We start from the raw sequence: 72,089 nt of genomic DNA, 5'->3' as shown, positions 1-72,089 counted from the left end.
AGAACGCTGGGGCACAAAATGCATTGTGCCTCAATGAGGCGAGCGGAATGACCACTACCATTCATTACCTATCCAGAGAAATGAAGGGGGGTGGGGGGGCTATCATGATAAGAGGACCCAAAAATTGCGCTACTGTCTGCAACCTCCATAAAACCACATTATTAACATATGTCTCGTACCCCGACAATAAGTGCCAGGAGGATGCAGTCATGCCACTACTTTATCACTAGACGAGGCACTCGGATGGTGGCTTCAAATAACTCACATTGACGCGACCCCCTGCGCTGTATGAAAGCGGAGACGTCACAAAGCAGCCACCCTGTAATAATATTCCCAGGGTCTGGTGGGGGGGGGGGGGGGGAAGGTGAAACTACATGGACCATTTTACACACAAGGCCTGATCTCACACAGGGTAACAAACCCCCAGCATTAACAGTTTACACAAATTCACAGAAATGTAAAATAAATCTATTAACCTCTTGTCTTTTAAGAAAAGTTGAACATTACATGTCATTACAGCTCCTACTACCCAGCTTTCCTGCAGCCCCAAACAAACCTTTTTCTAACAGAAAAACTGGATGGCGCTGTAATATCCGCCATATTTGCGGTCATCCCGCGCAGCATTCAGTGACCGAGGTCCACGTTTCATTTTGCCCCAGCCTTCGAGGAAAGCTACATACTAGAAAGCAGCCCACTGTGTAAACGCAGAGCTCCACACCAACGGCTACATTGAAGATACAGATCAGCAGAGCGCCCCCCGAAGCCAGTCTATGGGCACAGCAAGGGCTTACCCACTGGGACCGACGGGCATCCTGATGAAGAGCTCATCTTATTAGGATGGCACCACACACACTGTGTATTCGAGACAGATTTTCCACAGAGGAATTTGCAGGTGGAAAATCCGCAGTTTTTACAGTAGCAGAAAAGCGGACGAATTTTTTTTAAAAATCTGAACCATTTGGTATGAATTGTTTGTTTTGTTTTTTAGGGCATGTTCACATGGAGTTTACTCAACGTGGATTTTTGTGTAGATTATGCACCAAAAACCACTTACACTTCATCTCCATTGCATTAAATGATGGAAACCACATCACTTTTTTGCGCTCACTGCCACAGGAAAAAAAATACAAATAAAAAGTGCCGTGTCCAGGCTTGAGGAGGATTCCACATTCAGAGCTCTCAATGAAATCAAAACAGCATCAGAATAAAAACTGCATCCCGAACACAAGGAGTTCTAAAGGGGATTCTGCATCAGCTTTTTCCCCCCCATGTGAACATCGCACACAGCAGCTCAGCCCATCGCTACAGGCCTCTAAAAGTAACTGCTAGAAAATAAAAGAGATATATATATATAATATTTCAAGAAAATATGGCGGCACTGGTGTTTTTCAATATGATTGCAAAAGGTAGGGTGCACGTCCCTGGGGGAATAGGCTTCTTACCCCAATTTGTAAATCCGGAAGAATGAGCGGCACTCCAATGGTAGAAAAAACAAGTGAACCGTTATTCATCCAGGTGCATCTGGGTGAATAAAGGTTCACTTGTTTTTTCTACCATTGGAGTGCCGCTCATTCTTCCGGATAGATATATATATAGATATATATATATATATATATATATATATACACACACACACACTAAGTTATTTTTTTCCCTGTTCCACAATTGCACTCCAATTGCAACAAGAACATCACAGGGTTAAAAGTGGTTGTCAAGCGGTATTTAAAGCCTCTGGGATGATCCTAATTATAGCTGGGAAGCACGGAGTTAATCCCAGGTCCTCCATACAGAGAACAGTGCCAGACACACATGGAAGAGAAATGCAAAAAATACAATATAATAATAATAAGCTGCAAATTATCTAAGTGTCCAAGTAATAATAATAAATTGTAAGAGTTTTTATTCCAATCGCCTTAAACAACCAGCACCAGACTGGGGGTCAATGGACGCCCTAAAAAGGGGGCAACTAAATTTGGCAGAGGGATTTACATCAGGGTAGAAGAATGAAACTGCCCCAATCCTGAGCAGCATCAGCCGATTGGTCAGATGGATTGGTGCTGCTCTCCTGGAGGTTCCACAGCTGGATACAATGTTGCAGGATCGCTCATTGATCACACTCCTCCCCGCCCCCTCCCTCCACATCGGACTCTGTCCCCGGAGCCTCCATACCTGCGGCCGCTCAGAACATTCTTGTTCACCACTACGATCAGGAAGGAGCTGAAGCCGTAGAAAGCGGCCGCCAGCAGCTTGATGAACACGGTCATCGTTTCGGCCGGCGTCCCCAAACCCTCCTCATCCCTGTGTGCGGGGGGCCCCGGGGAGGCCGCTCCTTTAACCCGGGCATGCTGACGTCTGCTTACTTCCGCCATGGTTCACCAGGAGGTGGGACTGAGCGGAAATAACCAATGGCATGAGGCGGGGTGGGTGGGCGTGGTTACAAGGCTAGACCTACAAAACTAGGGAGATGGGCGGGGCCGTTGGCGACTGGGAAGTGTCCTTGTTTGAATATGGGCGGGGTATGACGGGTCAGACTCCTGAGTGGGCGTGTTTATAGTAGAACGTGGAGAGTTGTCTCCGCCCAGTTTTGCGGAGCTGCTGGCAGCGTGTTTCCTGCTGCCTGAAGTGTTTGTTGTAGGAGGCGACAGTTCTGGTGGGACTACAAGCCTCAGCATGCCCGGAACACCCACCTCATTATTCAAAGTTTGACTCATCCACAGTGGGGTAGATGATTGCAAGATGTCTGTAATCCTGCCAGGTACTGGAGAGATTGCTCTGATTATTATTTTGTTTTATAAAAATCGTAAAAATTAGAATTTAAGATTTTTTTATTCAACTTTTCTAAACACTTTTCCTCCCCTTTTTTCATGTCCAGGTGGGGTCCTTGCACTGCCTTCCTCTCTCTGATCGCTCATATAATGCGCTGAAATACTTCCATCAAAGAGACGGGCAGGGACTAATAGGCATCAGTACCTGGAGGCGAAGCTATAGGGGGGTGCAGAGGTACCGGGCCCCGGAGCCTGAGGGGGGCCAAAGACCCTTGTGCCGCATAAGAAGACACCAGTATTATAGAAAGTGCATGCTGGTCAAGTTACGCCTCTGGCTGGAGGGAAAGGGTTAAGGTCAAGAATTTGATGGGAGTTGTAGTTGATCAGCAGCTGCCAAAGGTTGCTGATCCCTGATGTACGGTATAGTCCTACCACACTGCAAAGGGAACATGTAGAGAAAGCAAAGAAATCAGGTTGGCCATGGTGTGTCCCAGCGACTTGGATGGCGCCCATCTCAGCACGTGTTTCGGTGTTGCGCCGCGCATTCGTCAGTAGGTTACATCCCCCGTCTTACACCAGATGTGACTGCGGCTCCATTGTATCTCCAATGTGTGCAACCCCCCTTCAATTATGCACATGAAGCCATTACCGTCCCCATAGGGAGGAGAGCGATGCCAATTATCATATCAGGACTGAGGCCTCTTGCACACGGACGTATGCCCTCCGAGATATACGGTCCGCGAGCGGTACTGATCGTGCGCACGGGAGTGTACACAGCATCATAGATTACAATTGTAAGATCATATGAGTGCGGGACAATATCCCCGCGGGCGGCCCGACGTGCACAGCATCATTGTAATCTATAATGCTGTGTACTCCCGTGCGCACAAGCAGTACCGCTCGCGGACCGTATATCTCGGAGGGCATACGTTTGTGTGCAAGAGGCCTGAGACCGACACAGATCTTCAGCAAATAATGTTATCACCTATTCTTATCTAGCAACATAGTGTGAAACATGCAGATGTAGCAGAGCTGTGGATGTTACGTCTCCACAGTTTGGCCAGCTTTAATCGTGACATGTCTGTTGTGGTAACTACTTGCATTCCCCAGGTAATGACAATTCTGGAGCCTCTGTTTTTATGACTCTATGTTGTGCCATTCCTTTATTATTCCTTCTAGAAGTTATGAATAAATTACTTGCGGTCTGCGGTAAAGGACCAGCTGGGTGTTACCAGTCAAGGAAGTGTCTGACACTGGCAGCACTGATTGGATGATATCAGATTGTGGACATTACAGACTGCTGGCAATTCAATCATAAACTTCTAGTAGGAATAATAAACAAATGGTTAAACATGGAGTCGTAAGAATAGATCTGTGGCGTACCTTCAATGGAGGCAGATCACACAACTGTTACAGAGCCAGGGGGCACTGAACTCCTTACTCTTTCCGATGGAAAAACACTGTATTTCCATGTAGCCACCACTAGGTGGAGCTCAGAATAAACAGATTATTACAGCATCTAGTTTAGTCTGCATTAAGCTCCCCCTAGTGGTGGCTGCAGGCAGTCTGCTTTTTAATAGAGGGGAAGTGGCAGCTTTATCAGTGTATTTATGCCAGTTTTCTGGTTTGAATATATTGAGAAATAGGGTGTTCAGAACAAGCGCCATATTTATTAAGCACCTGTTAATTTTTTCTGCCAATGAAGGTGGAGAAAGTAAGTGAGACCAGGTGTGACTTTTTTTAATGTTTATATTTTTTTAATTAAAATTAATTAGAAATCCAGCTTTGCATTTTGCATTGGATGGGAGTGACTGACGCATGCGTATCGGGAAACTGGCCCATAATAAGGTTTGATCTGGGGCCCTATGAGACTCTGTCACTGATAAAACGTCCTATAAAACCGCCATCACACCTCCATGATAACGCAAGCTTAGTTGTCACACTAAACGAATGAGTTGTCACCCAGCGTTCCCAGGCGACTTGCTGGTTTATCTGATGATCTTTTCTGTACTGGTCACGCATTAGGTAGATTTGCTGCACAGGAGCCTAGAAAAGCTGGATACCCCCCCCCCCCACCACCACCGCAACCATATTGATTGTCATCACCTTTCCTAGAAACGACTACAGAGCGGGGGATGGGCATTATTCCACTAGTACCTGAATGCTAGGAACAATGCCGGCACTGTCTCCTCTAGACTCGTCATGAATAAGCTTCATTATTCTTATTTCTCGCGCCAGAAAATCTGCTAAGAACTGATACAAGTTGACAAGATGCCGCTTCCTTGTACGTCAACGGCCGCGGTGATGGCGGAGGGACTTTGTGTGCACGGTCATGGCATAAGATCAGACAAAGCTCAGAACCATATCTCAGCCAGAAGTGAAAGTTGAGTATAGCTTTAGATAATGTTGCAGGGCCCTTTAAATATAATTAACCCCTTCCTGTGCTCAACATAGCCCTCTCCTATTATCAGATAAGTATTTCCTGTTACAAAGTCTGAGGCGCGTCTGCACCCAGTAGGCAATTCTGTGTGTGTGGGGGGGGGGGGCGAGGAGGCTATCCATTCTAGACTATGATATCCTAATATCAGAACCTCTCTTAGCAGGAGTAATCTCATATATAATCATTTCCCAGCATTCTCCCAGTCTGTGTCCATAAGCGGTATACAGGCTGCCACAAATAGCAGCCTGCATTCTGCTGATGGTGGGATTTCCATGCAGTGCAGAGAGGGCAGGTTTTAGATCAGGAGGGGATTCTGCTCATATATAACTGGATTTTAGGAAATTGCTACTGATGCAGTTCCCTCTACTGGGATTCCGGATTTGTATTACGCCCCAGTATATGACGGCGCAGCTAAACGCCAGTGACCCATCTGCTCTCTGATTAACGAGGTTAGAAGCTCTAGCCCTAATTAAGATAATGGATGGACGTACACCAACAGGTGGTCAAGGGTTCATAGCACGTTGTAAAAATTTGGCGGGGATTAACAACCTTACCAGATTATCCACTTGATAAAAGAGGTTGTAAACACAAAAAATTGACCAGCCCCCCCCTTGTATGTATTATGCAAGTAAACTGTCTAATTTTAAGTTTATTTTCACCAGTACTTAAGGTGTTCTCTGCAGCAGCCATAGGAACAGATCTGTGTCCTAACACTGAATGTGCCAGCTCCCTCTGCCTCTCTCAAAGCAGGGAATCCCAGCAATTTATGAAGCATAAATCAGCACCAGCATTGCATGTAGCCATTCAGCTGCATTTCATTTTCTGATAATAATTAAAAAAAAAGCCATACACTGGGCACTAAAGTCTGCATCTGTAAGAAATGTTGTTTACTGCTCCAATGTGTCTAAAATGCAAAAATTAAATGACCAAATTTTATAGTGCAAAATCTACTGCACTGTTTTATGTCTATCTCCTATGCAGAGCTATGTGTCTCCATGGTTACAGACTACAAACAAATGATGTGTAGTCAGATCCTGCTAATCTGGTTGCAAAGTTTACACACCCTTTAATATAGTAAGGCCCCTTTCACACGAGCGTGACGGATTAGGTCCGGATGCGTTCAGAGTTCAGTGAAACTCGCACCGTTTTGCAAGCAAGTTCAGTCAGTTTTGGCTGCAATTGCGTTCAGTTGCTCAGTTTTTTCTGCGCGGATGCAATGCGTTTTGATGCGTTTTTCACCCGCGTGATAAAAAACTAAAGGTTTACAAACAACATCTCCTAGCAACCATCAGTGAAAACGCATCTCACCAGCACTTGCTTCCGGATGCGATGCGTTTTTCACTGAAGCCCCATTCACTTCTATGGGGCCAAGGCTGCGTGAAAAACGCAGATCATAGAACATGCTGCGATTTTCACGCAACGCAGAACTGTTGAGTGAAAAAAACGCTCATGTACACAGACCCATTGAAATGGATGGGTCAGTATTCAGCGCAGGTGCTATGCGTTCACGTCACGCGCAGAAAACTCGCTCGTGTGAAAGGGGCCTAAGGAGAACTTCTGCCGCAGTTTGGATCATGTTTTTATCGATTTCATGTTTTCGATGCCTCTCTTTACATATGCGCATGTGCTCATATACACGTGGGTGAAGAACAGTGAGAAAACATCCTGTCATTTATAACTGTACAGACAGGTAAAAAACTAGGCTCATTATATGAACGTCGTTGCACTGCAATAAATGTGAAAAATAAGGAAGTGCGCAGCAATCATAGTAATAAAACATGACAGTATATGAGCAATAACGCCATCCACAGTGTCACCCTATCTACAGCAATCGCTATAACTATCCACATAATACCACACTCCTGTGATGGCAGCCAAAGTGCCTTAAAGGGGCTGTCCAGAATTTTACTATTGATGGCTTATCCTTTTCGTTGGGGGTTTGACACCCTACACCCCTTCTGGTCAGCTGTTTTTGGGCAGCCCAAGTTCTGGAAGTTGGCACCAAAACTACACAATGGACAGAGCTGTGGAGATACCGCAGAGCAGCTGATTGGTGAGGGTGCCGGGTGTCAGACCTCCGATGATCAGCTATTGATGGCCTATTTGGACTTGGCTATCACTGGCGTTCCTGTAGAGAATGAATGGAGCTGCAGTGTGCATGCATGACCTGCCGCTCCATCAAAACAGGGGAACAGGACACCCGTTCACATGGGGGTGCCAGTGGTTGGACCCCCAGCAATCAGCTAGTTATTCCCTATCTTGTGAAAAAGGGATAACTTGAAAACTTGGCGTAACCCCTTTATATTGTCACATCTGTGACAGGTCTCAGAAGGTCTGAAAGATTATCTACACATTAGTGATCTGACAGCCTCTTTCGGTTTCACTTTGTCCATGTGTTGCTGGTATGTCCGCACCTCCTGTTCAGGTGTGGATCATGTGACCTTTACCTCGCCCTATTTAGTTTGACTTTTCCCATCACTCCTTGCTTGGGATAGCTTCATTTGGTCTTGGAAGAGCTGGAGTGTGGTTCGTGTTGAAGTCCTGTTCATCCATCATCCTCTGAAGTTAAGTGGTCCGCTTGTTGTGTTTTGTATTCCCCCCCCCCCCCCCCCCATGGTTGTTTACTAGGCCTCAGCGAGATGCTAGTTCCTTCACCAGGAAAGGAACGGGTGGTCTCTGCCCTGTCATTATCTTTAGGGCATCTGAGGGTCATCTGGGTTTTCTAGGTTCCTGTGTATGGGTATCTCTACCATCGAGAGGTGCCCATACGGATAGGAGTTAGGGCCAGGAGCAGGGTTTTATAGGTGGTGACCCTTTTCCTTCCCTAGCGGTGAGGCCTAGTGTCTTTCCCCTTCCTTCTTGTTGTCTTTTGGTGTTTTCCCTTACTACATCCGTGACATATATGCTCCATCACAATGACTCCATTAAAGCGCCCCAAAATCCCCGGGCCCCTCATACTAGTTATACTTACCTCGCTCCCCAGCACCCGCATCACTTCTGATGCCCTCACGGCCGGCGCTGCATCTCCCTGTCGCCTGGATCAAAACATCTGGCCAATAGCATGCTGCGATGAGAATGAGCCTCCCTAGCATCACCGGTGATGCAGAGGCAACTTTGCGGGCATCAAAAGCGACATGGGTGCTGGGGAGCGAAGTATAACCAGTATGAGGGGCCCAGGCATTTTGGGGGGCACAATAAGAGCGGGGTGCCCTCTGTAAACAGAGCCAGTAAAGTGCTTTACTTCATACAATTAAAGTAGAAAATTCTGGCTGCCTGGAGCCACCACTAGAGGGAGCTAATGCCACAGATTGAAGTCACTAGTCAATATCAATACATATACACTAAGGGCCCCCTAGTGGAGGCTGCCAACACAATTTTGTAGGAAGGTACCAGACATTAAAGGGACACTGTCACCTGGATTATACTTACAGAGCTAATAACATCACCACATCAGTCTCCAGGATTAAAATATACTAGTATTACTGCCCTGTGTCTTTTATTTTGTCTATAAAATCGGTTTTATTAATATGCAAAGTACCTCAATAAGGAGCCCAAGCGGACGTCCCTCTGGCAGTTGGAGCCCAGCCGCGCCCATTACTTCGGAGCCCAGCACCGCCCCACTTCTAATTTATTCACTCCTCTTCGTCGACGTAATGTTTGTGCCCTGAATACACATGTCAGCGCCCCCGCACGGTGTCCTGGCATCGGCCTCACAGAAGTCATTGCGCATGCGCCAGCTTCGCTCGAACCGGAAAGGAAGAGAGGAGCGGCTCGACTTGCCGGGAGGACGGAGGAGCAGGAGCGACGAAGCTGGCGCATGCGCAATGACTTCTGTGAGGCTGATGCCAGGACACCATGCGGGCGCTGACACGTGTGTCCAGGGCGCATGCGCAATTACTTCTGTGGGGCCGATGCCAGGACACCATGCGGGCGCTGACACGTGTGTCCAGGGCGCATGCGCAATGACTTCTGTAAGGCCGATGCCAGGACACCACGTGGGATTACAGGCGCTGCACAAACATTACGTCGGCAAAGAGGAGTGAATAAATTAGCAGTGGGGCGGTGCTGGGTTCCGAAGTAATAGGCGCGGCTGGGCACCAACTGCCGGAGGGACATCCCCTTGGGCTCCTTATTGAGGTACTTTAATAAAACCAATTTTTATAGCCAAAATAAAAGACACAGGGCAGTAATACCAGTATATTTTCATGTAAATCGTGGTGACTGATGTGATGTTATTAGCTCAGTAAGTAAAATCCAGGTGACTGTCCCTTTAAGCTCCTTGGGAGACCATGCAAGACCAGATATTTCAGCCTAATGCAGTCACTGGTCAAGAATCAGATGGTCTGTTGGAATAGAATGAGATCTTTTTCTGATTAAATTGGTCCTATATTATTAGCATATGGGCTACAGAGGATGACATTGGGGTAGGGGTATGTTTTTCTGATAATCCAGCACCTATTAGGTTCTATCAAAGCCGGACTAAAGGAATTTTACAAGCATGAACCAATGAGCAGGTTCAACTGTGCACATCTTAATTAACAGATATCGGAAGGTCAGGGGTGCGAACTCCGCTGTAATCTGATTGGCTGTGATACAGTTTCCCCTCCTCCATGATACAATATGATTTATTCTGCACTTTCTATAGTTCCTGTCGGGATACTGATAACTGGGCTTGCACTGAGATGTACTGAGATGGATAAGGATTTCAGGACTTGCTCCTCATTGGACTCATTCTTGCAACTGCTCACTCCCACCGGCTCAGTTACTGGAGGATTCTGACCGCTTTCACTAGATGACTCTACAGTCCCACCACTGTCCATGTTGCTTACTTCATGAGAACCTTCTATTGACATTTCACCTCCCAAACACGCTTCTATAGGATTGACTTCAACTGGAGAAGATAGAGGTCTCGGCTTCCTACTCTCTAATACCACGGACTTTGCGGTAAACATCATCGGCTTCACCCGGAATGTAGCCATCGACAAGTCCTTGCCTAGGTCAGGAGAGGCTGTAGTACTTAATGTCGTCTTCTGTAGAAGCTCTGGTGCACCCTCGGGGGGTGATAATGGTTTTGAAATGGAAATGTAGCTCCAGTTCTGCATTTCCCTTACGCTGTCAGATCTTGGAACCGATGAACTGGAGGTTCTTGCACTGCTTGGACAAAATGACCTTGACACATGGCGTGACCTTCCATGGAGAGATGGACCATGCTCCACTGCAATCACAGGGTTCATTCCATTTATGATTGGTCCAACACCACGTTTCTCATTAGTAGGAGGTACATGTATTGATTTAGCCTCTTGTATGAAATTATTTCTATTTCCAGGACTATTAACCTGTTTATTTTTGGCAGTATCCCCATCCTTGCCCATTTCCACCCTTTGCTTTGTTCCGTCAGTTGATAGGTAATGTAGTATGACCTTGATGTTATCAGATGATGGCGGTTTGTTGGCTTTGCTCTTCTTTAGTATGCCATTCTGCAACCCAAGTTGTCCACAGTCTGTGACATAATCTATTTTGTTTTGCAGGAGACGACCCATTGGAGAGAAGCGTTGGCTCATTGGTCTTTGGGAACTTGAGAAATAGCAGGGCCTTGTCATCAGGTTCCTCTGGAAGTCGGACAGGTTGTTAATGGGAGTGTTGTAAATGATTGGGTGAGTTTCACTTACAGTCTGCAAAGAAGAACACTCATTTTAATATTATGCCCTTTTTAGTCACATATGAATGTGGATTTGTCACTCCCCTGTATGAGGGCAGAATAGATATAAGGGGGAGGCTGAGCTCTGGGATATGTATAATTTTATAGGATTGATTTAAAAGTTTCAGGTAAAGTTATTTAACTGCTGCCAGGATTTATAGATGAAGCCTGTGAGATCTGCTTCCCCGTCCACTCATAGGGAAAGCCTGTGAGTCCTGCTTCCCCGTCCACTCATAGAGAAAGCCTGTGAGTCCTGCTTCCCCTGTCTACTCATAGATGAAACCTGTGAGTCCTGCTTCCCCGTCCACTCATAGATGAAGCCTGTGAGTCCTGCTTCCCCGTCCACTCATAGAGAAAGCCTGTGAGTCCTGCCTCCCCATCCACTCATAGAGAAAGCCTGTGAGTCCTGCTTCCCCTGTCCACTCATAGATGAAACCTGTGAGTCCTGCTTCCCCGTCCACTCATAGATGAAGCCTGTGAGTCCTGCTTCTCCTGTCCAGTCATAAATGAAGCCTGTGAGTCCTGCTTCCCCTGTCCAGTCATAGATGAAGCCTGTGAGTCCTGCTTCCCCTGTCCAGTCATAAATGAAGCCTGTGAGTCCTGCTTCCCCTGTCCAGTCGTAGATGAAGCCTGTGAGTCCTACTTCCCCGTCCAATCATAGAGAAAGCCCGTGAGTCCTGCTTCCCCCGTCCACTCATAGATGAAGCCTGTGAGTCCTGCTTCCCCTTTCCCGTCATAGATGAAGCCTGTGAGTCCTGCTTCCCCCGTCCAGTCATAGATGAAGCCTGTGACTCCTGCTTCCCCTGTCCAGTCATAGATGAAGCCTGTGAGTCTTGCTTCCCCGTCCACTCATAGATGAAGCCTGTGAGTCCTGCTTCCCCGTCCACTCATAGATGAAGCCTGTGAGTCCTGCTTCCCCTGTCCAGTCATAGATGAAGCCTGTGAGTCCTGCTTCCCCTGTCCACTCATAGATGAAGCCTGTGAGTCCTGCTTCCCCATCCAGTCATAGATGAAGCCTGTGAGTCCTGCTTCCCCAGTCCAGTCATAGATGAAGCCTGTGAGTCCTGCTTCCCCAGTCCAGTCATAGATGAAGCCTGTGAGTCCTGCTTCCCCAGTCCAGTCATAGATGAAGCCTGTGAGTCCTGCTTACCCAGTCCAGTCATAGATGAAGCCTGTGAGTCCTGCTTCCCCCGTCCAGTCATAGATGAAGCCTGTGAGTCCTGCTTCCCCTGTCCAGTCACAGATGAAGCCTGTGAGTCCTGCTTCCCCTGTCCAGTCATAGATGAAGCCTGTGAGTCCTGCTTCCCCCCTGTCCAGTCATAGATGAAGCCTGTGAGTCCTGCTTCCCCCTGTCCAGTCATAGATGAAGCCTGTGAGTCCTGCTTCCCCAGTCCAGTCATAGATGAAGCCTGTGAGTCCTGCTTCCCCGTCCAGTCATAGATAAAGCCTGTGAGTCCTGCTTCCCCGTCCAGTCATAGATGAAGCCTGTGAGTCCTGCTTCCCCAGTCCAGTCATAGATGAAGCCTGTGAGTCCTGCTTCCCTGTCCAGTTATAGATGAAGCCTGTGAGTCCTGCTTCCCCGTCCAGTCATAGATGAAGCCTGTGAGTCCTGCTTCTCATGCCCAGTCAAAAAAGGACTGTGACTCTTGCTTTCCTCATCTACTTGTAGAAAAAGCCTGTGAGTCCTGTGTCCCCTGTCCACTTAGAGAAAGCCTGTGAGTCCTGCTTCCCCCTGTCCAGTCATAGATGAAGCCTGTGAGTCCTGCTTCCCCAGTCCAGTCATAGATGAAGCCTGTGAGTCCTGCTTCCCCGTCCAGTCATAGATAAAGCCTGTGAGTCCTGCTTCCCCGTCCAGTCATAGATGAAGCCTGTGAGTCCTGCTTCCCCAGTCCAGTCATAGATGAAGCCTGTGAGTCCTGCTTCCCCGTCCAGTCATAGATGAAGCCTGTGAGTCCTGCTTCCCCGTCCAGTCATAGATGAAGCCTGTGAGTCCTGCTTCTCATGCCCAGTCAAAAAAGGACTGTGACTCTTGCTTTCCTCATCTACTTGTAGAAAAAGCCTGTGAGTCCTGTGTCCCCTGTCCACTTAGAGAAAGCCTGTGAGTCCTCCTTCCCCTGTCTATTCATAGATAAAGCCTGTGAGTCTGTGACTGACAGCTTTATCTTATATGTGTATAATATACAGGGAGAGCAGTCAGTCATTGCCTGTGGATGAGGGTAGCAGGACTCACAAGATTTCTCTAAGAGTCCTGGCACCATTTGTACTGAATCTAACCATAGAAAACAATATATTCGCGGGCTCAGCCTCTCCCCCTCTATGCTATGCTGCCATTACATAAGAGACCTGACAGAGCCACATAATACCTCCAGATTCTGTAGGCTGTCAGGGAGTGGTGACAGTTGTAGGTCAGGAGGGACCCAGGTTACAGACGAGGGGTCGGGATTGGTAACAGATGTGACAGTGTTACCTGAACGTGTCCACTAATTGTCTTCTGTCTCACAGTTATAATTTTAATGTCAGATTTCTTCATTTCATCCTCTATGCACAAGGAGACTGCAGCTGCTTTCTGGGTATTTTCCCTGTTTGCAGAGAAAAAAAATGTATAAAAGTGTAGCAGAGAAGAGGGTCATCGGTCGCCTGCAGCTCAGGGGCATGTCAGCACTGAGGCCGGTGAATGGCTGCAGAGGTCCATGTGACCACAGCCGGGACATCATCACTTACAAACTGGCAGGGACCATAAGCAGCAGGGGTGGGAGTCTCGACACCAGAATGGAACCATGAAAAAGTTAGTGTTTTTTTCCCACAGTTTCCGGGACTAACTCCTGCTGGACATCCCCTTTAAGGGTATGTTCACATGGGACAGATACGCTGCAGATTTTCTGACCATTTATAGTGCGGAGTTTCACCATGGATTTCATTACAGTTTCTGACGTTCACTTTACGTCCTGTCTGGATACACCCTGAAAGAGTTTTCTGGTTTCACGGTAAAATATATAGAACGTAACCATTGGATAATGAATATTTTGTATATCAACACCTCGCCATTTTCAAGATCTCTGCTTGCTGTCAGTGAATGGGAGCATTCTGGACATCCAGAAGCTGAAGACCGGTCCTGACCTTGTCTTACATGCACAGGTGAATTTATCACAAGAGAAGGAGCTCTGATACACTGTAACAAAGCTGGACATGATCGGGCCTCTGGATGTAAATAAGAATGTTCCTATTCACTGACAGCAAGATGTTTTCTAACCAAAATGTGATTGTGAAGTAAAATGGGAAAGGATAGGACCATGTGGAATTTTTTTACATTTTATTAGTGAGCAGTCTGCCCCCTTCTGGTGGTTCCTGGGATGTGTTATGCTATTTTTGGGATGTGTTATACGTTTAACCAATATTAATGTGAATAATAATAATAATTAAAAACAATTGCAGTTTTTACCTGGAGGGATGACCGTGGTCTGTGACGTTTTCTGCTCTGCTGCATCCAATTATCTCTGGTGACAATGACGTCCTTTCCAGCCCTGATTTTTCCCCTACAATGCAAAAAATTCATGGTTGAGATATGAAGAATGTTCCATACTTAATATTTAAAATGTTGATATCAATGGATAAGCCGGGTCAGATCCAAGTTGGTGAAATCCCCTGGGTTAGGGCTCATTTACATGGCCCAATACTCATGGGAATTATCATTGCTCGCTTATTAAAGCTGCATTTACAAGTAGCAACCATCCCCTCTGTATAGGGATGAACAATCTCTGCTATGATCATATAGATTCATTGTTTGTATACAGGGTGATCTGCGGTCCGCAAAAGATAATGTTATGCGCTGTTAAAAAATGAGTAATAGTGCCCATGTAATACCATACCTCCATTCAGTTCCCACATACTAGTGCTATACAGTGCCCATGTAATACCATACCTCCATTCAGTGCTCCGATAATAGTGCTATACAGTGCCCATGTAATACCATACCTCCAATCAGTGCTCAGATAATAGTGCTATACAGTGCCCATGTAATACCATACCTCCATTCAGTGCTCAGATAATAGTGCTATACAGTGCCCATGTAATACCATACCTCCAATCAGTGCTCAGATAATAGTGCTATACAGTGCCCATGTAATACCATACCTCCATTCAGGGCCGGCCTTTGGGGTGTGCGGGCTGTGCGGCCGCACAGGGCGCCATAGCAACAGGGGCGCCGGGCGGCCGTCACAGCCCGCCGAACTCTAAGTGAAGTCTGTCTACTACAGTACTACTACTTACTAGTACTGTACTACTATTAATATATTTTGTCGCCGCCGCCCGCCGGCCATCTACAGCACATGAACATTACATGAATGAGTCAGTCACGGTCCGGACTAGAGACTGAGTGAGGAGGGGGCGGGGCCCGCGTCTGCTCTGCGCTCCGCTCTTCTGCCTGGACAGAGCAGAGCAGACCAGACTGGCTGCTGGAGTGTAACGCAGGCCGCAGCTGCCGCACAGGCAGAGAGAGAAGAAGGAGGCGGAGCGAGCGCCAGCCAGCAGCAGCAGCCACAACAGAGAGTGAGACTCCCACAGTCCACAGACAGCACAGGTCAGCAGATGTATTTATAGTATTAGTTTTAAAACTTTTATGATTGCCAGGCCTCTAAGAAAAGGGGAGGGAGGTGGCTATTACCTAATATTTTATGGGAATTAGTAATTTTAATTACGTCTCCTGACTCCTTTGCTAGCAGGTGGAAATTTGCCAGACGTCCAGGTGAGCCCAGAGCGGACAGAGGTCAGAGAAGGGGACACCGCCCGGCTGTACTGTAGAGCGCTAGGGAGCCCCACTCCAACAATCTCCTGGAGAAAGCAAGATGGTATCCTAACACCTCAGGTGAGAGGATGAGCCGTGCATGCGGTGCTGCAGACACTAGGGCTGCAACGATTAATCAATGTAATCGATAACTGGATTCGCTGTCGACGAATCCAGTTATCGAATAATCGTCGATTCGGGCGCCGGGCGGGCGGTTTACTTTAAGTCGCTGCATCTTTATTTTACCTTACAATCGTGACGCTCCAGTAACAACTACAGGCAGAGAGGAGGGCGGCGTAACGTCACTTACTCACGTGACGCACCTGCTCCGCCTCCTTCATTCATAAAGTGGGCGGAGCAGGTGCGTCACGTGAGTAAGTGACGTTACGCGGCCCTCCTCTCTGCCTGTTAGTTGTTACTGGAGCGTCACGATTGTAAGGTAAAATAAAGATGCAGTAAGTGATTAGTCTGCTGTGAGCAGCGGGGCCGGCGCTGCTATGGAGAGGGGGATCGGTCTATGGCACCGCTATAGGGAGGGGGGAGGATCTGTCTATGGCACTGCTATGGGGAGGGGGGGATATGTGCACTGTTATGGGGAAAGGAATATGTGCACTGTTATGGGGAAAGGAATATGTGCACTGTTATGGGGAAAGGAATATGTGCACTGTTATGGGGAAAGGAATATGTGCACTGTTATGGGGAAAGGAATATGTGCACTGTTATGCCCATAACAGTGCACAGATCCCCCTCTCCATAACAGTGCACAGATCCCCCTCTCCATAACAGTGCACAGATCCCCCTCTCCATAACAGTGCACAGATCCCCCTCTCCATAACAGTGCACAGATCCCCCTCTCCATAACAGTGCACATATCCCCCTCTCCATAACAGTGCACATATCCCCCTCTCCATAACAGTGCACATATCCCCCCTCCCCATAGCAGTGCCATAGACAGATCCCCCTCTCCATAACAGTGCACAGATCCCCCTCTCCATAACAGTGCCATAGACAGATCCCCCTCTCCATAGCAGCGCCACCCACAGATCCCCCTCTCCATAACAGCGCCACCCACAGATCCCCCTCTCCATAACAGCGCCACCCACAGATCCCCCTCTCCATAACAGCGCCACCCACAGATCCCCCTCTCCATAACAGCGCCACCCACAGATCCCCCTCTCCATAACAGATCTTCCTAAGCCATTATTCAAATAATCGTTAGCTGCAGCCCTAGCAGATACATAGAGGTCCTTACTGTCACAGGTCGTGCATGCTCACCACTGCTCCCTATGGTTATTTTCCCTCTCACTTTCTATTCCTCCTGTCTCTCTCTCTCTCTCGGCCCATCCATCTGCTCAGGCCCTCACCTCTCTTGGTTTCCTTGATTTTCGAAGCAGCAGTCTGGAAGCTATCCAGAGGCGGATTAAGGAGCTGCAGGTATCTGCTATAACCCGCAGAAGCCATTGACATAGATACTGCCCTGGCCAATGCCTCAGACCTTCCATACAATGGTATAATGATGAGCGATCGGTCACTCCCTCCATCATAGGCTGCCCATGGTGACACATACTGTAGTGACCAGTGGCTCTAGCAGGAGTTAGAACGGCCATGATGTAAAACTACCCCTCACGTATTGTCTGACACTGCACAGACCTGTTTTCTTCTCCTCTACCTAACATCTCACCAAATCTACCTTTACCTGTCCCCTTCTACCACTACCCTATCTCCATTGTCAGCAGAATTGGTAAGGTGCTGCACTTTTTGGGGGACTTAACGGAATGGAAGGTTTTAAATGGAGCCGATATTGGAGAAATGGGTGTAACCACTGAAGGGGTGTGGTTACTGAGGGGCGTGGTCACTGAGGGGCGTGTTCACTGAGGGGCGCTGTAAAGCTTTCTCGCACAGGGCGCCTAAAGGCCTAAGGCCGGCCCTGCCTCCATTCAGTGCTCCGATAATAGTGCTATACAGTGCCCATGTAATACCATACCTCCATTCAGTGCTCAGATAATAGTGCTATACAGTGCCCATGTAATACCATACCTCCAATCAGTGCTCAGATAATAGTGCTATACAGTGCCCATGTAATACCATACCTCCATTCAGTGCTCAGATAATAGTGCTATACAGTGCCCATGTAATACCATACCTCCAATCAGTGCTCAGATAATAGTGCTATACAGTGCCCATGTAATACCATACCTCCATTCAGTGCTCAGATAATAGTGCTATACAGTGCCCATGTAATACCATACCTCCATTCAGTGCTCAGATAATGGTTATACAGTGCCCATATAATACTGTTATTCAGTGCCCTCATATTAGTGCTATACAGTGCCCATGTAATACAAAGCCTCCATTCAGTGCCCACATACTAGTGCTATACAGTACCCATATAATACTATTATTCAGTGCCCATATACTAGTGCTATACAGGGCCCATGTAATACAATACTTCCATTCAGTGCCCATAGTGCTATACAGTACCCATATAATGCTACCACTCAGTGCCACATAAAAGAGCCATATCATGTCTACATAGTAATACCCCTAGTAACATGACAGCCATTACCGTCATATAACTATGACTTCATCTATCAGGGAGAAAGCTTAGAGAAGGTTGCTTGACGTGAGGATAAAGCCGTAGCGACCATATGGTGGAGGCGGCAGGGTAATCACCCCTTTTGCTCCGCTATACCTATGAACATGCATTAGTCCTTACCAGCGTACGTTTCGATAGTGCCGGCTTATTCTGTATTCCTGCCGTGATAATAACCAACCTGCGGTCCAGGAATCTTGCATTTCTTCCCTAGGAGATACCAGTAATGGCGCCCCTAAGCTGGACAGGACAGGACCGGTACGCTCCATGTGACAGAGAGTGCCCAGGTCCATGATAGATTCCACCTAATGGGGAAACCACATTATAAATATCGGCAACAAACGGATCAAAAGTAACAGAAAATATTGATGATGAAGAATCGGTGATTATAGGTCACGGACCTCGCTTCTCCAAGATCTCCTGCGGTCTGCGGAGACGCATCTCGGCCTTGCACCTTTCTTCACTTCTCTCCCTATGATTGGGAAACAGCACATCGTATTACCGGGATGAAACCTGCTGCATAATTACAGGGATTTTCCATCATTATCTACACAATCCATTAGTCCAGAAATTCTGATAGCCCGGCACTGGCGCAGAGCAGCGAGATAATCTGGAATATCGCAGGGCTAAAGCTGTCTATAGACACAGTGACTAAACATCATCTTCTGAGACTTCCATGAATACAGCAGCTGCCAAGCATCCGTGGCACCGCTTATCTTAAAGGGGTTCTCCCATGACTGATGTAAAAAATGAAACTCATTCATTATATAGCACATGTATAGCAATCTCTTTCTAACAAAGCTAGAACCAGCCGTGTACCTCACATGAGTCCAGAGATCTCCTCATTCTTTGCTCTGCTAGATTTATATCAATCTGGCAGCTCAGGGGGTGTGTCTTTTCTGCTGCAGCCCAGGGGGCGTGTCTTTTCTGCTGCACCTCAGGGGGCGTGTCCATGCTCTCCCTATCACAGCTCAGGAGGCAGTTGAAGGATGAAACTGAGCACGTGCGGCCATCTCAGTGGGCCGGACAAATAAATAAAAATTTTTAAAAAAAGCAGGTGGCGCTATAAAGGTGCATTTTACTGAATAACTCAGTCGCTATGCTAACTTTTTAATTACCTGTAATTACAAACGTATTCAGATCCAGGTCAAAGTTTGAAAACTGTACAATATTTTTCATGGGACAAACCCTCTAAGCAAAACAATAAGATTTGGGAGGGAAAATCCAGCATGTCTGATCCAAGTCTACCCCCAACATGAGGGTCTGTCTGTCAGGCTCAGCTGAATCCAATGTATATCTAACGCTGGCCATAGACATTACGATTCTGCCAGCATCGGAGCAGCCTGTATCCTGTTTGGGGGCATTGGAGCTTATAGCTGGTGGGTTTCAGAATACCTACCATAGAAGCAGACCACATCACTGTTATGGGGCTCCTGGGGAGAGGGAGCCCGGCTATAAACCGCTACCTCTTTACATGGTTAAAATACAGTTGTAAATACCAGCAACTGCCACCAGGGGGAACTGCAGGGTCAGTGGATGCTGTATAAATCCATATGCAGTGAGCGCCCCCCTAGTGGCAGCTCCATGGAACAATATGGAAGGAAGCAGGGGGATTTAAAGGGAGTCTGTCACCTGTTTTTCAGCAATATAATTAAGAGCACTGCTGCATAGAAGATTGCAGACACATCCCACGCATACCTGTGTGCACCTTGTGCCTTTATTCAGTGTCTAGGAAAACAGCTCCCAAGTGCCCAAAGCAAACCAGACTGCAGAGGGGAGGGCTGCTATAGTTGCTCATATTTTGGGATTGGGATTAGCCACTAGAAATATGAACCCTTCAAAGAATCCCAGAATCATAGCATTATATCCACTATATCAGGAGATATAGCTGTTAGACATGGAGTCAGGAGTGAAAGCTGTTATTACTTTCACTTAGGAGCTGTTTTTCCTGGACATAGAATACAGACATCTAGTACACAGGTACGTCTGCAATGTGTCTGCCATCTTCTGTGGGGCAGTGCTCTTAGTTATATTGGTGAAAACTAGGTGACAGACTCCCTTTAAATATCTGTGGCAGAAAAAGGATGCTGCAAACCTAATAAAGTCTATACGACGATTAACCAGCACACAATTTAGATAATTCCTCCGATACCTGTTGTGTGTCTGACTGTAGGCAGCTCTGGGACCCATTAATCCAGAACATTTGATCATCAAGAGCCTCAGATCACACGAAGGCCCAGATTACCATATAAACGCATTCAGTAACCCGCTATATATGATCCGGCTCCATACACACCAGTCCTATGGAGTCACCCTATGGCTTTGCATTGCTGGCCAGCTGTATTTTAGAGCTGTAACCCACCCTTCATGCCCTCGTCTACGGTCTGGACACTGGCACCATTTTCCACTTGTATCTGGTATCGCGGGTGGCACCGCTTTCTTCAGTCGCTGGCTTTTTATTCTTCATTGATAATGTTCCCTGTTCTCTCATTTCTTCTATATCTCATCACTAAAGATGTCTTCCCCATTATATATCATAGGACTGCAGTCATTTATTTAGTAAAGAGCCTCCCCGCACGCAACAGATATTTCCTGTTGTCACCACAAGGGGGCGATGTGTATTAGAGCCCTGTCTAGCTCAGTAGGAGACATATGCAGCTCTGTACAGAGTGCCCCCTAGTGGTGTCAATAGGCAGACAAGATTCTTAAGTGTGACTGGGGGGAACAAAGGAATGGTGCCCTGACTAATTCAATCAGGTACCAAACCTCAAGCATATTAGGAGATGATCCAATTCATTTAAGCGGCAGCCCTTTAATGTACTGTACATGTGATACTGCTCTGGAAACCAACAACCTATGTATACCAGTGATTTATACCAAGTGGTGCCAGGGGTCCTCCTTAAACTGAGTGTAGACATGTGTCTCCAGTCATCCACTGGCCATACCTATGTTTTGTGTTTTGTGTTTTTTCAGAACTTAAATGGGTCCAGAATTCAGTGCTGATACATTTCTTAATATATCTTTACAACGGTCGGCGCTCCATTCTTCTGCTACAGGACTCCAAAGCCTCTGCATAGACAGAGAAATGTTACCATTTTGTCTACCGGATGCCACCACTAGAGGGAGCTCAGGAGCTTACTACAATGAACTTGATGCTAAAACAGTAGGCAGTAGTCTCCTGAGCTCCCTCTAGTGGTAGCTGATGCTACAGCTTGAGATAATTTGGGCATGGACGAGATTTGGAGCTCTGTATCTGAAAAACAAAGTTCTGATCGCAAAAGAGATGATAGGAAATGAACTACCACAAAGTGTTGTAGTTGCTATTTAAAGGGATGGCTCCATTTGACCAACCCTTGTTCAGCCACCAAGTTCGTGGGAGAAAGCTGATTGTGGTGGGGGTCCTGTGTCTTATCCTCTATGGAAAGTAAGCAATCCCTCTATTATTCCTCAGTGCACAGTGTTACTCTGCAGAGTGCAGCATGAAGAACGCACCTTCCCCCTCGTCATCTTGAGAAATGCAGTGTCCAGGCGCAGTGAAGGGTCGCAGACGTGCTGTCCTTCCCAACTCAGCGTTTGGATATCTGGAGAAACATACATGGCTCAGCACCGCAGAAGAATAACATACAAAAGTTCCCTGAATGCCTCCTATACTATGGCGGAATCAATCATCCTTTGGTATTAGAGGGCAGGGGCACGCTTAGAGATAGGCATTGTCCAACGTATAAGGAAACTACCCCCTGAAGCTGCAACGCTGGAAATGGCAGCGCAGTAAATGGTCAATATGTGTTCTTTTACTATTTTATCACATTTAGGGGATTTTTCTTATCATTCAGACAACCCCTTTAAATGCTAAACCAATTTTTGCATGCAGCTGCCACTAGGGGGAGCCCCTTTACACACAGATGTATGTATATGCAGACAGCGCCCTCTAGTGGAGGCTGGAGAGGTTGACTAGCAGGTTAACATTTTTAGTAAAGTGCTCAGAATAGGAAAAAGTGGAGGGAAAAAAATACTTTCTCCAATCCACCGCCATTCCTGTACCGAGTCGCCACTGGTCTTCACTTCATGACTCAGGCTCAACACACAGGAAACAATGATGATAAGTCCAGTTTTACTGACAAATTTGTGGCTGCAGCCAGTTGTATGAACCCAGCCTAACAGAGTCCATTACTAGTAGTCCACACTGGCTAAGGGGTTGTCTGAGTCTTTGATATTGATGGCTAATGTTGGCTGATGTCCCACCTTGAAGACCTCGGTGATGGTGGCTTCTCGCTGTTGGTTCTTTCATCATTTTCCACAATCTCTGTCTCGAAATCCAACAGGCAGGGAGATTCTCAGAGACGGTATCCTCTGAAGGTAGCTCAGGCTGCGCCTCTAGGCGAAAAAAAGCAAAACATGATCAGCGGCGTAAAGGACGATTCCCCATAAAATATTATCCATGGCCACTCTAGGAGAACGCAAGCGTCCGTCATTGAAGGTATGTGTCACCGAGGTTCCTGGCCTCGGTGGAGTAAGAGCCAGTTTTCATGTGTCAGCAGCAGTTGCTGTTTGACACCTAGCTATTTAATATAGCTGATCCAGGGCGGCTCTTACTGGGAGTAGTCAAAGTGCTGGGTGGGTGACCACTCCCCATGTTCCAGGCCAGGTCTTGGCAGGCTTATAATAAAGAGATCTCTGTGCTGAGGTCCTGAAGACCGTGTGTCAGGCGAGCAGACCACCTTAAAGCCTGCAAGTGGACTTTCTGAGGCTGAGCGTTCAGCCGGGTGTGAACTGACACCCAGGATACCAGGTGAACTTTAGTTTGTTTTTCTGTGTGTGAACAAGCACCAAGCCTGAAAAGTGACTGTTGTGTTATGTTATAAGTGTGAATAAACACTGAAGAGTGATTTACAACCTGGTCCTTTGCCTCTATACTGCGTCCGCTAACCTGCCTACCTGAGCGAATCCCCACACCGCATTAATGTGTCTGAGCTGCAATACCAGACACAGCCCCTGGACAAGAGTGGCGCTATTTCAGAAGACAGCAGCCAAGTCTCTTTAGTCTCATACAATCCCTTTAAATTAGTAGGCTGACAGGACATACTGGGAGTTGTAGTCTTGGAGGGCCACAGTTTGGAGACCACCCTAACTCACACAGTTTTTTTTTTACCTTGTTATATAGAATTATCCCCCTAAACAAGCTTCAAAGGGGCCCGGCTTATTAAAATGTACCCCAAAGTGGGCTGTCCAGTACAGGCTGTTTAAGGCTATGTTCACATCCTGCTTTTTGGAGAATTTTGCTGTGATTTCGCTTCGTAATGCGCTGTATGACTGCTACATTTATATACAATATACCCTCAACTCACCCTGACATGGGGCCATCTTCAGGGGTGCACCTAGCCTTTCTGCTGCCTGAGGCGAAAACTGAAATGGCCCCTCCCTCTGCAATGGAAAACATTACATACAGCGCCACATACTGTGCTTCCCAATACTATACTGCAGAAATAGAATATCTCCCTCCCGCTGCCCCCCTCTTGCCCATACCTGGTGCTGCCCGAGGCAATCACCTCAACTCGCCTCATTGGTGGTGCACCCCTGGCCATCTTATACACTGTGACGCCCTATATAGTCACAGCATGCACCCCCCATTGTGTAATATAGTCCTACAACATCCTAAAAACACAGAGTCAGGTTCACAAATCAGTCATTGTGTCTGCGAATGTGACTTGTGGTTAACTGCTCTGCACACAGAAAAGGGGTCACCAACCCGCCCGATTGCTGCAGAATGTGCCCTACATTTCTATGACGACTCTTGCAGGAAATAAATTTTCTCAGAGGACAAATGACAAACCGCGCGGGCATTATTATCAGTAACTGGGGTCAGATCCTGATCGTAATGAAGAATGACAGGAGACGTGAATGGGTTATCTTGTGACATTTATGTCTGTCGGGGGGGGGGGGGGGGGATATTCGGCAGTGAGTGAACAGCCAAATGTTGAAGAAGGGGTGGAAGCAGGAAAAATGGACAACTGGGTCATATCGTCTACAAGACGGTCGGGCTCTTGTGGAGTGCTCCTGGTATGTAGAGGTTAGTACGGTTAGTACCTACCAAAAGTGGTCCAAGAAGGGACAACTGGTCAACTGACAACCACAAGGCTGATGTGTGGGGTAAAGGCTAGCCCGTCTGGTCCTATCCCAGAGAAGACCTAGTAGAGCAGAGTGCTGGAAAAGTTCCTTCTGTAAAGGACACCATTGCCTGCTCTATATGGGGCGGTGTAGCCGCAGACCAGTCAGATCGCCAATGCTGACCCATGTCCACTTCCAAAAGTGCCTACAGACAGCCTCACAACTGGACCGTCGGGAAACAGAAGAAGGCCACCTGGTCTCAGGGGCGCACCACCAATGAGGCCAGGTGAGGCGATCGGCTCAGGCAGCACCAGGTAGGGGCAAGAGGGGGCAGCGGAAGGGCTGTTTCAGTTTTTTTCCTTTAGATCATGTGGAGGCTTAGAAGTCCTCTTTATGTCGCCAGGGGCGGACTGGCCATAGACCCTACGGGGAAACTTCCCGCCGGGCCGATGCCCAGGGGGCCGCCTGAGCTCCCACTGAAATAGGAGGACAGAATGTAACGGCGGGCATTGTCCACCACAGAGGGGAAGCTTCTAGGGGGGGTGTTTGGTAATACTGGGGCATTATTTTGTGATGCCCTTTGGAATCTGGTTTTGCTAGGGCAGTATACGGTATTCCTGGCCTCGTCTGCTTGTGTTGTCTTACCCTCTGTCAGTTTGGACTTGCCTACAACATGGGGCCACTTTTTATTTTTGTCCAGGGCCACTTTGAGTCCCCAGTCCGCCCCCGAGAGACGCAATTTGTCGAAGACTCACCTTTGCATGTTTGGCCAGAATATCCTGTGAATATTTATCCAGAGCATCAAATCCGAGCAGAATCCTCTGAGCCATTAACCTACAGAGCATAAAAATCCGGTGAAACGTCTCAAAAAGATTTTTTCACCGCACACGTATTTCCTCCTTGACGCCATTATTCTGAGTGAAGACAAGATAAGAGTGTACGACGTAATAACTGAGCAGAATTGTCACTCGGTGCTCTAGGAAAGCTGGGTGACGAGCCCTACTGGCCGCCATATTGGTTGTCAGACATAACATTAAAAAATGTAAATAAAAAAGGTGAATAGAATTTTTTAGAGGACTCCAAGAATTCAGAGAAATTTCCCAGCGTGCACTGCTACAGGGCGCCCGATCACTGTGCAGCGGACTTATGGGCACCAGACAGCAGTCAATGTATCAGGCCCCATAAAAGGTTTACTGTAGACAATGGTTGCCATGACAACAAGCTCTTTCTAGCTACAAAAAAACCTGCACTGGGATCAATACCAGAAATACATTCATTCCTGCTATGGATTTGCAACCTGTGGATCTCTAGCTGTTGTGGAACTACAACTCCCAGCATGCCCTGGGATGTAGTTCTGTAATAGCTAGTGTGCTACAGGTGGCTTTTCACAGCCTGAAGGTTTTCTAAGCTGACCTCTGCACACATTACACCACTGAGATGCTCCCTCCTGCCATCATTACCCCGTGTGCCCGGAGTCCTCTGCTTGGCATTGATGCCCGGGTGCAGCTCTTGTCTCCAGCTCTTGAGCTTTGCAACAAAGTATCACGATCTGTGCGCGTCTTTCTGGTTCCTATGGACACGAGCCGCACTTCCTCTTAGTGTCCACCAGAGGGAGCTCCGCTTCCTGATCTGCTCTTTACCTATTAACTGAATAGAACTGATTTGCTGAATGTTCCAATTCTGCAGTTTATCTCCAGTGATGACCAGGGGAACTGCAAGTCCCAGAATGCTTTCATGTCAGACATAACTAGCAAGGTGTACCTGGGCAGAACTATGGACGCTGTTGCACCTTTTAATGTCATGTAAAAACAATCACTTGTGTCTAATCACATGATCGATGTCGCCATTAAGTTGGTTTTCAAGCGTTGCAGTGGGCGTGGCTAGACTAATCTAGAGGCGGAGCTTAACACATCTCTGCAGTTTTCTGAATGTTTTACCTTTTTTTCCACTTCCGTAATAATTGAATTTCTCAAAAAGTTATTTTATTTTAAAGGGCTTGTGTAACACCCCCGAGTGGTGTTGCCAATCCTACACCCTGCTACTGTCCTTAATGGTTTAACATAAAGTCATCTCTGCATTATGTTCCAGGTCCTCTCCATAATGTGCATCTATAATAATGTTTATAACATGTAATATACCTGGTTCACCAGCAGGTGGCAGCAAATATGCCAGAGCTGTACTTAGAGAGAATGGAACACTACATTCCATTCTAATCCCCCTCTGTAGGGAAGTGGGCTAGTCCGACTTCCTGAAGGAAGGGTGGGGACCAGTTAGTTCCAGTCTAGTTTACCCCCAGCTAGGGGAAGGGTGTGTAGGGCCACTGAGGCCAGCCCTTGGCTGCAGCCCAACATGTGACCCCATCCGCAGCTCAGCCAGAAGTCAACAAGCCTGGGACAAGAAGAATGTCAAATGAATTCGGAACTGGATCGGCAGGAACCGAGTGAGTATAATTCTCGTGTTAGGTGAATGATACAAGGTAATCTTTCCAAAAACGTAGGGGATCCTGGACAAACCCTTTAAGGGTCCTCATGTCATATCACTAAGGACAAAAGCAATGAGTCCTTTTAGAAATAAGAGTTCCCTTCTCCCGATAGGAGTAGTAGTTTCACAGCAGCTGGAGTGCGGAAGGTTGCTGATCCGTGCTATAGGAGGTGAAGAGGTAGCAGTTGTTACCGGGTCCAGGAGCCTGAGGGGCATAAAACCCCCCTCTGCCCCATCTACCCCAGTATTATAGAAGACACTCAACAGGTGGGGACCCAGGATCTTCAAGTTATACCTCTGCCATGATGCCATGTCTACACTGGGCACTTGGGTGGCATTGATCTGGTTTGGCATTCTGCATACAAAATAATTTGTCTGCAAGAGGCAGCTGTGCCATAATGTCTTCATTCATGGAGACCAGGCGTGCAAGGCTTGTGAGCTCAGCTCAGTTCCTCTTCCAGGACCGGTACCAGAAAGGTCAGGCAGCGTTATCTGGAGCACCCGACCATCTGCTAAGGTTACATTCTCAGTATTGAGGTTACCGCTGCATTTGCATCTATGTCCTAGATTCACGATTAAAGACATGGGTAGGCGGGTGCAGAGATGAGCAGATAAAGGGGCTTTCACGTCAGTACTGCAAGATCTGGCACATCTGCACTCGCTCCCGCGGGGTAAGGTAGGTCTGACGGGGACTTCTGCTTTTTTATGATCATATATCACATTGTATGTATAGGACAAGGATCCAATGCATCGAAAATATGGAGGCCCACATCTTCTGATATGTCCCATAGCTAAAGGCGTATGGCTGCCCATCTGGGCTATATTGATAGGAGATGTCATAAATGTCTGACTGGCGTGGGTCCTATCTCTGGGATCCGCTCCTATCTCAAGAACGTGGGTCCCAAAGCGAACGGAAAGCACACCACAAATGTGCAACGCCCTCTCCATTCACTGATATGGGACTTGGAAAGTTTAAAAAAAAAAAAAAGCCAGAAAAAACATACTGTATGTGTCAAAGTAGCCTTACGGTAGTTTTACATGAGTTTTTTTTAAGGAATTTTTAAGCCCTTTTATTTTATTTCAAAGATATTCACAATTTCAGCAAAACTGAAAAAATTTTATGTAATAAAATTGATGCAAAAAATAAATAAAAATAAAGATGCAAATAGGGCCGGATTCACACATGCAGTTTTTGGCAGATCTGAAAGGAAGGACTGATATGTTTCATGTCTTGTTGGATCCGCTTCTTGCTTAGGCTCAAAAACGGCCTAAAAGGCTCTCACGATCGCAAACATTTAAATCGTCTCTGCATCGAAATCACAGAAAATGTAAATGAGAATCTATTCATTTTTCAATTCAGGGAATTGCCGGGCAAGCGTTTGTCCTCATAGCCACTAAGCGAAGAGTCATTTTAGAAGCAGATCTTACATGTTACGCAGCGCAGGACAAGGTGGAGCAGACGAAGAGCAGTTTATGGAAGTGTCGGGCAAGCGTTTGTCCGGCAGGCGACGAATCACTTTAGAAGCAGATAATGCATAGGATGTATGTTAGATAACGCAAGAGGAATACACAATAGATAGGATATTGGGCTAGTGCAGGGATCAGCAACCTTCGGCACTCCAGCTGTTGTGAAACTACAATTCCCAGCATGCTCCATTCATTTCTATGAGAGGTCTTAGAAGAGCAGAGCAAGTATGCATGATGGGAGTTGTAGTTTTACAACAGCTGGAGTGCCGGAGGTTGCCTACCCCTGGGCTAGTGGGCGCCTTCTCTCTAATGCATATTTAAAGGGAACTTGTCGCATTGAACATGGTGTCTGATCTGCGGGGGGGGGGGGGGATGTTATAGAGCAGGAGGAGCTGAGCAGATTGATAGAGAACTTGTCATTTATGACTCCTATTCCCTGTTGGAGTCCAGTGGGTGGTCCAGTGTCTGACACCCTTCTCTGTATATAGGACCCCCCACTGGACTCCTCAATAAAGAAGGGACTTAGATAAATACATTTCACATTCTATATAATCTTTTCCCTTAAAACTATACATCAATCTGCTCAGCTCCTCCTGCTGCCCCCAGATCACACTGGATGTACAATGTAACAGGTTCTATAGGGGGACTGATCAGGGACTTCTGCATATCCTAATGGGGTATATGGAAAGGGGTTGCAATCAGTGGAAATTCAGGCCCCTTCATCTATGGACAGGGTCATTGCCCTCCCATCTGGGTGAAGGTGGCCATAGACGACCATCAGGATACATTATATCTCCAATGTTCTCTCCCAAGAGACAGATATAGGACGGATCTGATCAGATTACTCCATGAAGCTCCATAAGGCACTATTTCAGAATCGGAGACCATGCCCTACATGCCCCCCGCCCCTTAATTATGATACAAAGTGTATGTTAGGGAATTGCTATTTATGCAATTCTGTAATCATTTACGGTATATATATATATATAAAAAAAATCACATTCTTTTATCTCACAGGAGTTTTTTTTTATAGGCGGAGACGGTTTAGATTGCAGCATCTTGGAAATTTGCAGTAAAACCACATCAACAATTTAGCAATCGTCTTTTATCTGTAAGCCAAGGTAGATCATGAAAAACAAGAAGGCGCCTGACAAAATGCTGCAGTTAAAGGATATGTAGACCTTTGTCATCCTAAACAACATTAGGCCTCCTGCACACGACCGTATGGCTTTTTCAGTGTTTTGCGGTCCGTTTTAAACCGATCCGTTGTTCCGTTTTTTGTTTCCGTTGTGTTTCCGTTTCTGTTCCATTTTTCCATATGGCATATACAGTATACAGTAATTACATAGAAAATATTGGGCTGGGCATTACATTTTCAATAGATGGTTCTGCAAAAACGGAACGGATACGGAAGACATACGGATGCATTTCTGTATGTGTTCGTTTTTTTTTTGCGGACCCATTGACTTGAATGGAGCCACGAACGTGATTTGCGGGCAATATTAGGACATGTTCTATCTTTCAACGGAACGGAAAAACGGAAATACGGAAACGGAATGCATACATAGTACATTCCGATTTTTTTGCGGAACCATTGAAATGAATGGTTCCGTATACGGACCGTATACGGAATGCAAAAAACAGCCCGTAAACGAAAAAAAAAAACGTCATGTGAAAGAGGCCTTAGTGAGGGGCAGATGTCGGAGAGTGACTTTAGAATCCGACTACATAGGGCTGTTTGTAGTCTGTAACCTTGGAGACACATAGGTCTGGGCAGGAGCTGAATACACAAAATTGTAGGTGATTTTTAAGCATGACTGCAATTTTTTATTTTAGATAATAAAATAAAAATATTTACAAGTCGACATACCCTATTGCAGAGGGAATATTTTACAGCTTTTATTTCACTAGTCTGTAGTGTAGCCTTTCTCTCCACTAGATGGCAGCACAAGCAGAAAATGAAATAACTATTCCCAAGGTTTGGGTGGCCATGGCTAGGCGACCATGTGCTCGATGGCAGGGTGGACTAAATAATGGGGGGGATATGAGCAACAGGTTCTTCTACCCCCAAAGGGTGGCTGCTTACGGTGTCCCTGGGTTAGTCCAGTGATGTGGCCAGGGGGCCCTAGTTTAGGAAGGGCGGGGCCGCGACTGGTCGGGCTCACTTCTAATTGTATCCTCATTGTTAGAAATTTGCTGATGGATGTATTCACTGTGATTTTGGTATCTGAGGTTTAATTGTGACCCTGTGTGTGAATTCAGGCGAGGGGGGGGGGGTCTATCTGTGGCAGCTGCTTCCTGCTCCATCTCCCTGTATCGATGGTGAAGGTCTGTTCTGCTTAGAAATATGAGTTCAGACAAAATGTTATCATGTAACTATATTTATCTATATCAGAAAAACTGCTCCAACCACCATACAGATATAGTAAGAAATGAATCGGCACAGAATTGTGGACCTGTTTAGATTGGAAAAAAAAATGGTGTTAAAAGGGGGAGATTAACTTTAAAGGGCACATGACATTGGTAGGATAATTGTAACAGTTTGGAGGCAACGAGTGTAAATGTGTTCTGTATGCTGCAACATATTCTTGAACAAGATTCTTGACTACTTTTAATAGTATTTGGCAGAATAGTGAGTGCAGCTCTGGAGTATAATACAGGATGTAACTCAGGATCAGTATAGGATAAGTAATGTATGTACACAGTGACTCCACCAGCAGAATAGTGAGTGCAGCTCTGGAGTATAATACAGGATGTAACTCAGGATCAGTACAGGATAAGTAATGTAATGTATGTACACAGTGACTGCACCAGCAGAATAGTGAGCGCAGCTCTGGAGTATAATACAGGATGTAACTCAGGATCAGTACAGGATAAGTAATGTATGTACACAGTGACTGCACCAGCAGAATAGTGAGTGCAGCTCTGGACCAGCTGTTCCTGAGCTGCGATTACCTGTGGGTGTGGTCGCCTGTGGCTGTGTGTAGCTGCTGCTGCTGCTGCTCCTGAGCGTTTGGAGGAAAATCTATCCACCTGAGGCCGGCTCTCTCCTCCCCAGGGGGAGAGTGGGTTCTCAGGCATGAGCGAGGGAAGCAAGCCCCAGGCTCCTGTTCCCAGCGGCAGGCCTTCAGGGGACAGGAGAAGCCAGCGTTTGGCCTGCATGGAGGACTCAGGGGTAAGAAGATCTGGCAGGAGTCGCAGTAATGTGGCTTCTGTCTCCCCTGAGTCTGAGGGTAGTAGGAAGAGCCGCAAGGCTGGATCCGCTAAGGAGGACCCGAATGCCAGCATGGGTGAGAGTGGCCCTTCCGGGGCCCAGCAAAAGCCGAGTGTTCACGGAGGTGAAGCAGATCTTGAGGAGGAAGGCTGGGGCGTACTGAGGGCCCGGGAGTCCATTTCCACCTACGGATCCCGGGTCATGAGCCACCTCCGTGAGTACGAAGACGCGACTAAGACCCTGAGGAGGCTCCGGGAGGAGCTGCGCGGCTTGAGGTCTTGTGTTGGAGTGGCCCCAAAGAGGAAGAAGCAGGGGCTGGAGAACCAAATAAAGCAGCTACAAGCTGACATTGGCGAGATTGAGCAAAGGCGGACTGTACTCCGAGATAAAAGCGGCCCGTTTAAGGAAAAACTCCTAAACGAGGAACGTTTTCGGAAGATGGCGGAGGAGAAGGGGCAGATGGGGCAGCAGCCTGACAGCCAGGTGGAGAAGGAACCAGTCGTGCAGGAGGAGGATGATGATGATGACCAGCAAGATCCACCTGGCAGCCTGCAGGAGCAGATTCCGTACAGTGGGCCCCCTGCACGCCAAATAGCAAGGTCACCCAGCTGCGGCTCGGGGGATGAGTATGAGACCTGCAGCCCGGGAGGGGCCCTAGTGGAGGAGATCCAGCTCCTGGAGTCCCCAGTGCGTTTCCAGGACTTATGCTTTGGTGATGAGTTGCCACCGGAGACGCCTGGGGAAGGAAAGAAAAAGGCTAAGAAGACCAAGCTCCAGGAGCAGGTAAGATATGTATACACCCCCCTCCCTGGGACCCCCGGGTCGACCGCAGGGCCGGCTCACTGTATTAGCCCCTCTTCTCAGCCCAGCCCGTGTCCTGCAGTGGACTCGGTGCAGGAGAGAGGGGAGAGCGAGGTATCCGATATGGTGGTGAGCTCCGTCTCTGTTTGCAGTAACGGGGATGGAGCTGGTGCGACACCGGCTGAAAAGCCGGACAGGAAGGTTACTGCGGAGGATGAGAGAAAAATCTCTGGCGCTGGAGTTTGCTCCCTGATGGGAGGAGGGGGTGGCTCCACGCCACAGATGGCTGCAGGAGCTCCGATGGCTCCAACCGCTGATGACGCTGTTCCCTCGGGCCAGCAGAGGCATGAAGGAGCTGTCGGAGCTATGACGGTTACGCCTCCCAATGAAGGTCAAGAACTGATGCCAAAGCCTTTGTTTTGTATTGGCGCTGCTGGTCCAGATGAGCGGCGCCATGAAAGAACAGATCAGCAGCGTTTGGATCAGCGGCGCCCGGTAATGGATCAGCGGCGCCCAAAAGTTGTAAATGGTAGTACTGAGGAAGCGGAGGGCAATGATAAAAGTGGGGTTGGGGCTGTGGCCTGTCTTTTGGGGGCAGCTCCGACCCCAGGGCCCAGTGATGCTGAGGTACCAATAATTACACCAAAACACACCGGTTCAGCCAGTATGAGTGAGGGAGCAGGTGGGGGGCAGAAAATTATTTTTAATAAAAATATGTCTGGGGGTTTGGATGGTGGAGTGAATGGTGTTAGGAGGGAAGGAAGGGAGGTCGCAGAATCTGTTGTAAGTAAGGCTGGTTTGGGGATGGAAGATATGGAAGTGGGTGGTGGAGGGTCTTTGGTAAGTGGGGAGGGTGTGGAACCTGGTCCGGTTGCCCCCCCGGCTGTGGCAGCCCCTGTGCGCAGTTTTGCTACTGTCACAGCCGGGGTGAGTAGGGGACCCTCCTTGTCCTCTGGCTCTGGGGACGGCGTTTTGCAGCGGCGTCTTCTGGAGGCTCTAAAGAGAGGGGAGAGCACAATCAATGTAGAGGGGAGGGAGGTTGATCTATCCTTTTGGATAGATAGGCATGGCCTCTCAGCCTTCCGAGAGCAAAGGAGCGGGGAGACCACGTGGTCCCTCCCGACAGCTGGGCAGGGTGCTCTCCGTAGGAATGTGGTCCGTCTGAGGTGGAGGGGCAGTGATACATTTCCTTCAAGATCAGAAGTTGTTGAGCTCCTTCTAAAGATGGGCTTCAAGGCGACAGACATCTACGCCTTGATACATCCCTATGGGACCCCTGAGTTCGATGTCAGCTTTGTTCGGCCGGAGGGACTTGAGCTCTTCTGGTCGAACTATGAGATGGCAAAGGACGAGCCCAGCTGGCGAGATTTTGCCGTCCAGGCAGTGTCTCGTCAAAACAATGTGAAGAGGGTGACCGTTCTAACCCGTAACGAGTCACTCTCGTGTATTGACATCATGACGTGGCTCGGCCGATATGGGGAGGTGGTGGAGGTTCCCAAGAAGAACAGGGATGAACATGGCATCTGGTCTGGGGCCTGGACGTTCATGGTAAAACTTAGGCTTTTAGGAAACACAGTTACTCACATACCATCTGCCACCTTCCTTGGAAGGGATCGCATCCAGATTTTCTACCAGGGTCAGCCGAAGCTCTGTCACAGATGCGGCAGCCCCACACACTTCAGTGCTAACTGCACTGTACAGAAGTGCGCGCTGTGTGGGGAGATTGGCCACCTCGCTGCATCATGTGCAGAGATTAGGTGTCACCTGTGTGGTGACTTAGGTCACCCATTCAGTCGCTGCCCTCATTCCTTTGCCAATGCGGTCAATGCCCCGGCGGGAGGAAGCCGTGAGGCCAATTCTACTGGGGCAGGGGCTGGCAGAAGTGAAGGAACAGAGGGGCCAGGGAAGAAAAGTAAGCAAAAGACGCCTGCCCAACTGAGGCGTCAGGAAAATCGCCGAAGGGAGAGGGAGATGGGTGAATCCCGGGAACCTCAGGCAACTGGGGAAGCTGGGATGACCCCTGATCTCACCCCTGAGACTGCTGCTACTGCTGAGGCCCAAAGGGACAGTGAGCTGGATGAGGAAATTAGGAGGATCCAGGAAGAGGAAGGTGCCATCTCCTCATTATCCCCCCATGACGGGGGAAGTGGGGGATGGCAAAAGCAGGGTAATAAACGTACAGGGAAAAAGGGAGATTTAAGATCTTCTCCCACCCGCCAGATGCCAAAGGAAGGTACAACCAACCCCCCTCTGATTAGTCTCTCAAACCGGTTCCAAGCCATTGGTGACACCTCCCCCTCCTCAGGGGAGGGAGCCGGTGGGGAGGTTTCGGGAGTCGCGGTGACACCTGGGCCTGCGGGGGACGCCGAGCCTCCTTCTACTGGGGAAAACATGTCCTCAGGGGTGGGGGCTGGCTTGGAGTCAGAGCACAAGGGCAGAGGTGAAATGGACACATCTGTTTGTTTGAAGAGGGGTAAGCCATCATCTGATGAAAAAGTTGGTGGGGGCAGTGGGAAAAGAAAGCCATCTAATTCAATCACCCATGATGGCGGCACTCACTCCGTTGACGCTGGCGTCCATTAATGTCGCCAGCATTAAGTCAGATACGGCTAGATTTGCGGCCTTTGATTTTTTCAGCCGGGTTGAAGCTGACATTTTGTTTTTGCAGGAGACCAGGCTGCCAGATTTGGCAGCTGTATTTAAAGCTAAAAGGGAGTGGCGACGCGGATCCTCCTACTGGTCTCTTGCGGCCGAGCCGTATAGCGGGGTGGCAGTCCTTTTTACTGCACCGGTAGAATGCCGACGGGTTATTGAATTAGAAATGGGGAGGTGCCTGATCCTGGATGTCCTCATGAGGGGACAAGAACTTCGTCTAATTAACATCTATGGTCCCCAGTCCAAGTGGGACCGTAAGTGTCTCTTCATGAGGATCAAGCCCTATCTTTTTACAAGTCGGCAGGTGGTCTTTGGAGGGGACTTCAATACTGTCACGAGGCCCCAGGATAGGGGAGGTTCCAGGGACAAGCTGACTTACGACAGCATTGCGCTTAATAAAATAGCTAGTGAGGCTCGTCTGGTGGATGTCCACATCCGGCACACCCCAGGCCACCCGGGGTTCACCTATCATAGGGCTAGTTGTAGGTCTAGAATAGACAGGTTTTATTTAAAGGAGGAAGCCATCTCTTCAGCCGTGTCCGCTGTGGAGGTGGAGTTCTCCGACCACTGTATGATTTTGTTTTCTCTGAATGTTGCAGAGACCCCCCGAATGGGAAGGGGCTACTGGAGGCTCAATTCGTCTCTCTTGGAAGAAGCGGAGATAAGACAGTCCTTTGAGGATTTCGTTCAGAGCCAGGTACCATTGCTGGATCTCTGCGGCAGTAAGTCTGAGTGGTGGGAGATCTTCAAGGAAAGGGTGGGGAGATTCTTCCGCCAGCTCTCGAGCCTTAGGAGTCTGAGTAAGTATCGCCTGTATCAGGGCCTGAGGAGGAAACTCGAACGTCTTGTCTCGACTGGGGGTAGCCGTGAGGAGATCTCCAGAGTGAAGTCTTTGCTTATGAGGTGTCAGTACGATAGGCACGCATCTTTGGTTTTTGAGAGGGATTACGGGAAATACCGCTCGCCCGACCCTTACAAAAACTGCAGGATGTCAGTGAGTAGTAAGATTGTGTCAGGACTGATTGATAGTACGGGTTCTCTGAGAAGGTCCAGATCAGGGATTCTGGAGGTTGTCAGATCCTTTTACTCACATCTCATGGCAAGGAGGGATCTTGATCGTGATAAGATATCGGCTTTCCTGACTGAAACTGTCCCTGAACCAGGGGTAGACCCCTCTCTTGACGGTTTGACGGAAATGATCAGTGAAGAGGAAGTCAGTCTGGTGATTGAGGGGCTTGCTCCCAAAAAATCACCTGGTCCGGATGGCTTAACATCTGAGTTTTACAAGACCTTTAAGGACACCTTAGTTCCCCTCTTGACTGAGGTATTAAATGAGTGTCTCTCCTCGGGTACTCTACCAAAGTCAATGAGGAGGTCGGCCCTGATCATCCTGTCAAAGGGTAAAGATCCTTTCCACATTGAGAATTGGCGTCCCATAGCGCTCCTCGGTGTGGACAGAAAGATTTTGGCAAAGGTGCTATTTAATCGGCTGGTGAAGTTTGCACCCCAGCTCCTTTCTGGGGCCCAGCATTGCTCTGTTCCCGGCCACAGTACTTTTAGTGCTGTGCTCAGTGTCCGGGAGGCCGTGGAGCAGGGCAGGGCAGGTCACTGGAAGGGGTACATGCTGTCCTTGGATCAGGCAAAAGCATTTGATCGTGTTAACCACGAGTACCTCTGGTCTGTCCTTCTGAGATATGGCCTGCCCGGGGGGTTTGTTGATTGGCTTAAGACCTTGTATGCAGGGGCAGAGAGTTTCCCGCTTGTGAATGGTTGGATTGGGCGTCCTTTTGGGGTGGGATCTGGGGTTCGCCAGGGTTGTCCTCTGAGCCCGCTTTTGTACGTGTTCGCGATCGATCCCTTCCTTAGAGGGGTTGATCGTGGGCCGTTGGCGGGCATCGGGATGGACCGGGCGGCTCCGGAGACTACACTGAGGGTGGTGGCGTATGCTGATGACGTAACTATCTTTGTGTCTTCGAGAGGGGAGGCAGAGTGGGTACTGTCTGAGGTAGAGCGCTACTCAGAGTCATCTGGGTCCAAGATCAACCGAGATAAGTGTGAGAGTCTCTGGCTGGGAGGTGGAGATCCTGGTTTTGATCTCCCGGACACCCTTCCAGAGCCCCAGGAATCTACAAAAGTCCTCGGCATTGAATTTGGCCAGGGGGATTACCCCCATCAAAACTGGGATAGCAGGCTTAAGATTGCCGCTCAGAAGGTGGACCAGTGGAAGGGTTGGTCTTTAACCCTCAGGGAAAGGGTGAACATTATCAAAACCTACCTGATCCCTTTGCTGTTATATCTGGGCAGTGTGTGCGTCTTGCCGGAACCTTTCTGGACTCGGGTCTACAGTCTGTTCTTCCAGATGTTATGGGGAAACAGACTGAACCTTGTCAAGAGGGAGGTTACTTACCGTACGAGGAGACTAGGAGGGTTGGGTATGGTCAACCCTGTGGTGTTCCTGGTGAACACCTTTATTAAGATTAATCTCTCGAACCTCTGGCAAGAGAGGGCTCCTCTGTGGGTAGCCTCCTGTCGGGGATGGTTTCGGCCTTTCTTCCAGGAATGGGAGACAGGGGGGCAAGTGAAGGATCTCCGCACACCACATGGGCATCTCCCGGCTTATGCTGCCCTGGTTCTGAAGGTATTACGTCGGTGGGGTCTGGGGATGTGGGAAATCAGGACTCAGTCAAGGAGACTCCTTGACCAGAGGGTTCTGTTGACCCATTTCCAGAAACCTCTGGCCCTCAGGGACTGCCCAGGTCGGGATCTGAGGGTTGGGTTACGGCTTTTAAATTCCAATAGGATCCCCTTGAAGTTCTTTGACTTGACTTGGCGCTGCTTCCATGGGAAACTGTGTGTGAGGGACAATCTGAAGTGTAGGAGCTCTGAGGACAGGGGGTGTCCCCGTGAGGAGTGCGGTGGTGTGCTGGAAAGCATGGACCACTTCCTGCTTCATTGTCCCTTTAACACAGAGGTTTACACCAGGGTGGGGACCTCCATTGGCTGGCCTAGGCTGGTCACTCTCTCCTATGCGGAATGGGCCTATGGAGCATTCAGACACCTGGGTGGTAGGGACCTTTGCACTTTATTCCTAGTCAGCTCAGTGGTCAGGTACTACACGTGGCATGCACGGTGTTTAGTTTCGACGCAACGCAAAATCCTCCCCGAGGATGAGGTGGTTAGGAACATTCTCGGAGACCTGGTGAAGGTGCGCTCTCTGGAGTACGAGAGGTTGGGGGCGGGTAGAGCCTCTCTCCTCTGGAGGGGTTTTGCCTTTAGGGTACCCTAGCCTGTTGTCTCCCCTCCCGGTGGTGGGCTGAAGCTGACACTGTAGATTTTTGTTTTGTTTTGGTGGCTGTATGAGGACATAGGGCTTGCAGGCGCCAAACTTGGGCTTTAATGGGTTGTGTGTGGCTGAAAAGCCTCACGGTGGGTGGTGAGGTTAAGGTCTACTATGTAATGTACTATGTAATGTAGTTTATATGTCTTTATGTCTATATATATATTTGTATATTTGTATAGGTTGAGTTGTCGGGTGTAGTGTTAGGTTGGGTGGTGGGTAAATGGGGGGAGGGTTCCATGGAACATTGGGGACTTTGGGACATATAAGAAAATCCTGGGCTGGTTCATGGACGTCTGTTATCATGTACTGGGGGCATGGGATGCGGGACCAGCTCAGGGACCAAAAAAAAAAAAAAAAAAAAATATATATATATATAGTATATAAAAAAAAAAAAAAATTGTGTGTTGCATTGGGGTGGTGGTGGGTGGGCTTTTTGTAAGTTTAACTTCTGTATTTGTTAAGTGTAGGTAGGTGCAACCGGATCAGGAAGGTTAGTACATGTACATAGATATTGTAAATATTGTAAATATTGTACATAGCTGGTGTTCTGTGGCGAGTGGGCTGGACCGGTGCTGTCTGCGCCGCGCTGAGGAGCATCATGTCCTGTATGGTTGGTTTGGTCTCTGTTTTATATATTTATTTATCTGTTTGTTTTAAAATTTTAATAAAAGAAATACAGGATGTAACTCAGGATCAGTACAGGATAAGTAATGTAATGTATGTACACAGTGACTGCACCAGCAGAATAGTGAGCGCAGCTCTGGAGTATAATACAGGATGTAACTCAGGATCAGTACAGGATAAGTAATGTATGTACACAGTGACTGCACCAGCAGAATAGTGAGTGCAGCTCTGGAGTATAATACAGGATGTAACTCAGGATCAGTACAGGATAAGTAATGTAATGTACACAGTGACTGCACCAGCAGTATAGTGAGTGCAGCTCTGGAGTATAATACCGGATGTAACTCAGGATCAGTACAGGATAAGTAATGTATGTACATAGTGACTGCACCAGCAGAATAGTGAGTGCAGCTGTGGAGTATAATACAGGATGTAACTCAGGATCAGCACAGGATAAGTAATGTATGTACACAGTGACTGCACCAGCAGAATAGTGAGTGCAGCTCTGGAGTATAATACAGGATGTAACTCAGGATCAGTACAGGATAAGTAATGTAATGTATGTACACAGTGACTGCACCAGCAGAATAGTGAGTGCAGCTCTGGAGTATAATACAGGATGTAACTCAGGATCAGTACAGGATAAGTAATGTATGTACACAGTGACTCCACCAGCAGAATACTGAGTGCAGCTCTCAGGAACAGTACAAGGTCATATATTTATAAAATGACTACCCTTTAGCACCAGGTTTTTGTGAGGCCATGCCTGCTGGATTTTTTTCTGCTACAAATTTGCTGTAAATTCTGCATGTCTTGTGATGCGGATTAACTGTAGATTTAAAGGGAGTCTTTCACCTATACTGACCCTTATAGAACACTAACACCATTATCAGCATTATAGTCCCCATAGTGGAATGCTACTCACTGTTTAGCTGTCCGTCGTTTATTTTCTTTAAAAAAGCACTTTTATTCAATATGCAAATTAGGTCTGAAGGTGCCCAGGAGCGGCGTTCAATCGGCCGGTGCCCAGGCCCCTCGTCGCTATTCATATGAAACCCCTCCCCTTTGACCCCTTTGGCCCGCCCTAGGTTCCGCTTGAACGCCGCCCCTGGGCACCTTCAGACCTAATTTGCATATTGAATAAAAGTGTTTTTTTAAAGAACAGCTAAACAGTGAGTAGCATTCCAATATGGGGACTATAATGCTGACAATAGTGTTAGTCTTCTATAAGGGTCAGTATAGGCGAAAGACTCCCTTTACTACTTATACATTGAAGCTGTGAAATCTGCAAAGAAACATTGGAAAAAATGTGCAACAATATTGAAATGCTGCAGATTTGACAATCCCCAGTGTGGTTGATTTTCAGATGTAGAATCCACATCGCAAATCAAGCGTGTGTTAAGTCACCCATAGGGTACACTTTAGGATTTTCCTGTAAGTGATGGTTATGTAGAAAATATTCAAGGGAAACAAATGTCTCGACTTTTGAATACTTTTATATTATTTTCTTTGTTGGTGTTGTAGATGTCATCAGTGCGTTTCGTGACGTGACATGCAGACATGGAAACCAAGCTTTCTAAATGGAATGTGATTTGGATTTTTCACATATTCATTATGAAATCATCAGAAGGTGATTATTCACTCACTGTAAAGCTAAATTATCCGTCCAGCGCCTTGGACCACTCGGCCGCGCTACCACCTCGATTGTCCTTGCTTACTGTCTGTTCACTTCGTCCTGCAGGTTTGGTATCAACTAAGGGAGAACTGATATTCAGACCGGCCGCGGTCGTGGCGGTAGGAACCAACCTTACAATAATCTGTGTCAATAAACTGCAAACCTGCCCTGGGAACATGAAATTTTTATTTGAAATTAATGGAAAAAACAGGATTCCTGATTTTCAGAACCAGACTACGTCCATGATTGAAATTGTTCGCATCAGAACCGGTTATCATGTTGTTTGTTACATGGAATGTCATGGACTCCTGCACGTCATAAACATGACACAGTTAGAGGTGGGATGTAAGTTTTCTGTGTAATACTGGTCATTATGGGGTCTCGTCAGCTAGGAAACACTGTGGGAGAACACCGCTGGGTCTTACCCATATGGAAGAGAAATATATTTCAAATATATTTAGCAACATAATTTATAGATATGACATATATTTTAAAATATATTTTTCTTCCATGTGGGTACAAAGAGTGGACCTTAACATTCCTGGTCTCCTATTAAAATGGAACAGTAGGGGAGGCTCCTGCTGCGGACTGTTGTCTTACAGCCAGGGTGAGGACCGTGGGAAAGAAGAAGAGGGACGCGTAGAGAAGAATTGTCTGACAGAATAAGTCAGGACAGAAACAAAAGAGATGAAATTAGGGAGAAATTATTGGGATTTTTGCATCTCTAATTGTATTTTCTTTAAAAATATGATCAATGTGTTCAGTTGGTTTTCCCATCCATATAATTTTCTTTATTTTGCAGTATAAAGTTGAAAACATGGATATAAAAAAAGCAAGAAAAAAATATATGCAACAAACCATAATATGGAGTACCCTTTAAAGAGACTCACCGCGCGGGGGGGGGGGGGGGGGGTCCAACCCCACCCCCAAATTCACACCTATGTGGTCTCTTCTTATTGGTGGATACACAAGCTGCCCCTGAACAGCAGTTGTAATGATAAAACCTGTATAAGGAATAACTTACTGTGCATGTGGAAATATCAGGCATTCCTTATACAGGTTACTGGGTGTGTGATGACAAACATTGCCCACGACCTGACCATACAGGTATGGCTACTTTCACATGTTTTGGGCAGATCCATCATAAATCAGCAAAAACGGACCCATTACAATAATACAACCGTATGCATTTATCATGAACGGATCCGTTTGTATTATCTGTAACGTAGCCAAGACAGATCCGTCATGAACTCCATTGAAAGTCAATGGGAGACGAATCTGTTTTCTATTGTGCCAGATTGTGTTAGAGAAAACGGATCCGTCCCGATTGACTTACATTGTGTGCCAGGACGGATCCGTTTGGCTCAGTTTCGTCAAGCGGACAGCAAAACGCTGCAGGCGGCCTCCAGAGCGGAATGGAGACGTAACGGAGGCAAACGGATGCATTCTGAGCGGATCCTTTTCCATTCAGAATGCATTGGGGCTGAACTGATCTGTTTTGGACCGCGTGTGAGATCCCAGAACGGATCCCACAAACGGAAAGCCAAAACGCCAGTGTGAAAGTAGCCTAAGCTGCAAATTGTCCTACCACCAGACACCCATAGATCACATAGATGAGAATTTGGGGTGAAGTGGACGCCCCTTATGTCTGCAGGGTCACTCTAATAGTATATTTATTTTTTAAACAGATTATTTATATTTTATTTTTCCAAACTAGATCCTCCTGACAGACCGACAAATGTTAAATGTCAATTAGAAGAGTTTTCAACAGAGGTGAAATGTGAGTGGGATACAGGACAAATTACAGGTTTACCCACTCACTATAAAGTGCACAGAAAGAAGTAAGTTTCCGTAATGGATGTGATAACAGATTTTTTATTTGATTTTTACAGTTTGTAGGCGGCTGCTTGATATAAAGTTATATAGAGCAGGGAAAAGGACCAACAGCACTATCTGTACCTATATCATTTATATAGAGAGACAGGGAGGCTGTACTATCTGTACCTACATCATTTATATAGAGAGACAGGAAGGTAGTACTATCTGTACCTATATCATTTATATAGAGAGACAGGGAGGCAGTACTATCTGTACCTACATCATTTATATAGAGAGACAGGGAGGTAGTACTATCTGTACCTATATCATTTATATAGAGAGGGAGGCAGTACTATCTGTACCTACATCATTTATATAGAGAGACAGGGAGGCAGTACTATCTGTACCTACATCATTTACATGGGGAGACAGGGAGGCTGTACTATCTGTGCCTACATCATTTACATGGGGAGACAGAGAGGCAGTACTATCTGTACCTACATCATTTATATAGAGAGACAGGGAGGCAGTACTATCTGTACCTACAGCATTTATATAGAGAGACAGGGAGGTAGTACTATCTGTACCTATATCATTTATATAGAGAGAGGGAGGCAGTACTATCTGTACCTACATCATTTATATAGAGAGACAGGGAGGCAGTACTATCTGTACCTACAGCATTTATATAGAGAGACAGGGAGGTAGTACTATCTGTACCTATATCATTTATATAGAGAGACAGGGAGGCAGTACTATCTGTACCTACATAATTTATATAGAGAGACAGGGAAGCAGTACTATCTATACCTACATCATTTACATGGGGAGACAGGGAGGCTGTACTATCTGTGCCTGCATCATTTACATGGGGAGACAGAGGCAGTACTATCTGTACCTACATCATTTATATAGAGAGACAGGGAGGCAGTACTATTTGTACCTACAGCATTTATATAGAGAGACAGGGAGGTAGTACTATCTGTACCTATATCATTTATATAGAGAGACAGGGAGGCAGTACTATCTGTACCTACATAATTTATATAGAGAGACAGGGAGGCAGTACTATCTGTACCTAGATCATTTACATGGGGAGACAGAGAGGCAGTACTATCTGTACCTACATCATTTATATAGAGAGACAGGGAGGCAGTGCTATCTGTACCTACATAATTTACATGGGGAGACAGAGAGGCAGTACTATCTGTACCTACATCATTTATATAGAGAGACAGGGAGGCAGTACTATCTGTACCTACATCATTTACATGGGGAGACCGAGAGGCAGCACTATCTGTACCTACATCATTTATATACAGAGACAGGGAGGCAGTACTATCTGTGCCTATATAATTTATATACAGAGACAGGGAGGCAGTACTATCTGTGCCTATATAATTTATATAGAGAGACAGGGAGGCAGTACTATCTGTACCTACATCATTTATATACAGAGACAGGGAGGCAGTACTATCTGTGCCTATATAATTTATATACAGAGACAGGGAGGCAGTACTATCTGTACCTATATCATTTATATAGAGAGACAGGGAGGCAGTACTATCTGTACCTACATCATTTATATACAGAGACAGGGAGGCAGTACTATCTGTGCCTATATAATTTATATACAGAGACAGGGAGGCAGTACTATCTGTGCCTATATAATTTATATACAGAGACAGGGAGGCAGTACTATCTGTACCTATATCATTTATATAGAGAGACAGGGAGGCAGTACTTTCATTCAGATCACAGCTGATCCCTGGGGTCCAGGCAGCAGGGCCCTCTGCTTATTGACTCTCTAGCAGAACATAATTCTTCATGCTTTTTCCATGGTCATTCCGTGGTTTGGATAGGATTAGGAATAGTTTTGTTTCTGTCCCCATCACTCACTGAGCATAAGATACCGATGGCGCAGAACATGACTAGAATATTACTAATCTCCTGTCCCCGGTGCCCTGACACATCACATCTGCTCATTCAGTGGGCAGAAGGGGGACAGGCTGAGCGATTGTATTACTGGTATTATCTTCTACATTGATCTGGGTCCTTGTTGTCTTCAGAGTAGTGATTAGATCTCTGGAAAAGCTAAAATGAAGCATTCAGCAACAACAGCTAAAAGTTATCATCCTCCGTCAGAGCCGAGAAACTCTCAGCCATTCCAGTCATCTATTAAGATACCGTGATAATGAATTTATAAGAAGCAGGAACCACGTGACCTCAGCCTATAGGAAATGACCTCTAGTAGTTGCTGTGCCCGTGGCCTGGTGTCAGGAGCCTGTAATGTGGCACATGCCACGTGGCCTGATATGCTACCCATTCACTGCAGGGGCACAATGCTTCTATTCACTTACTGCTGTAGTGTAGATAGAAGGATGTGTATGACAGTCTCAGCGCTTACATAATGCACGGGCAGCTGATCGTGAAAAATTATTGAAAACATCCACATGTGAAATAGATAGATAGATAGATATGGGATGGATAGTAGATAGATAGATAGATAGATAGATATGGGATGGATAGTAGATAGATAGATAGATATGGGATGGATAGTAGATAGATAGATAGATAGATATGGGATGGATAGTAGATAGATAGAGATAGATAGATAGATAGATAGATAGATATGGGATGGATAGTAGATAGATTATTTATTATTAAAGTGCCATTCATCCCATAGCGCTGTACATATGAGGAGCGGTGCACATACATAACAGACAATTGCACTAATCATAAACAAGATGAGTTACAAACTGGTACAGGAGGAGAGAGGGCCCTGCCCGTGAGGCTTACAATCTACATGGTATGGGAGAAGGACACAGTAGGTGCGGGTGAAGCGGGTCATGACGGTATAGAGGCAGCAGGGTCACTGGTTGTAGGCTTGTCTGAAGAGGGGGGTTTTCAGGTTTCTTTTGAAGGATTCCACTGTCGGTGAGAGTCTGAAATGTTGCGGCAGCGAGTTCCAGAGTATGGGGGATGCACGGGAGAAATCTGGGAGGCGATTGTGGGAAGAGGCAATAAGAGGAGAGAAGGAGGTCTTGTGAGGATCGGAGAGTGCGTGTGGGGGTGTATCGGGAAAGTAGCTCAGAGATAGATAGAGCCTTGAGAAAGGCTCTATTGCTGAGCTGAATCGTTCTGACCACAATATTTATATTTTTGTACTTTTTTTTTGTGCTGCCTTTTTGCTTTTTTATATATTAGGCAATAGTCTAATCCCTTGGGCTTGCACCTCTGTTTCATTTTTCTTGTTTTTTCCTGTGCTGCCATTTGCTTTTGTATAGATAGATTATACTGGACTGTGGACATATTTAACCCTGTATGTTCTGTAGTCTACAGACAGGAGAAGACGCCGCTGTGAGCACACATGAGGCGGTTGCGAGTTTCCCGGTGGACATGACTCAGGATGTGACGCATCAGATTCAGATTTTTGCTGTAAACCAACTGAATCAAAGTGAATCGGACGCTGTGCAGTTCCAGCTGGATCATATAGGTAACTGTGGTTTCATCCCCAGCAGCCATGTTTTCCTAATCCTGTATAATCCCTTTAAATTCATACCAGTTCTGAATATTCACGTCCTTCACAGCAGGATACGGATTGGGACAAGCAGCCTGGCCCATAATAAATGATCAAACTGCTACATAGTATCAAGTGCAGGAAGGGGCGGGGCCTGACACGAGGGTTGTTTCTTTGATGTAATTAATGTGCGTCATGGTCTTTTCTACACCAGTGGTTCCTCTCACACCAGTGATCAAGAAGATTAATATTTCGGATACAAGCCTCATAATTCACATAACTTGGAGGAACCAAACATCGGAAAACCGGCGTTCCTGTGAAGTGGAGTATAAGACCCTGAAGCAGCCGAGTTGGACGCTGGTAGGCAGGATTCTCTGCTCATATGTGCACTTAAAGGGATGTTCCATATCAACTTGAAGCTACTTTAGCACAAAATGTTAACATATTAAAGGGAATTACAATTGAGTTATCAGAGGTGGAATTTAGAGATCACCTGAGGCCTCTAACATGAGTCTCTGGTGACATTTGATTGTTAGGTAGATTTGTTCAATCGAATGCAAGGAAAATATGAGACAGAATGTGAGAGAAAAGTCACTTTAAGACATAGAAACACAGCCAGCATTGGGGATATCTGCTTCATAAAGTACATATTCTATCTACCCACAGCCACCACTAGGGGGAGCCCCCTGTATATCAGTTTATACCTTCGGTATTAATCTCATTAGGGGCCGTATGAATCGGATTGCAATGCGCTCCCCCTGGTGGTGCTGACTGGTAGCTGTTATGACCAGCAGAGAAGACCATGGTAGATACATCACCAGTGGTGGACAAACCATAGGTGCACACTTCACATAATGTGAATGTGGTTTGTGAATTACCATTTACAGTCCATAAAACCCATGGGAGGCCACAAGCCACCCGCTCAGTAACAGTCCACGTCACCCCTTGTCAGGTGATGTTTTGCTATTGAGCTTTAATATCAGGAAAATGCCAGTGTGGACACGGCCTCATCCACATACATCTTAAGGGCATGGGAAGGGCCCCACAATGCAATGACCCTGACTGCATAGGAATCAGCATCTTAGAGGAGCAAACTAGAGGGCTCATTGCGGATCCGCAAAACACGGATATCGGCCCATATGTGTTTCCGCAATTTTCAGACCGCACATGTCGCCGCTATCATAGAAAATGCATATTCTTGTCCACAATTGTGGACAAGAATAGGACATGTTCTATTTTTTCCGTGGCACGGAACTACAGATGCGGACAGCACACAATGTGCTATCTGCATCTTTTGCGGCCCCATAGAAATGAATGGGTCCGCACCCGTTCTGCAAAATTGCGGAACGGATGCGGACTCATTCATACGGTGGTGTGAATGTAGTGTATAAACAGCAGAAATCCAGCAGCTATGGCGGGCATCAATTTTAAAGACCGGACTTTTAGAGCTGTAGTTCCGCTGGAGCCCTGCAGGGGACAGCGTTCCATCAGAACATAGCAAATCTGCAATTAATTGGATTACCAATTGAGTGCGATGTATCGTAGAAGCAATGTCATAATTACTTATTATAGTCCTCTAAGGTGATCCAAAAAAGTAAAAAAAAAGTTTTGAAAGATAAAAAAAATATAAAAATTCTAATCATCCCCCCTTCCCCGTAATTAAAATTAAAATAAACAAAAATAATATATATCGTAGGCGTACTTGTACTAATAAAATAAAAAAATATTTGTCCAATACGGTTAATGACTTCGAAAAAAAATCAAAAAGGCCGATTCACAGTTTTTTCTTCACTTACCAAAAATGTAAAATAAAGTGATCAAAAAGTGACCAAAATGGTATCAATAAAAACTATGGGGGAGATTTATCAAACTGCTGTAAAGTACAACTGGCTTAGTTGCCTACAGCAGCCAATCCGAGTCCACCTTTCATTTTGGACAGCTCCTTTGGAAAATGAAAGGCGGAATCTGATTGGTTGCTGCAGGCTACTAGGCCAGTTGTACTTTGCACCAGTTTGATAAATCTCCCCCTATATGTATATATCGTGGTATCATTGTAACTGTACTGACGGAAAGAATGAACGGCACCAGTCAGTTTTACTGCATAGGGAACGCCGTAAATAGGAAACCAATAAAACTATGACGGAATTGCATTTTTTCCAATTCCACCCCATTTGGAATTTCTAGCTTCCCACTACATTGTATGCAACATTAAATGGTGCCATTAAAAATTACAACTTATCCCACACAAAAAAAAAACCAAGCCCTCATACAGCTAATGTAAACGGAATAATAAAAAAATGATGGCTCCGGGAAGGCAGGGAGGGAAAAAATGAAAATGCAAAAATGAGAACTTGAAAGGGTTAACTCATCAGCCTCTCGCATTCATTATAGTCAGTGCAAATAACTTAAGAGGATTATTGGACACTGGTTATAAGCTCTTGGTCCATAGATGTGGTGGTGGTGGTGCGGGGGAGGGGGGGTCCCTCACTTCACCTGTTGGAGGTACGATTGGCGCCCACTGGGGCAGACTTGTAATGCGGATGATTTCTGGAGAGCACTATGTTCTAATGGGAGTTCTTGCATCGATCGCACAGGCCGGGGAGGAGGTGAACACAAATAACATGGTCTCACTGAAGAAAATCCGTCATGCAGATTCCTTACGTGTTCGATGCAGAGAGGAATTTGGAAAGAGTTACTGGAGTAGATGGAGCGCCCCTTATCAGATGCCACCTTCAGGTATGTGCTGCTCCTGTGGTCTACCGTTCTGCCACTAGGGGGCTTCCGAGATGACTCGTTCTTGAGCTTAGACAGGGATACTCAACCTGTGGCCCTCCAGCTGTTGCAAAACTACAACTTCCACCATGCCCTAATAGCTGTAGGCTGTCCAGACATGTTGGGGATTGTAGTTTTGCAACAGCTGGAGGGCCGCAGGTTGGGCATCCCTGCTCTAGGGCATGTCAATTGTAAGACCACTGCCAACGCAAAGAGTTGTGAAATATAGGTCTCTCCGCCCTAAATTGGGTGCCAGACCTTGTACCTCATCTCTCAGGTCCCCTGTGAGCGGGTGATGACTGTACTACCGAGATAACAGCTTTGAATTGTCACCTATAAATGATATTTCTGGCTGCAGCCTCCACTAGGCAGAGCCATGCAGCGTACTGTAAGGAGCAGTAATCTCCTGAGCTCCCCCTAGTGGTGGAGGCTGAGACAACGCATTTTATTATTTATATGGGATTTTCACTGTAAAAGAAGAAACAACTCTGACCACCATAAAGATATATCATTATTATTATTATTATTATTATTATTATTATTATTATTAACTATGTAATAGGATTGGACAGGAAAAATAGGCTTGCTTTTTCTGATGACAACCATTGTGCAAGAATCTTTCCTCCATAAACAGGTGGTTGTCAGATCCCATCTGTGGCACTGTGCATTAAAATCTAATCTCTATAGATGACAATAAATATAAAGTTTATAAAGTCATGCAATTTCCAATAAAGGGGCGTTCCAATGTTTTTCTACTGTTGAATGAAACACTCCTTTTTGTTGGGGGGGGGGGGGGTTGAATCCTTACCTCTATGGCTGCCATTAGGCTGGGGCCTCACCACAACTTGGTGGTGACATCATAATACGTCAAATCGTGCAAGGCTGCACAGCCCTAAAAATGTGCCTGATTTGTCTCTGCTTTGCTGTCGTGTGACTATTTTGTGGTATGATTTGGCGGTGGGTCGTGTGCCGTTTAGAGATTTGCTAGACCCATTAGACAGGAAAAATAAATTGCAGATCTGTCACAAGTGAGTTGCAATAAATTGTACATTAAAGTCTCGTCAAGTAGCTTTATGTCACATTCATGATCATTACTCGCAATATCACAATCTGCCTAAGGCTTTAGTTGTGGATACTGCTGCCATCTGCTGTTCACTTGTGAATATTGCAAGTCAGAGTGACATCTACAAAGTACTGGGGCAAATACCATAAAGGTGGAATGTAAAAAGAATATTTTTGAAGCTCTCAGTTGCTATAATTGGGCCATGACTTGGGGAAACTCAACGCCAATAAGAAGGAAGGGTTACAACCACATCCATTTTTGATATTGCTGCATGTGGCTGGTGATACAAAATCTATTACCGAGGAATATTCCACATTATTGTATGACCACATTTTGCAAATGGTACGTTTGTAGTTAAACATGAAAATTGTGCAACATTTTGAAACATTTTTCTTTATTTTTCCCCCCAGCTCCTGAGGAGTTTCCTAACGTGTGGAGGCTTCTTGGTCGGCGGCTCCCTGACGGAGCCCAGGAGGTCGTCATCCTCACTGCGGTAAATATAAGACATACATCTTGATAAATAGGCTGAATCCAGGGGCCACGGGGGTCACTTGAAAATAAAGAAATGGGGTCCTGAGCAAATCTTAGAAAATGGGTTAAAACTGGTCATCGAGGAAAGTGTCTTTCAATGACTTTCAAAAGAATGGACCTTCAGGAAAACCGGTTTTAGAACTGATGTAGAAAAGCTGCCTGGACACAGTACGGTATTATTTGGTCACTGTATGGTGGTATTACTTATTATAATGGAATTGTTTTGGTTAGCTATAACATGGCTGTTTGGGCGTTGCATTGGATTTCTCTGGATGTATAGCTTTATGAAGAACTACATGGTGGTATTCTAGAAGAGATGTCCACCTACAGATGGGGACAGTCGTCTTCAGATCTCCCCATTGGGTTCAGGGCTCTGGCTGGGCCCCTCCAGGACAGTCACAGAGTTGTCCCCTTGAGGAAGCTGACGGCGAAACGCGGGGCGTGGTGGTGGTCTGACCTGAGGCTGGACACAATTATTTGGCTGGTACTATATAGATATCTGCCTATATACTTTGTATTATACTGCATCGCCTATTTTTTACGTTATTTGATCTGTACCGTTAGGCTGTCTGTATAATAGTTATGTACTCTTGAATCTGCACTTTATAATACCTCCCTAAAAATACTTTTTACACCTGCACTTTATTGCGCTTATCCTGCGGTGTGGTCACCACCGCTGTGTTGGTGATTTTAATCTTTTTGAATTTATTTGTATATGTCAATCATGTCTGTAATTTATGTGTAATAAAAGTGCGATACTAGAATCCTGATGGATGTGTGATTAGCTTGTTATTTATTACTGAACCACATATACTTCTATTGGTGGGTTGATTATAGGTGGGGATATAGGTTTGGTGTTCATGATGCACAGGGTTGTCCCTAAGCCGCTCCTCTGTGTGCTCAGGGTCATTGTCTTGTCGGAAGGTGAACCTCCGGCCCAGTCCGAGGTCCAGAGTTCTGGATCAGGTTCTCATTAAGTATATCTCTGTACTTTGCTCCACCCTGACCAGTCCCCCCAGCATGATGCTGCCACCACCATGCTTCACTGTAGGGATGGTATTGGGCAGGTGATGGTGCTGGTTTGCTCCAGACATGATGCTTAGAATTGAGGCCAAAAAGTTCAGTTTTGGTTTCATCAGACCAGAGAATCTTGTTTTTCACTCTGTGAGAGTCCTTTATGTGCTTTCACATCTTTTACTGAGGAGAGGCTTCCTTCTGGCCGCCCTGCTATAAAGCCCAGATTGGTGGAGGCTGCAGTGATGCTTGACCTTCTGGAAGTGTCTCCCATCTGCACACAGGATCTTTGGAGCTCCGCCAGAGTGACCATTGGGTTCTTGGTCACCTCTCTTACCAAGGACCTTCTCCTCCGATGACTTAGTTTGGAGGGGCGGCAGCTCTAGGAAGCTGGTTGTTACAAACTTCCATTTAAGAATCATGGAGGACACTGTGCTCTTGGAGACTTTCAGTGCAGAAGACATTTTTTTTGCACCCTTCTCCAGATCTGCGCCTCCACACAATCCTGTCTCTGAGCTCTACAGGCAGTTCTTTCCTCCTCACGGCTTGTTTTTTGCTCTGATACACATTGTCAGCTGTGAGACATTATATAGACAGGGCTGTGTCTTTCCAAATCAGGTCCAATCAGCAGAACTTACTGCAGGTGACTCCAATCAAGGTGTAGAAACATCTCAGAAATGATCGAGAGAAATAGGAGGCCCCAGAGCGAAAAGTCACGTGTCATTACAAAGGGTCTGAATACTTATGTCCAGGCAGAATTTTAGGCTGCTTCCACAGTAGCGTTAATATTTTCCCGTATTGAGATCCGTCATAGGTTCTCAATACCGGAAAAAAAACGCTTCCGTTTTGTCCCCATTCATTGTCAATGGGGACAAAACGTAACTGAACAGAACCGAACGCACTGAAATGCGCTACGTTCCGTTCTTATAACAGAGAGCAGCATGCTGCGGTTTGCTTTCCGCCCTGGGATGCCAAACGGATCCGTCATGATCCACAATGCAAGTCAATGGGGACGGATCCGTCTTGGCTATGTTACAGATAATACAACCGGATCCGTTCATAACGGATCCGGTTGTATTATCAGTAACGGAAGCGTTTTTGCTGAACCCTGCCGGATTCCAACACGCTAGTATGAAAGTAGCCTTAGTTTTTCCTTCTTAATAAATTTGCAAAAATTTCTAAAATTCTGTTCTCACTTTCTCATGATTTTTGTTTATTTTAGCACAAGGAGCAGTATAACAAAATGTGAAAAACTCAAAGGGTCTGAAGACTTTCCACTTGTATTAATGTGCGGTTTCTGTGTTGCAGTCCGATCCCGATGATTCACCACGGATAAATGTCTCCGGTTATGAAGTGTATTATTATAATCAAGGGGTACGGACCTTCCTGAAGCGGTGCCCCCCATCTGGGGTACAGTGTGCAGCTCTCATACCACAGGGTGTCCGGATGGTAACCATCGCTGCCTATAATCCCTATGGGTTCTCTCCAGCAATAGACCTTCCGATCCAGGAGGAAGACGCTTCTGGTAAGAATGTTGTGTTTAGAAGGAGGCTGGGGTCTATAGAAGGGATGTGGCTTCATTTCTTCTGATACAGAGCGCCCTGACATAGCGCTGCATGATACAATTCTGTCTCCCAGCAGCCACCACTAGGGGGCACTCAGGGGCTGACTGTAGTGCAGACTCATTGCTGGGTGTTTGCTGATGTCTCCTAGGACCTCAACAAGTGACGCTGAAATCTTTACCTCCCACATCAATGTCAGTACAATGGCAGCCGCCCCGCAGCTCCTCGGAGCCCATCAGGTGGTTCCTCCTGCAGTGGACGCCTGAATCTTGTGACGGAAAACACAGAAATATATCATGGCAGAAAATTGGGAAGGAGCAAACGAATTTCACTATAAAAGGTGAGTGTGGGGTCAGCAGGTGTGAACAGGGCCGAGGTGATATGGGCAAAGGAAGTCATTTTCTGGGCATCCACCATATAGGGATCTGCACCACTCTGCCCCCAGCATGGTGAAACTGGCTCTAATATGTAGGCACTATAGGGCGGTATTATGTGATCCATGTATGGCACTCATATCTGTTCACTGTATGGCTCTAATGTGAAAGCACTATATGGCAGTATTATGTGAGTACTGTATGGCTGTAATATGTAAGCACTATATGGCAGTATTATGTGAGTACTGTATGGCTGTAATATGTAAGCACTATATGGCAGTATTATGTGAGTACTGTATGGCTGTAATATGTAAGCACTATATGGCAATATTATGTGAGTATTGTATGGCTGTAATATGTAATCACTATAGGGCGGTATTATGTGATCTATGTATGGCACTCATATCTGTTCACTGTATGGCTCTAATGTGAAAGCACTATATGGCAGTATTATGTGATTATTGTATGGCTGTAATATGTAAGCATTATATGGCAGTATTATGTGAGTATTGTATGCCACTCTTATGTGTTTACTATCTGCCTGTAATATGTCAGCACTATATGGCAGTATTATGTGAGTATTGTATGGCTCTAATGTGAAAGCACTATATGGCAGTATTATGTGGTTACTGTATGGCACTCTTGTGTGTTCACTGTATGGCTGTAATATGTAAGCACTATAGGGCAGTATTATGTGATCAATGTATGGCACTCATATCTGTTCACTGTATAGCTCTAATGTGAAAGCACTATATGGCAGTATTATGTGAGTATTGTATGGCTGTAATATGTAAGCACTATAGGGCAGTATTATGTGAGTACTGTATGGCACTCTTGTGTGTTCACTGTATGGCTGCAATATGTAAGCACTATATGGCAGTATTATGTGAGTACTGTATGATTGTAATATGTAAGCATGCAGCACGGTCAGATGCCCCATTTACATTTTGGTCCAGGGGGCTCCCTTCACCATATATGTACTTTACCCCAAAATTCATCTCCTTTAAACCAAACTAAAGAATGCCATTCCCCAGCTTGTGCTCCATCCACACACTGCACATCCAGAACATTGACCTTCTGCTTTCATTGATTACTATGCACTTTATATTTTAGATAATGTCGCTCCAGGATGCCGTGTCACTATTTCTGTGTACGCGGTATACAGCACTACAGTCAGCAAACCCCATGTAGTCTATGGGTACACTCAAGAATTCGGTGAGTCCATTATAATTTAATATTGTCCACTGATATACTGTGCTGCCATATACTCCTCACTATGAAGATATATTGTCCTCTGGTATACTGTGCTGCCATATACTCCTCACTATGAAGATATATTGTCCTCTGGTATACTGTGCTGCCATATACTCCTCACTGTGATGATATATTGTCCTCTGATATACTGTGCTGCCATATACTCCTCACTATGAAGATATATTGTCCTCTGATATACTGTTCTGCCATATACTCCTCACTATGAAGATATGTTGTCCTCTGGTATACTGTGCTGCCATATACTCCTCACTATGATGATATATTGTCCTCTGATATACTGTGCTGCCATATACTCCTCACTATGAAGATATATTGTCCTCTGATATACTGTTCTGCCATATACTCCTCACTATGAAGATATGTTGTCCTCTGGTATACTGTGCTGCCATATACTCCTCACTATGATGATATATTGTCCTCTGGTATACTGTGCTGCCATATACTCCTCACTATGAAGATATGTTGTCCTCTGGTATACTGTGCTGCCATATACTCCTCACTATGATGATATATTGTCCTCTGGTATACTGTGCTGCCATATACTCCTCACTATGAAGATATGTTGTCCTCTGATATACTGTTCTGCCATATACTCCTCACTATGAAGATATGTTGTCCTCTGGTATACTGTTCTGCCATATACTCCTCACTATGATGATATGTTGTCCTCTGGTATACTGTGCTGCCATATACTCCTCACTATGATGATATATTGTCCTCTGGTATACTGTGCTGCCATATACTCCTTACTATGAAGATATGTTGTCCTCTGGTATACTGTGCTGCCATATACTCCTCACTATGATGATATATTGTCCTCTGGTATACTGTGCTGCCATATACTCCTTACTATGAAGATATGTTGTCCTCTGGTATACTGTGCTGCCATATACTCCTCACTATGAAGATATTTTGTCCTCTGGTATACTGTGCTGCCACAAAAAAAAACAGATGGTATACGGATGACATCCGTTTTTTGTTTTGGCCGATCCGCAATTTGCAGACCGCAAAACACATAAGTCACATTTCATTTTGTCCTTGGATATCAGGGCTGGTTTTATGGGGTGGCAAACAGGACAGTGGCCAAGGATCCCCATATACTATGGGACCCCAGACCCAAACTACAACTACCCAGTATTATTTAGCAGGGTATGGTGGTATTATGTAGGCTCTTTAAGGGAATATTACGGTATTTGGATACTGCATATTAGCCGGACACTATATGGTGGTTTTGTGTCCTGTATTTGACAGTAATAACTTAAGCAGTATATGGCGGTATGTCTGAAATATTTTGCCTTGGATATGTGGCAGGTCTAAGTGCCGGTCTTTTGACGTTCACTATGAGAGTGATACACCCGCACTGACGTACATCGATGTTGCCTACGGGCATATTAATCAATTGTCCTGGAATTTCCACACTTTAAGGCCTCATGCACACGGCCGTTGTTTTGGTCAGCATCCGAGCCACCGTTTTTGCGGCTCGGATGCGGACCCATTCACTTCAATGGGGCTGCAAAAGATGCCGACAGCACTCCGTAGAAAGAGCTTGTCCTGTGCTATATGATGTCAGATTTTCATTTTTTTTTTACATTAATCATGGGAGAACCCCTTTAACTTTCTGTAAGATATGAAAATTGACAATATTTCACCCTAATCCCCTACAGAACCAAGAACAGGTCCCAGCTCTATAAAGATAGTGAAACCCTCTATGAACGCAAGGGACATTGAATGGTCTGAGATTCCTCTTTGTGACAGACGAGGGTTCATCACTGGATATACGGTGCACATAAGGCAATACCGAAACGAATCCCATTTCTCATATGGTAAGTGAGCGACGTGTATTCTGCAGTGTGGGCACTAGATGGCGATGTCTGCAAGCTTTGAAATATTGAACACATGACTATAGTTGTAATGGTCGCATAGGGTTCCATTGTTTTGTGCTAATTTTGTTATATTCTGTTACTTTGATGATCATTGGGCTGATTTATTGTATTCATACAGACCCTGTGTAGTTTGATCCTGCAGCCACACGCTACTCTACTCCACATATACTGCAGGCACACGCTACTCTACTCCACATATACTGCAGCCACACGCTACTCTACTCCACATATACTGCAGCCACACGCTACTCTACTCCACATATACTGCAGCCACACGCTACTCTACTCCACATATACTGCAGCCACAGGCTACTCTACTCCACATATACTGCAGCCACACGCTACTCTACTCCACATATACTGCAGCCACACGCTACTCTACTCCACATATACTGCAGCCATAGGTTACTCTACTCCACATATACTGCAGCCACAGGCTACTCTACTCCACATATACTGCGGCCACACGCTACTCTACTCCACATATACTGCAGCCACAGGCTACTCTACTCCACATATACTGCAGCCACACGCTACTCTACTCCACATATACTGCAGCCATAGGTTACTCTACTCCACATATACTGCGGCCACACGCTACTCTACTCCACATATACTGCAGCCACACGCTACTCTACTCCACATATACTGCAGCCACAGGCTACTCTACTCCACATATACTGCAGCCACACGCTACTCTACTCCACATATACTGCAGCCACACGCTACTCTACTCCACATATACTGCAGCCATAGGTTACTCTACTCCACATATACTGCAGCCACAGGCTACTCTACTCCACATATACTGCGGCCACACGCTACTCTACTCCACATATACTGCAGCCACAGGCTACTCTACTCCACATATACTGCGCACAGGCTACTCTACTCCACATATACTGCGGCCACACGCTACTCTACTCCACATATACTGCAGCCATAGGCTACTCTACTCCACATATACTGCAGCCACAGGCTACTCTACTCCACATATACTGCAGCCATAGGTTACTCTACTCCACATATACTGCAGCCATAGGTTACTCTACTCCACATATACTGCAGCCATAGGTTACTCTACTCCACATATACTGCAGCCATAGGTTACTCTACTCCACATATACTGCAGCCACAGGCTACTCTACTCCACATATACTGCAGCCATAGGTTACTCTACTCCACATATACTGCAGCCACAGGCTACTCTACTCCACATATACTGCAGCTATAGGTTACTCTACTCCACATATACTGCAGCCATAGGCTACTCTACTCCACATATACTGCAGCCACAGGTTACTCTACTCCACATATACTGCAGCCATAGGTTACTCTACTCCACATATACTGCAGCCACAGGTTACTCTACTCCACATATACTGCAGCCATAGGTTACTCTACTCCACATATACTGCAGCCATACGTTACTCTACTCCACATATACTGCAGCCATAGGTTACTCTACTCCACATATACTGCAGCCATAGGTTACTCTACTCCACATATACTGCAGCCATAGGCTTACTCCACATATACTGCAGCCATAGGTTACTCTACTCCACATATACTGCAGCCACAGGTTACTCTACTCCACATATACTGCAGCCATAGGTTACTCTACTCCACATATACTGCAGCCATAGGTTACTCTACTCCACATATACTGCAGCCACACGCTACTCTACTCCACATATACTGCAGCCACAGGTTACTCTACTCCACATATACTGCAGCCATAGGCTACTCTACTCCACATATACTGCGGCCATAGGTTACTCTACTCCACATATACTGCAGCCACAGGTTACTCTACTCCACATATACTGCAGCCATAGGTTACTCTACTCCACATATACTGCAGCCATAGGCTACTCTACTCTACATATACTGCAGCCACACGCTACTCTACTCCACATATACTGCAGCCACAGGTTACTCTACTCCACATATACTGCAGCCATAGGCTACTCTACTCCACATATACTGCAGCCACACGCTACTCTACTCCACATATACTGCAGCCACACGCTACTCTACTCCACATATACTGCAGCCATAGGCTACTCTACTCCACATATACTGCAGCCACACACTACTCTACTCCACATATACTGCAGCCACACGCTACTCTACTCCACATATACTGCAGCCACAGGCTACTCTACTCCACATATACTGCAGCCACAGGTTACTCTACTCCACATATACTGCAGCCATAGGTTACTCTACTCCACATATACTGCAGCCATAGGTTACTCTACTCCACATATACTGCAGCCACAGGTTACTCTACTCCACATATACTGCAGCCACAGGCTACTCTACTCCACATATACTGCAGCCACAGGCTACTCTACTCCACATATACTGCAGCCACAGGCTACTCTACTCCACATATACTGCGGCCACACGCTACTCTACTCCACATATACTGCAGCCATAGGCTACTCTACTCCACATATACTGCGGCCATAGGTTACTCTACTCCACATATACTGCAGCCACACGCTACTCTACTCCACATATACTGCAGCCACACGCTACTCTACTCCACATATACTGCAGCCATAGGTTACTCTACTCCACATATACTGCAGCCATAGGCTACTCTACTCCACATATACTGCAGCCATAGGCTACTCTACTCCACATATACTGCAGCCACACACTACTCTACTCCACATATACTGCAGCCACACGCTACTCTACTCCACATATACTGCAGCCACAGGCTACTCTACTCCACATATACTGCAGCCACAGGTTACTCTACTCCACATATACTGCAGCCACAGGCTACTCTACTCCACATATACTGCAGCCACAGGTTACTCTACTCCACATATACTGCAGCCATAGGTTACTCTACTCCACATATACTGCAGCCACAGGTTACTCTACTCCACATATACTGCAGCCACAGGCTACTCTACTCCACATATACTGCAGCCACACGCTACTCTACTCCACATATACTGCAGCCACAGGCTACTCTACTCCACATATACTGCAGCCACAGGTTACTCTACTCCACATATACTGCAGCCACACGCTACTCTACTCCACATATACTGCAGCCACACGCTACTCTACTCCACATATACTGCAGCCACAGGTTACTCTACTCCACATATACTGCAGCCACAGGCTACTCTACTCCACATATACTGCAGCCACAGGCTACTCTACTCCACATATACTGCGGCCACACGCTACTCTACTCCACATATACTGCAGCCATAGGCTACTCTACTCCACATATACTGCGGCCATAGGTTACTCTACTCCACATATACTGCAGCCACACGCTACTCTACTCCACATATACTGCAGCCATAGGCTACTCTACTCCACATATACTGCAGCCACAGGCTACTCTACTCCACATATACTGCAGCCACAGGCTACTCTACTCCACATATACTGCAGCCACACGCTACTCTACTCCACATATACTGCAGCCACAGGTTACTCTACTCCACATATACTGCAGCCATAGGTTACTCTACTCCACATATACTGCAGCCATAGGTTACTCTACTCCACATATACTGCAGCCATAAGTTACGCCTCTGCCCTCCCCTACTGCTAACCTACAGACAGAGGGAGCGGAGTATCACGTTGCTTGCGGGATCCGACTACGCAGGGTTTGTAGTCTGTTACCATGGAGACACATAGTTTTTTTTTATTTCCCTTCTCTTTACAGAAGTCCCTGCATCAACAAGACATTTGCGTTTTAATATATTTAATCCAGACGAGCAGTATTCTGTGTGCATTTCCGCATCCACAAGGGCCGGAGAAGGGCCAGCTGACCACTGCACTAACTTTCATGAAGGTACGAACACGTGGGTTGTAGTCACACACGGCGGATTTGTTGCAAACATTTCTGCAAATGTCCCATTCATCTGCACGGGGCTTGCAGATATCTATGTGCTTGCCCCTGAAAAACAACCTCATTTAGATCAATGGAACTACTTTGTAATTTTCAATTGCAAGAAAAAAATTCTGCATCAAATCTGTTACGTGTGATTTGCATCATTTGGTTTATTTTCCAAAAACAGCATTATCCAAATAAGTGAATTTACGGTATTTGTTTCTAAGAAACACTGTATTTTTAAGGATCGGATACAGAGATAGGATACAGCTGGGGGCGCTGTTGTATTGGTGTCTATGGAAATCATTAGCTGTTCTCAGTGGTGGAAGGTGGTACTGCAAGCTGAGCTGATGGAACTATCTCCCAGCCTCATTATTGTAAAGGGCAAAAAAGAACGATATTTATTGTAGGATGTATTACATGGGTCGTCCAATATTAGAAAAACATGGCTGCTTTCTTCATCAAACTGCACATCACCTGTCCATGGGTTGTGTCTGGACTCCTTCAAAGTGAATACGATTGAGCTGCAATACCAAACACAACCTGTGGAGAGATGTGGTGCTGTTTTAGGAAGAAAGCAGCCATGTATTTCTAACCCTGAGCCATCCCTTTAAGGCCTCTTTCACAATACAGTATGTTGAATTCAGTGTTTTGCGTTCCGTTTTTCACGGATCCGTTGTTCCGTTTTTTGCTTCCGTTGTGGTTCCGTTTCCGTTCCGTTGTTCCGTTCCGTTTTTCCGTATGGCAAATACAGTATACAGTAATTTCATATTAAAAATTGGGCTGGGCATAACATTTTCAATAGATGGTTCCGCAAAAAACGGAACGGATACGGAAGACATACGGATGCATTTCCGTATGTGTTCCGGTTTTTTTGCGGACCCATTGACTTGAATGGAGCCACGGACTGTGATTTGCGGCCAAATATAGGACATGTTCTTTCTTTTCAACGGAACGGAAATACGGAAACGGAATGCATACGGAACACATTCCGTTTTTTTGCGGAACCATTGAAATGAATGGTTCCGTATACGGACCGTATACGGAACGCAAAAAACGGACCGTATACGGAACGCAAAAAACTGTAGTGTGAAAGAGGCCTAAGAAGAATAATGTAAAAATATCTCAGAGAGGCGCTGCTGCATCCCCCTGGAGTCCTAAAATGCACTTATTCTGTTTTTTGTTTTAAAGGGGGCTCCTGGGCATGATCATAGTGTCAGAGGAACGCCCCATAAATGAGAGCTCCGTCAGAATTTCCATTCTTCTATTATATTTAGGCAGGTTTATTACCTGAACTGGTTAACTGCTTCTTTGAACTGGATGATGATGATGATGATGAAGGTGGTGATAATTATTGTGATGATGATGATGAAGGTGGTGATGATTATTGTGATGATGATGAAGGTGATGATAATGGTGATGATGAAGGTGATGATAATGGTGATGATGAAGGTGATGATGATGATGATGAAGGTGATGATGATTATTGTGATGATGATGAAGCCGATGATGAAGATGATGATGAAGGTGATGATGATAATTGTGATGAAGGTGATGATGATGATGAAGGTGATGATTATTGTAAGGAAGATGAAGGTGATGATTATTGTGATGATGATTATTGTGATGATGATGAAGGTGATGATAATGGTGATGATGATTATTGTAATGATGATGAAGGTGATGATTATTGTGATGATGATGGTGCACCTTTACATTATATTATGTTCCTCGCTATCATGTTTGACTTATGACAATAACCGAGCGTTATTTTCGGTGCTCCCATAGGAATGAATGGAGGGTGCCCGTGCATGCGCTGTGCACCCTCCAGAACTTTACAGGCTTCTAGAGGGATGGGACCCGCACCTATCAGACATTGGGGGGGCATATCCTAGCGACACGCCCCCAATGTCTGAGATGGGAATACCCCTTTAATGCATACTTTATGTTTTTAGATAATGATTTTCACAGCTACCTGGGCCTCCTGGTGGGAACAGCTTTTGGAGTCTTTGTCTTATCTGCAATCATTTTGATTTTATCAAGAATACGGAAAAGGTATGTAACCTGTTGGCTCCACGCTGGTGACATCATCAGTCCACAAGGCACATGCAGATTGCCGTCTGATGGTTTTCTGTACGTGTGTCCAGTAAAGCTATTAATCTGCATCAGGTCGTCTGTCTGTCTGTCTGAGATGCAATATGTAGGTTTGATGTATAAGATGTGCAGAACTAGAAGCATTCTGCAAAGAAGAGCCAGAAAAACCCTTAAAGGGAACCTTCTATATTTAAAATGGTGTCTAATCTGCCGGCAGCAGGTTATAGAGCAGGAGGAGCTGAGCAGATTGATTTATAGTTTTATGGGAAAAGATTCAGTATAACTTGTATTTTATACATTTATATCTCTGCTCATTCTGGGCTTTGAAGTCCGGGAGGCGGTCCTATCAGTGATTGACAGCTATCTCTGTATGCACAGTCATAGAGGGAAGGCTGTCAATCACTGATAGGACCGCCTCCTGGACTTCAAAGCCCAGGATGAGCAGAGATATAAATGGATAAATTACAAGTTATACTGAATCTTTTCCCATAAAACTATATATCCATCTGCTCAGATCCTCCTGCTCTATAACATGCTGCCTGTAGCTTACATTGCATTTTTATGATGACAGGTTCCCTTTAAATCCCTTAGTCCAAGCGGAGGTCCTACCCGTGGAGGTCCAATTTCAATCAATAGATTAGAAGTTTTACTGAATCTTTTCCAACAAAACTATATATCAATCTCCTCAGCTCCTCCTGCTCTATAACATAATACCACTAGATTGGATAGCATTGTCATGGTGACGGGTTCCCTTCAAATCCCTGCTCTTTGGATACTCAAGAGTCCAGTGGGTGGGGCCTAATTAGTGATTGACAGATAAGGACCACCCACTGGACTCCTAAGTAAACAAAAAATATTTAAGTAAATTAATAAATGATAATGATAATAAAACAGGCATGCATTACCAGTGTTTCACCAGCAGAGGGAGCAGTGTACCTCTTCCCGGACTACGTGTGCCATTACATGCCTACGTGATGGAGGTTTTGCATTGACGTCAGTAAAAAGTACAGTCTGTGGGAGAAGGGGTTAACACAACAATAGTGGCGAGAAAAGAAGTCAAGATTTTAGAACCACATTTCTTTTTAAAACATTTTGTGGCGTTGTCACAGGGAAAGTTGTATCTGCTGCGCAGTTCACTAGTTCAGTCTCATTTAACCCCTGACTCTGCAGTGATAAGGCAGGGGTTAAATGATGCGTCATGTCTACGTGCAACACGCAAATCGCTAAAAATCCAACACAGATTTCAGCAAACAATGGTGTTACTCTTCGTATAACAAAAATGTATACAATTTTTCAATGTAGTTTCGGTATTATCTGCTGTGGCTATTTTGTGCTCCCTTCCATGCTTTACGCCACAACTGTGCTTGTTCTTCCATGCTTTACACTGCTGCTCTGCTTGTTCTGCCTGGCTGTCACCCCATTGCAGCTCTGCTTGTTCTGCCTGGATGCCCCCCCATGCTTTACACTGCAGCTCTGCTTGTTCCACCTGACTGTGTCCCACCATGCTTTACACTGCAGCTCTGCTTGTTCTGCCTGGCTGACCCTCCTATGCATTACACTGCAGCTCCGCTTGTTCTGCCCGACTGTCCCTTCCCCCATGCTTTACACTGCAGCTCTATTTTTTTTTTTGCCTAGCTGCTTGTTCTACCCGACTGCTCACCCCATGCTTTACATCGCAGTTCTGCCTGGCCGCCCTCCCCATGCTTTACACTGCAGCTCTGCTTCTTATGCCTGGTTGTGCCCTTCTGCTTTATGCTGCAGTTGCGCTTGTTATGCCTGGCTGTCCCTTCCCCCATGCTTTACACTGCAGCTCCACTTGTTTTGCCTGGTTGTCCCCCTCCCCATGTTTTACATTGCATCTCCACTTTTTCTGCGTGGCTGTCCCCCCATGTTTTACACTAGCTTTGGTTGTTTTTCCTGTCTGCCCCATGCTTAAAACTGCAGCTATGCTTCTTCTGCCTGGCTGCTGTGTGTAAAGCAAATGGACATCAGTGCATATAGAGAAATCCATTTTCCAGAAATAATTGTGATTGTTTGCATAATCAAAAGTCATCCAGTTTTATGTTTCATTTCCTCACTGTTTTCAAGATCTCTGCTTGCTGTACTTCAATAGGAAGCTTTATCATTTACTCCCAGGGGGTAGAAATCTGTCCCAGTCAGCTTCATGGCTCGTCTTGCAATGAGAAATCACATGACTAGGACAGATTTGTATCCCCTAAGAGAAAATTATGAACTCTCTTTTTTTTTTTTTTTTTTGAAGGACAGCAAGCAGAGATCTTAAAAACAGTAAGGAACGGATACAGAAACTATATGAGAAAATTCTATGACTTATACATGAATTATACAAAGAATAACATTTATTTGATGACATAGGAATACCCCTTTAATGGAAAACAGCCCCACCTGCCTGATGTCCCTCTGCCTATACACAGCAGCCAGGCAGAATAAGCAGAATTACAGTGTAAAGTATGGGGGACAGAATAACAGCCCACTAAGTTCTAATAAAAGTTCTGACTACTTCACTTACATATAATTTGTAATCCTGTTGCAACTCGAAATGAAAGTAGAACTCCAGACTCAATCACAAAATCTTTATAACTTTTTATTTATTTATTTATTTTAGAAAATTTTATAATATTGTCTCTTTTATAGTCAGTATTTGCTATTTTATAGCAGCTTTCACCTCTCCTGACTTGTCAGTTGTACATACTTGTATTCCTCATAATATTACAAGTCTGGAGCATCTTTTCCTAGAATTCTTTGTGTTTCCTCTGTTATTCCTCCTAGAAATATATTCACAACTGGGTGTATACCTAACACAGTCTAAGGCCCCTTTCACACGGGCGAGTTTTCCGTGCGGGTGCGATCCGTGCGGCGAACGTATGGCACCCGCACTAAATCCTGACCCATTCATTTCTATGGGGCTGTGCACATGAGCGATGTTTTTAACGCATCACTTGTGCGTTCAGTTGAAATCGCAGCATGCTCTATATTTTCCGATTTTGACGTGACGCAGGCCCCATAGAAATGAATGGGGTGTGTGAAAATCGGATGGCATCCGCAAGCAAGTACGGATGCCGTGCGATTTGCACGCATGGTTGCTAGGAGACCATCGGGATGGAGACCCGATCATTATTATTTTCCCTTATAACATGGTTATAAGGGAAAATAATAGCATTCTGAATACAGAATGCATAGTAAACCAGCGCTAGAGGGGTTAAAAAATAAATAAAAATAATTTAACTCACCTTAGTCCACTTGCTCGCGAAGCTGGCATCTCCTTGTGTCTCCGCTGCTGATGAACAGGACCTGGGGTGAGCTGCTCCATTAAATAGAGCTTAAGGACCTTCGATGACGTCACTCCGGTCATCACATGGTCTTTTACCATGGTGAATCACCATGGTAAAAGATCATGTGACGTACCATGTGATGACCGGAGTGACGTCATCGAAGGTCCTTAACCTGTATTTAATGCAGCAGCTCACCCCAGGTCCTGTTCATCAGCAGCGGAGACACAAGGAGATGCCAGCTTCGCGAGCAAGTGGACTAAGGTGAGTTAAATTTTTTTTTATTTTTTTTTAACCCCTCTAGCGCTGGTTTACTATGCATTCTGTATTCAGAATGCTATTATTTTCCCTTATAACCATGTTATAAGGGAAAATAATACAATCTTCAGAACATCAATCCCAAGCCCGAACTTCTATGAAGAAGTTCGGGTTTGGGTACCAAACATGCGCGATTTTTCTCACGCGAGTGCAACGCATGACAATGTTTTGCACTTGCGCAGAAAAAATCGCGCATTTTCCCGCAACGCACCCGGCTCTTATCTGGGCAAAAAAACTCACGCCCGTGTGAAAGAGGCCTAATGGTTGCTGATTATGTAGGGACATACCTTTTTACCATGGGGGATGGTAAACCCAGTTAAAAATGTATTCATTAATTTCTAGGAGGAATAACAGCGGAACACTGCAACACAGAATTATAAGAACAGAGGCTCCAGAATTCTTATTTCATGGGGAATGCAAATAGTTACTGAAATGGGGAAAGGGTCCCTTTCCCAAAAAAATTAATAATTTATCTCCATTTTAGGGTGAAAAAGGGGTTGATCCTATTGTTACCCAAGTGCCTACATGAAGAATATCCCCACGTGGGGAGGAGTTCAGCTGTGAAGTCTCTGCAGGTGAGTACTCTGCGTTTAACTAGAACCCCAGTCTTAAGACCTTTGTTTGTTTGTTTTGTCCGCAAATTGTGAATACGCGAAACATGGATACCGGCCGCGTGCATTTCACATTTTGCAACTAATAGAACAGTCCTATCCTTGTCCGTAATACAGGCTATAAGGGCTCATGCACACAACTATCTATTTTGTGGTCTGCAAAAAACGGATCCGCAAACAATCTGGATGACGTCCGAGTGCATTCAATATTTTGCGGAACGGAACAGCCGGCCCCTAATAGAACAGTCTTATCCTTGTCCGTAATGAGGACAATAATAGGACATGCTAAATTTGTTGCGGACCGGACATATGGAAACGGAATGCACACGGAGTAACTTCCGATTTTTTTTTTTGCGGACCCATTGAAATGAATGGTTCCGCATATGGTCTGCAAAAAAAAAAAGGAAGGGACACAGAAAGAAAATACGTTCATGTGCATGAGCCCTAATAGGGCATGTTCTATTTTTATGCGGACATACGAACATGGAATGCACACACAGTCATTTCCGTTTTTTTTTTCAGCCCCATTGAAGTGAATGGTTCCGCATATGGGCCGCAAAAAATACGTTTATGTGCATGAGTCCTTATGCACATGACTATATTAGGGATCTATGTTAATAATATGGCACCCAGAGCTTGCTATAGGCCCCAACTGCACCTCCATGTGCCTCACGGACGGACATGAGGCACCACATCCATTCTGTGAGGCACGTAGAGTTACAACGCAGACCTATAGTTGTGCAGATGTATAACATGGCGCCCATAGCTTGTTATAGACCCATCCTGCACATCTACATGCCTCATGGAGGCACCGTATGACGTCCCATGGTGTGCCTAATGGTCCTTAAAGGGGTCGCCTATTCACTGCCATGGGAGCACTGGCTTCACTATTTTTGGATCTCCCATAGCAGTGACTGGAGACCGCACCGCACATGCACGGCCACCTCGCCATTCACCGCGATGGGTCTGCTGAACCAGTGCTCGGCTATTTTTGGGAACTCCCATAGCGGTGAAGGGATAGCTACGCTTGCACAGTGCTCTCTCCTTCATTTTGAGGGTCCGGTTCTGAAGACAAGAGCGGGTCCCAGAGATGGGGGTCCGCACCTATCTGACATCTAGCGATATGCCACCAATGTCTGAGACGGGAATACTCCTTTAAACTTTTTTTAGGCAAACAAAGAGAGTCCGGAGCCTCGACTCAATCTCTTGCCTACTGATCCGGAAATTGTGGAAATTGAAGAAATGCCGAGCGAAGTGATAAGTAGCCCAATCACGTCAGCAGCTCCTCCCCGAGAAACCAACTCTACGATGGAATTGGAAGAGTCTCCTCTGATCCCAAACACCGACGTAGAGGTCTCTGAACATGCCCCGGGGTACAGGCCACAGACTGCAAATATCACTTCCCACCATCGAGATTCCTACTGCGGTCCGACTCACATGCTGGATGTACAGAGGAGCACGCTGGGATCAGGAAGCCCCCTGATCCCGACCAACATCAACTTCCTACTGAACTTTAAAGATCTGATGGTCACGGCTGAACCTCTATGGCCAACCACCGACCCAACATCTCAAAGCCTATGGGACAATCAGACGTTCATAGAGGGGTTAATAATTCCGGATGTTCCTGGTGACCCAGTGATGGATACTCCAAGTGTTCTGGAGGAATTTGATGACACAAAGTCCTACTTTCCTCAAGTTTTCACTGGGGGATTATAGCCATGTCGTGTCGAAGGCAAATTCTTCTTCTTACCTTGGAATGGATTAGTTGGTTTGGTCCATCTGACTGAAGATCCTAAATGGCTGCTGAATATATTAGGAATTGTATCCCAAGAAACCTCAGGGCCCTACTTTGTAGGTACCAGAACATTGTCCCTTGCATTATTAAAGGTTCTGGAGAATGAAATGTTGGATATTTTTTATTTTAAATATTTCTTAAAAAATTTAGCACAAGGGCAAATCCGGGTAATATGTGGTTCCCGATGTTCTGTTTCATTGCTATGGTCCTCAAGCGTTTCCTCAAGGTGAAATGATGTGAACATGATCTCCAATGGAGGGACATTCATTAGACCTAATGAAATGAGCCCTTCTTCAGGCTTAAAGTGTCAGTAACTTTTCAAAAAACATTGGACATGTCATAGAGACATATCAAAAGTTTAGATCGGTGGTGGTGGGGGGGGGGGGGGGGTCTGAGCACTGAGACCCCCACGATATCGAGAACGAGGGGAGAGAAGTGCTCACATATCGCGTTTTCTCTTCTCGCTGCACAAAACGGACTCCATAGAGGTCTATGGATCCGTCTAGAATCTGTCCCTCATTCTAGGCATCAGTTGGATTCTCAGCTCTCAGACCCCCCTCCCACGATCTAAACCTTTGTAATCAATAGTATTTTTTTTTTTTAAGTTAGTGACCCTTTAAAGAGGTTGTCTACAATTAGAAAAACGTGGCTGATTTCTTTGAAAAACAGCGCCACACCTGTCTGTGGGTTATGTCTGGTATTGCAGCTCAGCTCCACTGAAGTGTAATGGCCCAGAGCAGCAACACTTCAAACAATCTATTTACAGGGTTGGCGCTGTTTTTGCAGAAAAAAAAAGCAGCCATGCAGTCCCCTTTTAAAGGAACATTTAGTATACAACTGATGGTCTAACTCACATTTCCAGCAGTTAAAGGGTCAAAGACTATGTGTCAGCAGAATGTACCTTATTAAAGGTTTAATCCTGCTGATTAGAATGACACCTTTCTTCTGAAAATCAGTTCTGGCATTCCCAAGAAAAAATGACTTTTATTCTTTATACAAATGAGTGCTTCAGTGCTCCGAGGGGGCGGGACCAGCACTGGAAAGCTGAGGAGCAGCAAGGTCCTAGCCCCACCTCTCATTTCCTTAAACAATAAAATTCTATTTTTCTTGGGAACGCTACAACCGATTTTCACAAGACAGGTGTCATTTTAATCAGCAGGATCAGCCCTATCAGGCAGTATGCATGGGTTGATCCTACTGAAGATACTCTTTAAATGAAATACTGTGCATTGCGTTTTTGTTGGTATATCAGCATCCATGGCGTCTGCCATCCTGGACAGATGAAAAAAGTTGAGACCCACAGTGACCTTATCGCCCACTGGCCTATATGAGTCTGGCCCTGCAGTGATAATCTACCACCGAATGACGTCTTAACAACAGTTTCAGTTGGTCAACCAAGTAAGAACACGCCGCCGGGCATCATGGGTGATCCATACTACCCTTCTAATTTATTAATGAGTATCTCATGAGTTTGCAGGAAGCCAGACGACCGCCCTAGCTGTGATCATCATGTAAATACGCAAGTGAAAACGAATGTTTTGTGGTCGCCATTGAGATGGAGCACAATAATAATGGGTCTTATAGAAATGTCTTTATTTAGTGACTTATCTTGGGCAGCTCAGGAAGGAAGTGGTTCACCGTACTACGAGATGCAAATGCTGAAGCTATCCAGCCTCGGGCAGCGCAGTAGTAGTAGCATTCAGTGTAGCGCCGGATCAGTGCAAAGCTAAACTGCAAGAAACTGACTAAACCGCCATCAGTTATAAGAACTGTGCAAGCAATTTCTAGAAATGTTCCCAGGGCGCCAACGAGTGGAACTCGTCATGGACTGAAATACGTTCTCGTGCTTACAGGGGTTGCCGGGTTTATAAACCGCATTAAGCCATTCAGGTGAATTCATTTCAATGGGAATTGAAAAGTAACAACCAGATTACAACTGATCGCTGGGATCGACTCGAAAAGGGGACTATATGAAGCAAAAATAAATAATAATAGTTAAGGCTTTGACTACATGAGCAGATGCTCCACTTCAGAATTACCTAACTTGATTTTACTAAATCTTTGAGGAATACACACAAAGTCCACAAGAGTTCGCCTTGTGGGAACATAACTTTAAAGACTATGTACACCCTTGCAGTAAATAGTTTTTTTGATTGCATTTAACTTATTTTTGGCTAAAAATCATATTTTCAATTGTCCTTTATTAAAAAATATTGAGCTGTTCAGTCACAAAGGGTTAACTATTTTTCTAACTGTGTGACTGGTACTTTCATCTAATAAACCTTATCTCTAAACTACTAAGAGGTCATAAACACTTACTTAAGCCACATTCTTATCAGTAAGATAACAACTGAGCTGTAATGAGCATTTATAATGTCAGAGAGCAGAGATAAGGAGTCCGTCTGCTCCTCAGATGACAGAAAAGACAAAGAATCCACAGGCAACAAGTAGAGCATCTCGGCTCTGTACAGAAAAAAGGGATTCCATATTATTTATAAAGGCCAATTGAAAAAAAGATTTTTAGCTCAAAATAACTAAAATACAATAATAAAAAAAATGCCCCCAAAGGTGTACATAGACTTTAAAGGGCTAATCTGTTGTTAAAGGGGTGCTCTAGGAATTAGGAAAATGAAGATACTTAAATATGACTTTATTATAAATATATTCCCAAATACCTTTCATTAGTTATAATGGCTCGTTTTATCTGGGGAGCAATGATTAGGAGAAATAAAATGGCCGCTGTCCTATTAGTACAAACAAAACCTGTCCTAATTACACAGGAGGACAAGTTACTTCCGAGCACTTAGCTAAAGATTTGCCTCATCCTCCTCTCTGCTCTACTTGTCAGGGATTATGAATACAGATGATAAGATCTTCAGCTGAATCTCTGTAGGAATGGAGTCCATGAGGAGACATGAAGCACAGAGAGGAGGCTGATGAGCAGCAGCTCTTGTATGCAGTCCCCATTACCACAGTCCGTCCTCTCTGTACTTCAAATTGCTGTCTCCAATGCACAGAACGGCCGTGTGCATGAGGCCTAAACTACAGGCTGTTTAGCTCACAAAAGCTTGTCTAGACTTGATACAATTGTAGCAAACCTTCAGCTGTGTGTTCCCGTCTACTGACAGGAAACCCAGGTCCTGAAAATGTGAGGAATTGAAACACCTGAAAGTCATCAGAAGGGGAAATGTTCTGATCAAATTATGTGACGTTTAACACAACAGGGGAGCTGTATACGCAAAACGGTTGAACAATTTTTTTCCAAAGTTTTTTTTTTTTTTTTTTAAATGCATTGGACAAATTACAAAAGTTTAAATCCTCTTTTATTTGTTGCTGTCATATTTTTGATTTTGGCTTCACTTTGCTGTTGTTTTCTTCACTGCCCATCCCCCCCCCCCTCCCCTCCCCTCCTGTTTCAGTACCTTTATACACGTCTCACCAATGTCTCAAACACTTGCGTTTGTTCCTCACCTTGAAACATTTCCTCTTTTTGATCATGGAGTCAAAGAAGCGACACAGCAACCTGCCATGTGCCCTGCTGCAACGCCTCCAAAAGCAGCCAAACACATTTGCAGTCGTGGAAATGGACAACGGTGCAGATTTTAAATCCACGGCATGTCAGTTTTTTTTGTTTTGCAATGCCTAAGGTGAAATCTG

At 45.8% G+C, this 72,089-nt stretch overlaps 2 protein-coding genes across 2 annotated transcripts in view; one reads left to right on the top strand and one right to left on the bottom strand.

The window, feature by feature from the left end:
• SLC35D1 (solute carrier family 35 member D1) overlaps window positions 1–2,372 on the bottom strand; it is a 16,462-nt gene extending 14,090 nt beyond the window's left edge. Inside the window, exon 1 of the mRNA XM_044301037.1 lies at window positions 2,170–2,372. Within this exon, the coding sequence (XP_044156972.1) occupies window positions 2,170–2,369 (200 nt within the window). The 5' untranslated portion in view covers window positions 2,370–2,372. The remainder of the gene's footprint in view (window positions 1–2,169) is intronic.
• A 27,010-nt stretch (window positions 2,373–29,382) lies between these two features.
• Window positions 29,383–68,524, top strand: IL23R (interleukin 23 receptor). Its single transcript, XM_044301947.1, has 16 exons — window positions 29,383–29,450; window positions 40,488–40,593; window positions 40,705–40,983; window positions 42,356–42,479; window positions 45,792–45,952; window positions 46,191–46,336; window positions 48,571–48,712; window positions 50,222–50,304; window positions 52,665–52,881; window positions 53,070–53,258; window positions 54,406–54,507; window positions 56,232–56,390; window positions 60,160–60,288; window positions 62,283–62,382; window positions 66,511–66,601; window positions 67,808–68,524. The coding sequence occupies exons 2-16, from the start codon at window positions 40,524–40,526 to the stop codon at window positions 68,351–68,353; spliced, it is 2,538 nt and encodes an 845-aa protein (XP_044157882.1). The 5' UTR covers window positions 29,383–29,450; window positions 40,488–40,523; the 3' UTR covers window positions 68,354–68,524.
• The last annotated feature ends 3,565 nt before the right edge of the window (window positions 68,525–72,089 follow it).

Source organism: Bufo gargarizans, chromosome 7 (assembly GCF_014858855.1).
Source record: "Bufo gargarizans isolate SCDJY-AF-19 chromosome 7, ASM1485885v1, whole genome shotgun sequence".
In the NCBI taxonomy this organism is placed as follows: Eukaryota; Metazoa; Chordata; class Amphibia; order Anura; family Bufonidae; genus Bufo; species Bufo gargarizans.
Note: the sequence above shows the minus strand (reverse complement) of the source record. Positions and strands in the feature narration are given on the sequence as shown.

Coding starts and splice junctions, on each gene's coding strand:
- IL23R (XM_044301947.1), top strand. CDS start 40,524: ATGGAAACCAAGCTTTCTAAATGGAATGTGATTTGGATTTTTCACATA. Junction 46,337..48,570: donor AGCAGCCGAGTTGGACGCTG/GTAGGCAGGATT, acceptor TCGATCGCACAG/GCCGGGGAGGAGGTGAACAC. Junction 48,713..50,221: donor TTATCAGATGCCACCTTCAG/GTATGTGCTGCT, acceptor TTTTCCCCCCAG/CTCCTGAGGAGTTTCCTAAC.